Source organism: Ranitomeya imitator, chromosome 8 (genome assembly GCF_032444005.1).
Source record: "Ranitomeya imitator isolate aRanImi1 chromosome 8, aRanImi1.pri, whole genome shotgun sequence".
NCBI lineage: Eukaryota > Metazoa > Chordata > Amphibia > Anura > Dendrobatidae > Ranitomeya > Ranitomeya imitator.
The window spans coordinates 160,910,743-160,982,831 of NC_091289.1; the positions used below are offsets into that span (position 1 = coordinate 160,910,743).

The 72,089-nt window shown below is 43.2% G+C and overlaps 1 protein-coding gene across 1 annotated transcript; it reads right to left on the bottom strand.

Annotated features, from left to right (window-relative positions):
* Window positions 1-2,851: 2,851 nt before the first annotated feature.
* On the bottom strand, window positions 2,852-43,017 carry LOC138648187 (putative ferric-chelate reductase 1). Its single transcript, XM_069737696.1, has 16 exons — window positions 42,930-43,017; window positions 38,675-38,870; window positions 37,980-38,116; window positions 32,704-32,798; window positions 30,887-31,031; window positions 28,385-28,567; window positions 28,125-28,223; window positions 26,234-26,381; window positions 26,036-26,149; window positions 25,316-25,431; window positions 24,153-24,239; window positions 13,025-13,122; window positions 10,151-10,209; window positions 7,544-7,684; window positions 4,383-4,444; window positions 2,852-3,213 (listed from the first exon to the last, which is right to left on the bottom strand). Exons 2-16 carry the CDS (start codon window positions 38,868-38,870, stop codon window positions 3,121-3,123), a joined length of 1,773 nt encoding a protein of 590 aa, XP_069593797.1. The 5' UTR covers window positions 42,930-43,017; the 3' UTR covers window positions 2,852-3,120.
* Window positions 43,018-72,089: the final 29,072 nt, after the last annotated feature.

Sequence of the window (72,089 nt, forward strand, 5' to 3'; positions counted from 1 at the left end):
TGTTTTTTAGGTCAGAAGAAGAAAAAATGGACCCAAGGAAAAAAGGCCCTGCTGCTTCTGTTTGCATAGCTGATGTAATGGATCACTTTTTCCAGTTCTTTAACCAGCCAAATGCAGTGTCTGAATGTGCATCTGAGCACAGCGTTAAATACCTGAGACAGTATTGTAAATTTGGAACAAGTCCTTAAAAACAAAAACTTGCATAAAGGCATTTATTTTGGAAGTTCTCCATTTTGGCTTTGTTCAGTTTTACCCTACTGGAAGGTGGCACAACCCAAAGGTGGAGAAAAGTAATCTGGGAGCAGAATTTCCCTAAGTAGCCAACAGTCCTGTTATACAATCACTCCCACATTATAGAAGGTTACATAAATCAGGCTGATTTTTACGACTGTAAACTAGACCCCATACTGAGGAGCACTGATGTGGCACCCAATAACCTGAGATAAGAAGAGTCTGCCTGATACCTCCATTACATCCTCTGTGCAATAAAGCTGCAAAATGGTTAGAGGCGTTAGGGTATGTGCACACGTATTCTGGGTCCACTGCGGATTTTTCTGCAGCGGATTCCAGCAGATTTGATAAATCCGCAGTGGAAAACCGCTGCGGATTTACCGCGGTTTTTCTGCAGTTTTCCATAAGGGCAGTTGTAAACCCGCTGCGCGAAATGCAGAAAGTAGTGACATGCTGCGGAATATAAAACGCTGTGTTTCCGCGCAGTTTTTTCCGCAGCATGTGCACAGCGTTTTTGGTTTCCCATAGGTTTACATTGAACTGTAAACGCATGGGAAACTGCTGCGGATCCGCAGCAAAATCCGCACCGTGTGCACATAGCCTAAGCTGCTGGCATAATGAATATTGTGTCAGATCTAGTGCAGGGCCTGGGGGGGCCAGAACATGGCACAAGGCCACTGGAGGGGGGGCAGAGCACATGGCACAAGGCCACTGGAGGGGGGGCCAGAGCACATGGCACAAGGCCACTGGAGGGGGGGCCAGAGCACATGGCACAAGGCCACTGGAGGGGGGGCCAGAGCACATGGCACAAGGCCACTGGAGGGGGGCCAGAGCACATGGCACAAGGCCACTGGAGGGGGGGGGGCAGAGCACACGGCACAAGGCCACTGGAGGGGGGGGGGGGCAGAGCACATGGCACAAGGCCACTGGAGGGGGGGCCAGAGCACATGGCACAAGGCCACTGGAGGGGGGGCCAGAGCACATGGCACAAGGCCACTGGAGGGGGGGGGGGGGCAGAGCACATGGCACAAGGCCACTGGAGGGGGGGCCAGAGCACATGGCACAAGGCCACTGGAGGGGGGGGCCAGAGCACATGGCACAAGGCCACTGGAGGGGGGGCCAGAGCACATGGCACAAGGCCACTGGAGGGGGGGCCAGAGCACATGGCACAAGGCCACTGGAGGGGGGCCAGAGCACACGGCACAAGGCCACTGGAGGGGGGGGGCAGAGCACACGGCACAAGGCCACTGGAGGGGGGGGGGCAGAGCACACGGCACAAGGCCACTGGAGGGGGGGGGGGCAGAGCACATGGCACAAGGCCACTGGAGGGGGGGGGGGCAGAGCACATGGCACAAAGTCACCTGGGGGGTCAGCCAGAGCACATGGCACAAGGCCACTGGAGGGGGCCAGAGCGCATGGCACAAGGCCACTGGAGGGGGCCAGAGCGCATGGCACAAGGCCACAGGAGGGGGGGGGGGGCCAGAGCACATGGCACAAGGCCACTGGAGGGGGGGCCAGAGCACATGGCACAAGGCCACATGGCACAAGGCCACTGGAGGGGGCCAGAGCACATGGCACAAGGCCACTGGAGGGGGGGCCAGAGCACATGGCACAAGGCCACTGCAGGGGGGGCCAGAGCACATGGCACAAGGCCACATGGCACAAGGCCACTGGAGGGGGCCAGAGCACATGGCACAAGGCCACTGGAGGGGGGGCCAGAGCACATGGCACAAGGCCACATGGCACAAGGCCACTGGAGGGGGCCAGAGCACATGGCACAAGGCCACTGGAGGGGGGGCCAGAGCACATGGCACAAGGCCACTGCAGGGGGGGCCAGAGCACATGGCACAAGGCCACATGGCACAAGGCCACTGGAGGGGGGGCAGAGCACATGGCACAAGGCCACTGGAGGGGGGGGGGGCAGAGCACATGGCACAAGGAGGGGGGGGGCAGAGCACATGGCACTAGGTCACCTGGGGGGGGTCCGGAGCACATGGCACAGGGCCACTGGAGGGGGTGCCAGAGCACATGGCCACTGGAGAGGGGGGGGGGGGCAGAGCACATGGCGCAAGGTCACCTGGGGGGGGGTCCAGAGCACATGGCACAAGGCCACTGGAGGGGGTGCCAGAGCACATGGCCACTGGAGAGGGGGGGGAGGGGGCAGAGCACATGGTACAAGGTCACCTGGGGAGGGCGCAGGCCAGAGCACATAGCACAAGGCCACTGCAGGGGGGGCCAGAGCACATGGCACAAGGCCACTGGAGGGGGGCGGGGCAGGTCAGAGCACATGGTACAAGGTCACCGGGGGGGGGGGGGGGGGAGGAGGGGAGGGGGGCGCAGGCCAGAGCACATGGTACAAGGTCACTGGGGGGGGGGGGGGGGGGAACGCAGGCCAGAGCACATGGTACAAGGTTACCTGGGGGGGGGGGGGGACGCAGGCCAGAGCACATGGTACAAGGTTACCTGGGGGGACGCAGGCCAGAGCACATGGTACAAGGTTACCTGGGGGGACGCAGGCCAGAGCACATGGTACAAGGTCACAGGAGGGACCCTTTCAATCCAGCATATAAGACAGGGTTTACAGGAAGACTCCAGATAAGTAAATCCAAATACAAAAGAATAAATTCAAATTTCCTTTTTAGAAGCCGCAAACTACATACAAAATATAAGAAAATTTGAAGGCACCATGGACTTCTAGTTAAGGCACTTGGTACTTTTGGGCATAGTAGTAAAAGTGGTCCTTGGAGCACATTTCGTTCCTATTCACATCCGCCACACTTCCAGCAGCACCTGGTACTTGCACCATCTGATAGTATATGCTGAATATGATTTGCAATGTGAAACGAGCATGTACGGCAGCAATAAAGATTTTTTTTCCAGTGTTTTTCTTTAAAGCTGGTTAATAGCAGCTAAGAAAGTTATCAAAAAGGCAAAGTTTCCGCAGATGTATACGGTCAGCACAATCTTCTTGAAGGTGTGGCCCTGAGAATGTAAAGATACAATTTAGCACCATAATGCAAAAACGTCACAGATCAGAACATAGCAGTTAGGGAGCGCCCTCTGCTGACAATTACATGAACTGCAAGTAGTTGGACATAAAGTTTTAGTCTTCGTTATTGAATGGAGAAATATTTATTAACATGATGCCAAATCACTAGACATTAGACAGTGAGATTACATAGCAGCCGTAGGGATTTGCACTGCCCTGGTCGAGCATCCAGTGCGGTTCTCTGTGACAGTGGTCCATATCAGGCTTCACTTCTGCAATCGGAATTGCCATAACATTGTAGGGGCAAGCAATGGCATGGCGTACTGTGGAAGCCAGGTGGATATTGCCAGCCGCAGAAGTGAAGACTGTCCAGGCTTAGCTGCCCAGAGAACCCATTTGGCTGCTGGACAAGTAAATCTTTTTAGCTCAACTTTAAGAGTTAGTTTTTGCAAAGGGAGATCTACTGAAAAGTATATATTAAGGAAATTAAAGCAATTAGTTAAAAGGCGTTATCCACGCGTAGGATGTATGACTGCAATCAGTCTGTGTGACTGCAGACTTGTGAATCATCACAGCACACAGTGAACACGTAGTGAGAATTCTCCGAACGCGAGTATATGATTTGCACACACGTGGTCACATGCCAACTAGACACGCGCAGCCCCGCTCAAGGCAAGTGAATTGAGCATGGCTGGACACTTTTAGTCGGACAGCGGCTGGACGTATGCAAATTGCATACTTCTGGCCCTGGGCACAGTGCATGCTGTAAGGATGCATAAGTCTGCAGTCAGAGGGATTGCAGACTTATACCCCGAGCCTGGACAACCCCTTTAAAGGCAGACCATAGGCAGTGAACCTCCACACATAGAATATTATGGATAAGGCATGCAGTATGCGCAAAGCTGAACCATATGCATGGAGCATATACTACAACACACAAGAGGCACCATGGTGCGCTATTAGATACTCTGCGTGCCGCTCTATGGTGTCCCCGTGCAATGTGTCTAGAGGAGAATGGAGAAAACAGTACATAAGATAATATTGCACCTATAAACATAAATGGGTACAGTTTCATTGCCCCACAGACCTTGCACAGGGCCCTAATAGGGTGACATGGGTTAGCCCGAATAGTAAGAAGACAGACACCAGCAGATAGACTTACTTCATCTTTAGCTATAATTGGGTTTAAAATCCCCACATGGTCTTCTATCATCTCTCTACTTCCTATGAAACAGAAAGCAAAAAGCTGTGGCAAACAATTTAAAGTGCATGTAAAAAAAAAAGGTCAATTACTCCCCAAATTGCAGTAAAATAATTAACAGCTGTCTAACTCTGCAAACTTACTGCACATGACGTGGTCCTGTCCTAATCTAGAACTTTTCTGGAAAGGGGGTGTTGGAAATCATAATTTCATTGGGGTTTATCCAATTGACGTAGTCCCTACTCCTTGTGTGTGTACTGGAGTACATTGGGGACTTGATGACTATGGTCAGACTGTGGTGTCCTGTATGTTGTTCATGGCTAGGAAATTAATAGCTCAATATTAGAGAACGGATCAGGTCTCTACAATCCTGGAGTTTATAAATGTCAGCAGATTAGTACATTTGGAAAGCGGCATTTATTTAAAAACAAATGGTTACAAAATCCGAAACGCTCTGGGCCCCATTTATTGACGGATCAGGGTTGTCATCAAGAGTTACAGAAATGCTGTCTAAGTGGTTTTTTGGACACTAGTCCTATGTAGAAAAATAACTACAGATTTTCAAGAAAAATTTGATTTAAAGTTTTACAGCTGTGTACAGTTTTCTGGTCTAACACGATGCTACCCTCTTCAGCCCCTCCAACACCACAGGTCGTAGTCTCAGCTGTTCAGACTGAAGCTGCGGCCACATCCAGTTATCCTACTTGTCCACAATGAGCTGCTGTGGCAGACTGGAACAAGGACAGTAAAATCTTAATATACAGAAAAAGAACACAATACTTGCGCTATAAAACAAAATGGATAGGTTAGACACCAATATGATGATAATTACCTTTTAGATGGGAGACAGCTTAATGATGTTTGACATTTAAGAGATTCAAATCAATGTGTGTAGACTCAAACTAAAGGGAGAGGGGTAATCAGTATAAATGCAACCTGTCAAAGTGTTACAGGATGTTTTGGGTATATTGGAGCCCTCTTATAGAATGTGTATATATGACGCGGCAATCTGCCAAGCGCAATACTTGGAGGGTTTAGTGATGTGATAAACCAAGATATGCTAAAAACAATGAACGTTCCCCCAGGTTGTGAACCATCCACACGCGGTGGACAAATCTATTAGCAGGACTTCTAGATTAAAAGTTCAGTACCTGTATCACAGGTACGGGTGCGAGTTGTTCCAAGATTGTCAAAAAAGCAACCTTGCTGGTGGCAGTAGAATAAATGTACTTATACTTAGCTTCTCTTCCTTAGCAGTTGACTTATGAGTGAGTCCTAAGATCGCTGTCCCGGCCGGTAACAGACGCACGTTCAGTAGGAAGTGTGGAGCTCGTTGCGACCTTTTAGGCTATGTCCACACGTTGCAGATTTTATGTGTTTTCTCGCGGTGCAAACGCGGCCAAAACGCATACATAACACAACCCTTTGAATTCAATGGGATTCTGCAATGCTGTGCTAATGCTGCATTTTTTTCCGCGGCGGAATCGTATTGCGGAAAAATACGCAGCTTGCTCATTCTTTGTGCGGAATCGCCGCGATTCCGCACCCATAGGAATGCATTGATCCGCTTACTTTCCGCATGTGTTTATGCCCACCATGCGCAAAGTAAGCGGATCATGTGCGGATGGTACACAGTCTGGAGGAGTGGAGACTCTTCCCCAGGGACTGGGCACCATATTCTGTGTAAAAAAATAAATAAATAAATAAAAAAATAGTTATATACTCACCTACTAGCTTCCCCCGGATCCAGCCCAGGCCTTAGCGATGCTCCCGCCAGCTCCCGTTCCCCGTGATGCATTGCGCGAATCACCTGGATGACGTAGTGGTCTCGCGTGATGCTACGTCATCTGGGGTTATTTTCGCAAGGCATCACTGGGAACGGGAGCTGGCAAGAGCATCGTGAAGAGCGGGAAGTCTGCAGGAGCCGTCATAAAGTGAGAATATCATGATTTTTTTTTAAAATTATTATTAACATTCTTTTTATTAATGATGCTGCATAGGCAGCATCAATAGTAAAAAGTTGGTCACACTTGTCTAACACTAATGTTTGACAAGTGTGATCAACCTGTCAATCAGTTTTCCAAGCGATGCTACAGATAGCTTGGAAAACGCTAGCCAATTCCGCATGCGCATTTCCCGCGGCAGGGAGTTGCGGAATTTTCACGGAAATCTCCGCGGCAATTCCGGACATGTGCCTTAATCTAGAAGTCCCACTAATAGATTTGTCCACTGCGTGTGGATGGTTCACAACCTGGGGGAACGTTCATTGTTTTTAGCATACCTTGGTTTATCACATCACTAAACCCTCCAAGTATTGCCCCTTGGCAGATTGCCGCGTCATATATACACATTCTATAAGAGGGCTCCAATATACCCAAGACATCCTGTAATACTTTGACAGGTTGCATTTATACGGATTACCCCTCTCCCTTTAGTTTGAGTCTACACACCTTGATTTGAATCTCTTCAATGTCAAACATCATAAAGCTGTCTCCCATCTAAAAGGTAATTAACATCGTATTGGTGTCTAACCTATGCATTTTGTTTTATACCGCAAGTATTGTGTTCTTTTTCTGTAGTTTCAATACTTCCCTATGTGGTCTATGGCTACACTTGCAGCTGACCTTATGCTTCTACATTAGCGCCGCTACACATTGAACCCATACAATCTTAATATACAGTTAATCTGCAGGTAAATGGCATTAAAAATCATTCCTGAAAACCTTACTAGAGAAGTGGTACAGGGAGAAAAGTAACTTTATTCCTCCCAGCAGCCACTTGAATTCAGTTTTCAGGGTGGTGCAAGAAGTTGCTACAGTCACAGTCGCCACACTGTAATGAATCCCCTACTTGTTGATTGACAGTCTGCTCTGCAGTGAGAGCGCAGTGTATGTGCAGAGCTGTCAAAGTACAGTGACTAACGGCTTCTTGCACCACATCAATGACTCAAAATGAATAGCTGCAGGGAAGATTAAGATAGTTTTCTCTCTTTACCTTCTGATCCATTAAGAAAGGTAGGACTTTAATGCTTTGTACTTGCAGATTAACTCTATATCTACAGGTAAAGAGTTTCTGGACGTAACAGGTTCCCTGCAAGTTAGAGATGGCAAACTTCAATTTACCCTTCTGCAGAAAGAAGCCGTGAACCTCCAGTAAGATGTCTACAGACACGTGCCACAGGACAAATCCAACCATCGTGTAGGTGTCCCAGGGGTCTGGTAGATCCAACGCTTGTAAATCCATACCGAGGAATATTGCAGCCACTGCAAGAGGACGAAATCATTACATATTCTCACACATACACGTTGTTTGGTTGTAAAGCGCTCATAATTCCAGGGAGCAGTACATGAGAAAAAAAGGAGTGACTTTATATAAAAGGTAACATACAAGAACAAATAAACCCATCTAGGTCAGGGATAGATGGAGAGAGAGGACCCTGCCCAAGAGAGCTTACAGTCTCCAGGGAATAACAGCAGCTGATATGACAGTGTGGTGTCAGCAGGGTTACTACAGGTTGTAAGTTTTCAAGGTGGGACAGTTTGACCTGCAGGGGTAGCGAGCACCAGAAAACACGGGAAGCACGGGAGAAACATTGTAGAGGATTGTGCGAGGAGCAGACAAGAGGGGAGCACAGAGATTACAAGTGAGTATGTAGCGGAAGATTAGGTCAGAGGTGCATTGAGGGGACAGATTATGGACTTTGGAAATCAGGAATAACTAACTGTATTCTGCATTTTCATCAGTTCTCCCTTCTGCAGCCTCCATCTGTAAATTTTCATTTTTTTTCTGAGCTTGCTGATAAAGATTAGCTGCTAGGATATCTCCCATACATAGCACACAGAGAAATATTCATGGTTTTCTCCCTCTGTGCAGCACAGACAAGGCACAGATTGCTTTATACAGCAGTACTGAGCAGCGTGGCTGGGAATCCTGCAATGTAATGAAGTAAACCAGATGCTTGCATAACGATGTGAGACTCACTGTGTACTGTGCCGAGTGCTCCTTACTCCTCCTCCTTCCTGGCAGTGTCTTGTTTTGACAAAGATGGATTTTTACTGTATTTTCTTTCCCCACCAAGTGAATAGTTAGTTCAGGAAGCAGAAGGAAAAAATGAAGTGGCTTCTCAGTAGAGAAAGAAGCAGATTTATCTGACAAGATACATTACAAAGTTTTATATTCGTTTGCACTATTGACTTATGCAAACTTTAATGAGATAAGTAATTTGAATTCTGTAGGCAATAAGCTGTCCCTGAAGGCGATGGGAGAGGCAGCAGAGAAATAAGCGGATTGATCGGGCAGCAGTGTTCAGGATGGACAGGAGGGGTGCAAGCTTGTTGCAATACTCAAGGTGCAAGGTAATTGGGCAAATTCACGATTCAATCCAATACGGTGGACTCCAGTAACGTTTCGGGGGAACAGTTAAGGTGGACATACACCTTCAAAGGCTTTACAATGAATGACGTTCGTCAACAGCTACTCTTTGGAACACATCCTTACATGTGCACGAGAAAGCATGTGTCCTGAATGATGAAAGTGACGTACGCTGCTGTGAGATGCCACCGATACAGCTCCTCGCTAGTGTGCACAAAACAACTGGGCACCTAATATTCAACATGCCTGATCTGTCATCATCTTCTATTGAGGAATAGTCAGGACGTTCCCCCAGAAACATAAGAGTCATCCAATACTGGTAACATCATTGGATTCAGACAACTTTTCATCAGTGCGTGTCACAGCTTCTTACCTGATATTAAAGTACCACTTCAGCATTTGTGATTTTTTTTTCAGCCCTGGACTATTGTTTCTAATGTAAGGTCCTTGCAGCTGGTATTATAAGTCACCATCCAGCGTCTTCACCTTTTTTCAGCACCGCTCAGGTCCCAGAGCACAGTCATTTGACCGCAACTTCTGACTCTCCGGTAGTCATACCTTACGTCACAAGCTCGCAATGCAAGTATGCGACTGCCAGAACGAGGTTCTCAGTCTGACAGTGACCTCCGGCTCACTCCAGCAAACACCGGAGCGTTCCAGGGGGTCACAAACTGCTAGTGACCGATGGCCATAGGCAAGAATGAGACTAAGTGCAAGGACCTTCCATTCAAAGCACCGCTCCAGTTGTGAAATTTAAAACACAACAACAACAAAAAAAAACAAACACCAAGCTGGAGTGGTGCTGTAAACATTACATGGCAAAATGCTTGCATGTAACTGTTGTAATAAAATAATAAAATGGGGTAAGGACTCTTTTTGGAAAACTACTCGTCGAGTTCACAGAGATTAGGTCAAAGCATTCAGCCAAAGTAGACCATGGTCTCATGACCGAATAGTAAATCAACCAGAGAGCAAGTAAACAACTTGGGTATTTCGCACTGGTTGTGTATCCTGCCCAGTGATCCTCCACTTTCTTAATCATGGTAGTTTTGATTGAATCTGTCGACCTGAAGAAATGTAGCTTCCCTGGACCCTCTCGGATCACACAGATCGTGTACATTGCATTGACCTGCTATGGGAGTGTAAGTTAATAAACCTCCTTGAGACTAAGTACATTCAATATACATATACCAAAAAACTATTGTTTATTATTTTGGTTCAAATGAATATTTATTTTTTTATTTATTTTTTTAATATAGGGAAAAAAAAAAGTGAAAACAGAAGAACTATTTTCTCAGCCACGAACACAAGTGCAGCCGCAGGACCATAAAACCCACAAATTCCAAAAAGTAACTTACCTGCCATTATTCTTGCAATTGTGCCAGTTCCCCAGTGCGCCCAGTTAAATAATGGCCGCCTATTTGGAAATTTATCAGTTATTACAAGTAGCAATGCGGAAATAATCTGTCTTCAAACACAAACTAGTAAAAGGTCTTCTGATTCCATAAAAACATTCACTATAGCATTCTGAAAGCGGCTACATTTTTATCTAGTTTGCCCTCTATTTGTGCCCTTTAGAAAGCATGGGCCAATGATAGTCATTGGTGTCTAATGTCACCTGATCCATTATATACCCGCTGACTTATATCACATCACCACTCTTGGAGTGTGTGGAAACCAGTGGTGTACTGCGGGGTGGTCACCGCAGGCACAAATATATATTTTTGTATTAAGTTTTTCAATTAAAAAAGGGATTGTATGTATTGTACTTTATAAATATATATATATATATGATGACCTGGCAAGCACATTGTGATGAAAGGAGCATACCAACACCGCCACCCTGTCTGTTCTCCGGTCTGACGGTATGTGAAAATTTCAGCCCACTAAAACGAGAAAGCGGCAGCAGTGTCTGAATGCTGGATCCAGGTTTCTGTAATAGCCAGAAGGTTAAGGGTATATATGAGTATATGTACGTACAGTACAGACGTACATACATACATACATACATATACACACTATATAATTGTCTAAGGGTCACTTCCGTCTGTCATGGAAATCTTAAGTCACTGATTGGTTGCGGCAAAACGGCCACGACCAATCAGCGACAGGCACAGTCCGGCGGCAAAATGGCCACTCCTTACTCCCCGCAGTCAGTGGCCACTCCACAATCCCATTCAGTCAGCGCTAACGGACCGCGTTGTAACGCACTCAGTTATCGCTGCTATTAACCCTGTGTGACCAACTTTTTACTATTGATGCTGCCTATGCAGCATCAATAGTAAAAAGATCTAATGTTAAAAATAATTTTAAAAAAATAAAAAAATCATCATATACTCACCTTCCGGCGCCTTTCCCGCTCCTCACGACGCTCCGGTGACTGGTCCATGCATTGCGGTCTCGCGAGATGATGACGTAGCGGTCTCGCGAGACCGCTACGTCATCATCTCGCGAGACCGCAATGCACTCTTGGGACCAGAGCGTCGCGAGAAGCATTGGTAAACACCTCGGATGGATCCGGGGGGCAGACGGAGGGTGAGTATATAACTATTTTTTATTTTAAATTCTTTTTTTAATAGGGATATGGTGCCCACATTGAATATACTACGTGGGCTGTGATATATACTACATCTCTGTGCTGTATACTATGTGGGCTGTGCTATATACTACATGGCTTGGCAATATACTACATCGCTGTGCTCTATACTGCATGGGCAGTGGTATATACTATGTCTCTGTGCTATATACTACGTGGCTGTGCAATATATTACATGGCTGTGCAATACATTACGTGACTGAGCAATATACTACGTGGGCTGTGTTATATACTGCGTGGGCTGTGTTATATACTACGTCTCTGTGCTATATACTACATGGCTGGGCAATATATTACGTGGCTGGGCAATATACTACATCGCTGTGCTCTATACTGCATGGGCTGTGTTATATACTACGTTTCAGTGCTATATACTACGTGGCTGTGCAATATACTACGGGGGCTGTGCTATATACTACGGGGCTGGGCAATATATTACGTGGGCTGTGCTGTATACTACGTGGGCTGTGCTATATACTACGTGGGCTGTGCTATATACTACGTGGGCTGTATGCTACTTGGCTGTGCTATATTTCTCTGCTGTATCTGTGCATCATGAATCATGGTATGTGTTAAAGAGGGGGGCCCACAGACTCTTTCGCCCGGGGCCCTCAAAAACCTGGAGCAGGAGCGGAATTTGAACCACGCTTCGCTAATTGGTCGCGCCCGGCCGGCCGAATCCTGTGTATAAATTGCATTATTCTGTAAACTTCATAAATAAACTACATACATATTCTAGAACACCCGATGCGTTAGAATCGGGCCACCATCTAGTGTTTGATATAATACAATACATACAATCCCTTTTTAATTCGAAAACTTAATAAAATATGGTTGTGGGAAAAGAAAAAAAAAAAATACATGCGCTTGAGGGAGAAGGGATTCAATACTGTCACAGGAGCAGGTGGGCCACGCTCTGCGCCACCAATGTGAATTGTGTACATACAGAAACTGGGCTACATATGGGAATGTAATTTTCTATATACTGTAATATCGCTGTATGGAACAAGTAATTAAATAGTTACAGGTTCAAACACAGTGAAAATTAGCACAAAAAAAAACAATTTTCAAAATATACAAAAATTATAATATTTCAAATCAACCCCTGCTCCCTCAAGTTTAATAAAAAAATATTTGATATCACCGCATGCATAAAAGTTTGATGTATCAAAATATATATTTTTTCCGCCCAGACACCACACCCCCCTAACCAAATGCAATAGAAATGGACATCAGTATTAAGACATCAGCAGGTATTCAAGAACAAACCCTCACACCGGTCGATTGTTTCCCTGTCAAACTTAGAGTCTCAGAAAATTGTAGAATTTTTTTTTTTTTTTTAATTTAATGCAACATTGACAACACCATAAACATACTGACTTGGAAAAATTATGTTACCAGGTTATTTTCACTGCACAGCCCACGATAAACCCCCCCCCAAAAAAAAAAAAAAAAAAAATAATGGCAAAATCACATTTTTGCCTTTTCATCCCTCCTATCAATTCATTGTACTTGGAATTTATTCCCTCATACAACTTTCTTGCTGAAAAAATAAAGCTATGATTCTTGGAAAAAGGGAAGGAAAAACAAAAAGCTTGCTAGAGAAGAAGAGCATTGAGAGGGTGCAATTTCATACCTGTGACTGAAAGGTGGAGGCCTGAAAACTGCGATTATCGGCTGAAGAACTGCCAAGGCTAAGACTATACAGCCTAAATAGGGATGATAACCGGCCCGCTGTAAGGAGCATAAGACAATAAAGAATTAGAAAATCTCCATGTACCGTATATACTCGAGTATAAGCCGACCCGAGTATAAGCCGACCCCCCTAATTTTGCCACAAAAAACTGGGAAAACTTATTGACTCGAGTATAAGCCTAGGGTAGAAAATGCAGCAGCTACCGGTGAATTTCAAAAATAAAAATAGATGCTCCGTACCGTCCATTATTGCCCCATAGATGCTCCATATACAACTGTGCTATATAGAATGCTCTGCACCTTTGATTATGGCCCCATAAATGCTCCTTATAATGTTGTGCCATATATGCTCTGCACCTTTGATTATGGCCCCATAGATGCCCCTTATAATGTTGTGCCATATATGCTCTGCACCTTTGATTATGGCCCCATAGATGCCCCTTATAATGCTGTGCCATATATGCTCTGCACCTTTGATTATGGCCCCATAGATGCCCCTTATAATGTTGTGCCATATATGCTCTGCACCTTTGATTATGGCCCCATAGATGCTCCTTATAATGTTGTGCCATATATGCTCTGCACCTTTGATTATGGCCCCATAGATGCTCCTTATAATGCTGTGCCATATATGCTCTGCACCTTTGATTATGGCCCCATAGATGCTCCTTATAATGCTGTGCCATATATGCTCTGCACCTTTGATTATGGCCCCATAGGTGCTCCTTATAATGCTGTGCCATATATGCTCTGCACCTTTGATTATGGCCCCATAGATGCTCCTTATAATGCTGTGCCATATATGCTCTGCACCTTTGATTATGGCCCCATAGATGCTCCTTATAATGTTGTGCCATATATGCTCTGCACCTTTGATTATGGCCCCATAGGTGCTCCTTATAATGCTGTGCCATATATGCTCTGCACCTTTGATTATGGCCCCATAGGTGCTCCTTATAATGCTGTGCCATATATGCTCTGCACCTTTGATTATGGCCCCATAGGTGCTCCTTATAATGCTGTGCCATATATGCTCTGCACCTTTGATTATGGCCCCATAGATGCTCCTTATAATGTTGTGCCATATATGCTCTGCACCTTTGATTATGGCCCCATAGATGCTCCTTATAATGTTGTGCCATATATGCTCTGCACCTTTGATTATGGCCCCATAGATGCTCCTTATAATGCTGTGCCATATATGCTCTGCACCTTTGATTATGGCCCCATAGATGCTCCTTATAATGTTGTGCCATATATGCTCTGCACCTTTGATTATGGCCCCATAGGTGCGCTCCTTATAATGCTGTGCCATATAGAATGCGGCTGCAATAAAAAAAAAAAAAAAAAAATCACATACTCACCTCTCTTCTCAGGACGCCGGCGCTTTCAATAATTACCTGCTCCTCGTGTGGCTCCGTCTCCAGCACTGACGCTCAGCAGAGGGCGCGCACTGCCTACGTCACCGCGCCCTCTAACCTGAGCGTCACAGCTAGAGGACGCTGCAGACGGAGCCGGAGCGAGGAGCAGGTAATTATAGCGCTGCGCTCCCCTTACCTGCTCCCAGCGCGGTCCCTGCAGTCCCTGGCTTCTCCGGCGCTGCAGCTTCTTCCTGTAATTGAGCGGTCACATGGCACCGATCATTTACAGCAATGAATATGCGGCTCCTCCCCTATGGGGTGGAGCCGCCTATTCATTTCTGTAGTGAGCGGTGCCATGTGACCGCTCAGTACAGGAAGAAGCTGCAGCGCCGGAGAAGCCAGGGACTGCAGGGACCGCGCCGCAGCAGGTAAGTATGATTACACAGCCCCCGCTCCCCCTCCCCTGCTGACTCCCGGGTATATGACTCGAGTATAAGCCGAGAGGGGGACTTTCAGCCCAAAAAAATGGGCTGAAAATCTCGGCTTATACTCGAGTATATACGGTAATTTGTGCTATTATTCAGCAAACAAGGAAAGCGAATAATCCTTGTGATAATACAGGTCCTTCTCAAAAAATTAGCATATAGTGTTAAATTTCATTATTTACCATAATGTAATGATTACAATTAAACTTTCATATATTATAGATTCATTATCCACCAACTGAAATTTGTCAGGTCTTTTATTGTTTTAATACTGATGATTTTGGCATACAACTCCTGATAACCCAAAAAACCTGTCTCAATAAATTAGCATATTTCACCCATCCAATCAAATAAAAGTGTTTTTTAATAACAAACAAAAAAAACATCAAATAATAATGTTCAGTTATGCACTCAATACTTGGTCGGGAATCCTTTGGCAGAAATGACTGCTTCAATGCGGCGTGGCATGGAGGCAATCAGCCTGTGACACTGCTGAGATGTTATGGAGGCCCAGGATGCTTCAATAGCGGCCTTAAGCTCATCCAGAGTGTTGGGTCTTGTGTCTCTCAACTTTCTCTTCACAATATCCCACAGATTCTCTATGGGGTTCAGGTCAGGAGAGTTGGCAGGCCAATTGAGCACAGTAATACCATGGTCAGTAAACCATTTACCAGTGGTTTTGGCACTGTGAGCAGGTGCCAGGTCGTGCTGAAAAATGAAATCTTCATCTCCATAAAGCATTTCAGCCGATGGAAGCATGAAGTGCTCCAAAATCTCCTGATAGCTAGCTGCATTGACCCTGCCCTTGATGAAACACAGTGGACCAACACCAGCAGCTGACATGGCACCCCACACCATCACTGACTGTGGGTACTTGACACTGGACTTCAGGCATTTTGGCATTTCCTTCTCCCCAGTCTTCCTCCAGACTCTGGCACCTTGATTTCCGAATGACATGCAAAATTTGCTTTCATCAGAAAAAAGTACTTGGGACCACTTAGCAACAGTCCAGTGCTGCTTCTCTGTAGCCCAGGTCAGGCGCCTCTGCCGCTGTTTATGGTTCAAAAGTGGCTTTACCTGGGGAATGCGGCACCTGTAGCCCATTTCCTGCACACCAGACTCAGTCCACTGCTTCCTCAGGTTCCCCAAGGTCTGGAATCGGTCCTTCTCCACAATCTTCCTCAGGGTCCGGTCTCCTCTTCTCGTTGTACAGCGTTTTCGGCCACATTGTTTCCTTCCAACAGACTTACCATTGAGGTGCCTTGATACAGCACTCTGGGAACAGCCTATTTGTTGAGAAATTTCTTTCTGGGTCTTACCCTCTTGCTTGAGGGTGTCAATGATGGCCTTCTTGACATCTGTCAGGTCGCTAGTCTTACCCATGATGGGGGTTTTGAGTAATGAACCAGGCAGGGAGTTTATAAAAGCCTCAGGTATCTTTTGCATGTGTTTAGAGTTAATTAGTTGATTCAGAAGATTAGGGTAATAGGTCGTTTAGAGAACCTTTTCTTGATATGCTAATTTATTGAGACAGGTTTTTTGGGTTATCAGGAGTTGTATGCCAAAATCATCAGTATTAAAACAATAAAAGACCTGACAAATTTCAGTTGGTGCATAATGAATCTATAATATATGAAAGTTTAATTGTAATCATTACATTATGGTAAATAATGAAATTTAACACTATATGCTAATTTTTTGAGAAGGACCTGTACTTGTATCCTCCAAGACTGATGGCCTATGCAAAGGATAAGGCATCACTATTAGATCGGTGGAGGTCAGAGATGCTGAGCTCAGTGATTGGCAGCAAGTGAAAAACCCTTTAACCCCTTCATGACCCAGCCTATTTTGACCTTAAAGACCTTGCCGTTTTTTGCAATTCTGACCAGTGTCCCTTTATGAGGTAATAACTCAGGAACGCTTCAACGGATCCTAGCGGTTCTGAGATTGTTTTTTCGTGACATATTGGGCTTCATGTTAGTGGTAAATTTAGGTCAATAAATTATGCGTTTATTTGTGATAAAAACAAAAATTTGGCGAAAATTTTGAAAATTTCGCAATTTTCACAATTTGAATTTTTATTCTGTTAAACCAGAGAGTTATGTGACACAAAATAGTTAATAAATAACATTTCCCACATGTATACTTTACATCAGCACAATTTTGGAAACAAAATTTTTTTTTTGCTATGAAGTTATAAGGGTTAAAATTTGACCAGCGATTTCTCATTTTTACAACGAAATTTACAAAACCATTTTTTTTAGGGACCACCTCACATTTGAAGTCAGTTTGAGGGGTCTATATGGCTGAAAATACCCAAAAGTGACACCATTCTAAAAAATGCACCCCTCAAGGTACTCAAAACCACATTCAAAAAGTTTATTAACCCTTCAGGTGCTTCACAGCAGCAGAAGCAACATGGAAGGAAAAAATGAACATTTAACTTTTTAGTCACAAAAATTATCTTTTAGCAACAATTTTTTTGATTTCACAATGGTAAAAGGAGAAACTGAACCACGAAAGTTGTTGTCCAATTTGTCCTGAGTACGCGGATACCGCATATGTAGGGGTAAACCACTGTTTGGGCGCACGGCAGGGCTTGAAAGCGAAGGAGCGCCATTTGACTTTTTGAATGAAAAATTGGCTCCACTCTTTAGCGGACACCATGTCACGTTTGGAGAGCCCCTGTGTGCCTAAAAATTGGAGCTCCCCCACAAGTGACCCCATTTTGGAAACTAGACCCCCCAAGGAACTTATCTAGATGCATATTGAGCACTTTAAACCCCCAGCTGCTTCACAGAAGTTTATAACGCAGAGCCATGAAAATAAAAAATAATTTTTCTTTCCTCAAAAATGATTTTTTACCCTGGAATTTCCTATTTTGCCAAGGGTATTAGGAGAAATTGGACTCCAAATGTTGTTGTCCAGTTTGTCCTGAGTACGCTGATACCCCATATGTGGGGGTAAACCACTGTTTGGGCGCACGGCAGGGCTTGGAAGGGAAGGCACGCCATTTGGCTTTTTAAATGGAAAATTAGCTCCAATCATTAGCGGACACCATGTCACGTTTGGAGAGCCCTTGTGTGCCTAAACATTGGAGATCCCCCACAAATGACCCCATTTTGGAAACTAGACCCCCAAAGGAACTAATCTAGATGTGTGGTGAGGACTTTGAACCCCCAAGTGCTTCACAGAAGTTTATAACGCAGAGCCATGAAAATAAAAAATAAAAATTATTTTCTCAAAAATGATCTTTTAGCCTGCAATTTTTTATTTTCCCAAGGGTAACAGGAGAAATGTGACCCCAAAAGTTGTTGTCCAGTTTCTCCTGAGTACGGTGATACCCCATATGTGGGGGGTAAACTACGGTTTGGGCACATGCCGGGGCTCGGAAGTGAAGTAGTGACGTTTTGAAATGCAGACTTTGATGGAATGCTCTGCGGGCGTCACGTTGCGTTTGCAGAGCCCCTGATGTGGCTAAACAGTAGAAACCCCCCACAAGTGACCCCATTTTGGAAACTAGACCCCAAAAGGAACTTATCTAGATGTGTGGTGAGCACTTTCAAGCCCCAAGTGCTTCACAGAAGTTTATAACGCAGAGCCGTGAAAATAATAAATACGTTTTCTTTCCTCAAAAATAATTACTAGCCCAGAATTTTTTATTTTCCCAAGGGTTACAGGAGAAATTGGACCCCAGTAATTGTTGCACAGTTTGTCCTGAGTATGCTGGTACCCCATATGTGGGGGTAAAACACTGTTTGGGCACACGTCGGGGCTCGGAAGTGAGGGAGCACCATTTGACTTTTTGAATACAAGATTGGCTGGAATCAATGGTGGCGCCATGTTGCGTTTGGAGACCCCTGATGTGCCTAAACAGTGGAAACCCCTCAATTCTAACTCCAACACTAACCCCCCCACACCCCTAACCCTAATCCCAACTGTAGCCATAACCCTAATCACACCCCTAACCCTAACCACAACCTTAATTCCAACCCTAACCCTAAGGCTATGTGCCCACGTTGCGGATTCGTGTGAGATTTTTCAGCATCATTTTTGAAAAATCCGCGGGTAAAAGGCACTGCGTTTTACCTGCGGATTTACCGTGGATTTCCAGTGTTTTTGTGCGGATTTCACCTGCGGATTCCTATTGAGGAACAGGTGTAAAACGGCGCGGAATCTGCACAAAGAATTGACATGCTGCGGAAAATACAACGCAGTGTTTCCGCGTGGTATTTTCCGCACCATGGGCACAGCGGATTTGGTTTTCCATAGGTATACTTGGTACTGTAAACCTGATGGAACACTGCTGCGGATCCGCAGCCAAATCCGCACCGTGTGCACATAGCCTAATTCTAAAGGTATGTGCACACGCTGCGGAAAACGCTAGTTTCCCATGAGTTTACAGTTCAATGTAAACCTATGGAAAACAAAAATCGCTGTACACATGCTGCAGAAAAACTGCACGGAAACGCAGCGGTTTACATTCCGCAGCATGTCGCTTCTTTCTGCGGATTCCACAGCGGTTTTACAACTGCTCCAATAGAAAATCGCAGTTGTAAAACTGCAGTGAAATGCGCAGAAAAACCGCGGTAAATCTGCCATAAATCCGCAGTGGTTTAGCACTGCGGATTTATCAAATCCGCAGCGGAAAAATCCGCAGAGGACCAGAATACGTGTGCACATACCGAAACCCTAACCCTAGCCCTAACCGTAGCCCTAGTTCTTACCCCAACCTTAGTGGAAGAAAAAAAAAAAAAAAAAAACATCAATGTTTCCAGCCATGACCGATGATACTGCAGCATCGGCCATGGCTGGATTGTAATATTTCACCAGTTATAATAGGTGAAATATTACAAATCGCTCTGATTGGCAGTTTCACTTTCAACAGCCAATCAGAGCGATCGTAGCCAGGGGGGGAGGGGGGGGTGAAGCCACCCCCCCTGGGCTAAACTACCACTCCCCCTGTCCCTGCAGATCGGGTGAAATGGGAGTTAACCCTTTCACCGGATCTGCAGGGACGCGATCTTTCTGTGACACAGCATATGCGTCACAGGTCGGATTGGCACCGACTTTCATGGCGCATACGCTGTGTCACAGGTCGGGAAGGGGTTAAACACACAAATACATATGCGAGAACTACGTTTTAAAGGGTTATAGTGACTTAAAAATATTTGACACACTGCATTATTTCAGTGACATGAATTATATCTAATGGCTTCAAATTCTAGGTAACCTTTTTAAAACACCATTCCCACTTGTGCTCTACACAATGCAGCTTTTGTAACTTTTTTTCACCCAAAACAAAAGACGAATCCAAAAAAGTTAGAACATATTGTAAAACTACATTAACAGGATCTAATAGAACACCTTTGAGGGATTTACACTGTGTTCCAAAATATTATGCAAATAATATTTTCTCATATTTTCTCTAAATTTCCTATCTGAATTGCAGTCATTGTTATTTTCCAGTCATCTACTATTCTAGTATAATTGCAATGTTTTGGAACAAACTGCCTATGAAAACAGTATCTTTTTTTAAAAAAAATAAAAACTCAAAATGCATGTTCCAAATTATTATGCACAGCAGAGTTTTCAACCTTTTTTATTTTATTTTGAACAAAAAAATGGTAAATTGTGAAGTTATAAGCATTATCAGCTTATTACAAAATGAAATCAAACAGTTTTCAAGTGAAAACTTTATTGTAGGTGGTTACATTTGCACATAGGACCCCTTGTTCGAAAGAAGCTTCTGAACTCTCTCGTCCATTGAATTTGTCAGTTTTTGGATGGTTTCTGCTTCAATTGTTTTGCATGTGGACAGAATACCCTCCCAGAGCTGTTGCTTAGATGTGAACTGCCTCCCGCCATCATAGACACTCCTTTTGATGATGCTCCAGAGGTTCTCAATGGGGTTGAGGTCAGGGGAAGATGGTGGCCACACCATAAGTTTGTCCTCTTTTATGCCCATAGCAGCCAGAGATGCAGATGTGTTTTTTGCAGCATGAGACGGTGCATTATCATGCATGAAAATGATCTTGCTGCGGAAAGCACGGTTCTTCCTCTTGAACCATGGCAGGAAGTGTTGTTTTAGAAACTCCACATACATTATGGAGTTCATCTTTACCCCTTCAGGGATCATAAAGGGGCCGACAATCTCTCTCCCCATGATTCCAGCCCAAAACATTACTCCACCTCCTCGTTGGCGCCTTAGCCGTGTTTTCATGGGGTGTCCATCAACCAGCCATCCTCCACTCCATCCATCTGGACCATCGACCGTTGCACGTCACTCATCGGTGAACAAAACAGTTTGGAAGTCAGTCTTCATGTATCATTTGGCCCACTGGAGCCATTTCTGCTTGTGTGCAGTGGATAGAGGTGGTCGACAGGATGGCTTACGCACAGCTGCAAACCTCTGAAGGACCTTGCATCTTGTTGTTCTGGGGACGTTGGAGGCACCAGCAGCTTCAAAAACTTGTCTGCTGCTATGACAAGGCATTTTTGCAGCTGCTCTTTTAACCTTACGCAATTGCCTGTTGAAAAGAGTCCTCAATTTCTCCTTATTAGCACGCACACGTGTGTGCTGGGAATCCGCTACATACTTCTTGATTGTGCGATGATCACGATGAAGTGTCTTAGCAATGTTGATTGTAGTCAAACCTTGACCTAAATACCCCACAATTTGTTGCCTCTCAGCAGCCGACACATCCTTTTTCTTTCCCATTTTGGCCAAAAACGTAGGCTGCTTAATAATGTGGAACAGCTTCTTAACCCCTTCATGACCGTGGGATTTTTCGTTTTTCCGTGTTCTTTTTTCGCTCCCCTCCTTCCCAGAGCCATAACTTTTTTATTTTTCCGTCAATTTGGCCATGTGAGGGCTTATTTTTTGCGGGACGAGTTGTACTTTTGAACGACATCATTGGTTTTAGCATGTTGTGTACTAGAAAACGGGAAAAAAAATTCCAAGTGCAGTGAAATTGCAAAAAAAGTGCAATCCCACACTGGTTTTTTGTTTGGCTTTTTTGCTAGGTTCACTAAATGCTAAAACTGACCTGCCATTATGATTCTCCAGGTCAGTACGAGTTCATAGACGCCTAACATGACTAGGTTATTTTTTATCTAAGTGGTGAAAAAAAATTCCAAACTTTGCTAAAAAAAAAAAAAAAAAAGTGCGCCATTTTCCGATACTCGTAGCGTCTCCATTTTTCATGATCTGGGGTCGGTTGAGGGCTTATTTTTTGCGTGCCGAGATGACGTTTTTAATGATAGCATTTCGGTGCAGATACGTTCTTTTGATCGCCCGTTATTGCATTTTAATGCAATGTCGCGGCGACCAAAAAAACGTAATTCTGGCGTTTCTAATTTTTTTCCCGCTACGCTGTTTAGCGATGAGGTTAATACTTTTTTTTAATTGATAGATCGGGCGATTTGGAGCGCGGCGATACCAAATATGCGTAGATTTGATATTTTTTTTATTGATTTATTTTGATTGGGGCGAAAGGGGGGTGATTTAAAACTTATGTTTTTTTTTATTTTTTTCACATTTTTTTAAACTTTTTTTTTAAAACTTTTGCCATGCTTCAATAGCCTCCATGGGAGGCTAGAAGCAGGCACAGCACGATCGGCTCTGCTACATAGCAGCGATCGGCTGATCGCTGCTATGTAGCAGAAATGGGGGTGTGCTGTGAGCGCCGACCACAGGGTGGCGCTCACAGCCACCGGTCATCAGTAACCATAGAGGTCTCTAAGACCTCTATGGTTACAATATACAAGCATCGCCGACCCCCGATCATGTGACGGGGGTCGGCGATGACGTCATTTCCGGCCGCCCGGCCGGAAGCAGTAGTTAAATGCCGCTGTCTGCGTTTGACAGCGGCATTTAACTAGTTAATAGGTGCGGGCAGATCGCGATTCTGCCCGCGCCTATTACGGGCACATGTCAGCTGTTCAAAACAGCTGACATGTCCCGGCTTTGATGTGGGCTCACCGCGGAGCCCTGCATCAAAGCAGGGGAGCCGGCATCGGACGGTATAGTACGTCCGATGCCGGTAAGGGGTTAAGTAGTCTTGCCTTTATTTGGACACACCTGCCAAACTAATTTGCACAGGTATCTGCAATTGCTTTCAGTGATATAAAGAGCCCTGACACACATCACATCAATGAGTTTAAATGACAAACAAAAAAATTCTAACCTTATCACTCCTAAACTCTTTGTGCATAATAATTTGGAACACAGTGTAAAGGGGTGGTCTGGGATCAACCCTTGTGACTACAGACTTGGGGTATGTGCACACGTTGCAGATTTGACTGTGGAATTTTCTGTGCAGATTCTGAATTTCTTGGGAGAAAACGCAGGTCAGAATCTGCACTTTTTTTGGTATGTGCACACGTTGCAGATTTTTGTGCGGATTTCTTCATTTTTTCACCCCTGCAGATTTCTAATATGGAATGGGTGCAGAAATGCAGCAGATCCGCAAAAAGAATTGACACGGTCCTTTGTTTAATCTGCTGTGTTTTCCGTGCAGATTTTTCCGCACCATTAGCACAGCATTTTTTTTTTGCCATTGATTTACATTGTACTGTAAATCACTTGTGGATCTGCAGTGTTTCTGCGTGGAAAAAAATGCTACAGATCTGCAGGAAATCTGCAACGTGGGCACATAGCCTTTATGTAGTTCAGGGGTCCCCAACTCCAGTCCTCAAGGCCCACCAACATGTCATGTTTTCAGGATTTCCTTAGTCTTGCCCCGGTAATAATTGCATCACCTGTGCAATGCAAAGGAAATCCTGAAAACATGACCTGTTGGTGGGCCTTGAGGACTGGAGTTGGGGACCCCTGATGTAGTTTTACCAATCTGCATAGCCCTTGCAGAGCAGCATTTGGTTCAGGCCGTGCATGCTTTTTATTTCTATTGAATACACCGTTCCCACACGTGCTCAACACAACGCAGCTTTTGAAAAAAAATTTCCAGCCAAAACAAAACAAAGGATGGATAAAAAAAAAAAAAAAAAATAGAACATATTGTATGCAACAAAATGTGTTCTATCTTTTTACATTCATCCCTTATTTTGTGCCATGTGTGGTCCACGATAAGCCTAAGGCCGGACAGCCCGTTTAATGAGAATAATAAAAAGATACAAAGCCAAGCTGACCACGTAAAAGGTTGTCCAACATTGATGCCTGCAATAAAAGCGATTCAGCTGGTGCAGGATGCAGTTTACTTACAGTACTCCAATGTCCACGGTATAGAAATGGCAGCACAAAGGCCAAAACTGTTAGTAATACTGTGGTGACCATTAGGATCCGATGCACCTGGGGAAGGAAAGAAAAAGCTGAATTGGCTAAAGACTAAGCAAACTGCTTTTCATCTGGATAAGATTTTTCTATTTTATACCGTTAGCGACCATTTTACCTGGGTGATAAGAAAATCAGCCATGAGCAGTACAGTAAATGGAACCTGGCAGAAGATTTAAGCTGCCAGTACCACGGTAAGCATGAAATCAGACACTGGCAGCATTATTGCAGTCATGTATGTTCTATATTACTCTGAAGCTGTGCTGCTCTTCAGGATAAACTTTGAAATTCCTGACGTGGACTATGTGTCTCAGAAATCTTGCCCAAGAAAACGGTCCTCGGTGGCTTCTCCTTGTATCACTCCCCTAGACTGTGTAGGAGGAGAAACCAGTCAGGCAATGTCAACGGGGCGAGAAGCCACCAAGGTTCCGGCCTCTTGGACTAAACAGCTGAGATGCATAGTCCCCACCAGGCTTATAAAAGTTAACACATACGCACATAACATACCCAGTGTGTATTTGACGCTGTCCGCAGTTCTGGCAGCATATAACTGATGACAGGTTTGTGTAGATATGAAAAAAAAAAATGACTATGGGGAGGGAGATTTAGCTAACATTAAAAAATGTTAAATTTACAAAATGACAAAAAAAAAAAAAAAACACATGACATTGTAAATTTGATAAAATATGTTACACAACTCTCCTCTTTGGCACTGTGTCATAGCCATCATACACAATTACGCCTTCAGAGGAAGACATCAGCTCATTATAGAGCTTCATTGGCAATAATCCATGGGAAACCCCACCCATGCAAGTTAGCCCCCTCTGAAGAACAAACGACAACTATCTCGCAGGTGCCACCCAGCTACCATCGCTGGCCAGGTAAGGATAAAGTCCACAGGTCCAGTAATCATCCCTTTGAAATGGATCCAGTTAAAAAAAAATAAAAACAAAACCCACACAAATCTTTTCACATGGAAAAAATAACAGATGGCTATTTAAATCACAGACTTCAATGTAAAAATAAAAAAATCGTAGCAAAAACGCAACATGTGAATACAACATTAAACAGTCATTCTAAGAAGTGCAAAATACCTGGAACCAAATTTTCTCCCCACACAGAGTAGTTGTTGGCCAGACAGGTTTGAAGAAGCGAGCCACAAGGACACCGATACTGACTGTAGTCATCCAGGCAATGAACATCATAGCGCCTGACAAGGTGAGCAGAACAAGGACTGGTGAATGACAGCGGACGGCAATACTAAGCTGTGACCCGACAGACACGGAGCAGAGTCAGACAGGACAGTCTCACCTATGTGCATCATTAGGGCCTGACAGCTCATTTATGAGAAGCTCAGTCTACTTACAGGACAGTTGAAGACTGGACTTTTTTTTTTGCCCGGGATAAGACTAAACATTCAATAAACTCCTCTCTAGAACTTTGGATAGTGCAGTATTAAGTGGAATGAGAGGAGGGATACATCCATTTACTGCATCCTTGATAAATGGTTGTTTTGTTCTTTTGGACTCGACAGAATAGCCGGACTACACCATTTCCAGGGCTAAAACGTACTGGAAACGTACTAATCCTGGTGGAAACGAACGCCATGAGCGGGTGATGCTGTAATACCAGCTAAACAGATATCCAAAGAGCACAAAAAACTGCAGCAAATGCTACACTGTCACCGCTGACTAACAGTCACTTGGCAAAACTACACTACCATTAACACCAAAGTTGTTTGCTGTAAGTCAATAATTTGCATTATCAAAAAGAAAAAACCTTACAGGGGAAAAGAAACAAAAAAGTCTATTTACCATGGAACTTAATGAGCAGAGGGGATCGTGATCCACCGACGTCCTCGTTCGATTCGGCGACGTTGTACATTTTGTTGGTTATAAGAGGCTGTCGTTGATGTCTGTGAATGCGTCCTTACATTTAAAAAAAAATAATAATTAATTTGCTATTTTAAACATAAAGTGATATTGTATTTAGAATTTATAGTATTGATATACCATCTTCAGCATCACCATCAGCCAAAAATATATAATGACGGCTGTCCAGCGGAAATCGCTCTTGAGAGTCTGGAATACGGATATTTCTGCGGAAAGAACATTGAAGAATTCCATCTTCTATCCTCCATGCCATGTCCCGCAGAACGCTCTGGAGTAAAAATCATATATTAGAAGACAGATCAGAATGCACTTTCCATAGATTGATCTTTTGTGCCATTTATTGATCAAATCACAGAACAAATGCTCATGTTGGAACAATTCTTTGCAGCCTTAATTTTTGGACACATGTAATAGACTTGTCCAACTGATCTAAATAGGCAATGCCGAAAACTCACGCGCTTCCTGACATCCAAAAACATCCCATTTAAATTAAATAGAATATATCATGTATCCTAAATATAGGGCTGTGACTGCTGGGACCTGCGCCAATCAGCAGAACTGGGTACTTTTTTTTTTTTTAACCATAAATTTTTTTTATTTTATTAAACATTGTAGAACAAAACAGGGTCTTACAAGTATTTAGTTTCTGTATAGAATGGATGAACAATAAACGATATAAGGCTATCAATGACCTTAATTCTACAAAGACGTAAATGACAAAGACAAGACAAGACAGTAAGGGGTATAGGGAAGGGAGGAAAGAAAGACAGAAGAAAAAAAAAAAAAAAAAAAAGGGGAAAAACCTCAGTTAAAATGATTAAAGGGAACCTGTCACCCCGTTTTTTGAGATTGAGCTATAAATACTGTTAAATAGGGCCTGCGCTGTGTGTTCCTATAGTGTATGTAGTGTACCCCGATTCCCCACCTATGCTGAGATATAACTTACCAAAGTCGCCGTTTTCGCCTGTCAATCAGGCTGGTCAGGTCGGGAGGGCGTGGTGACATCGCTGGTTCTTCCTCAGCTTTACGTTGGTGGCGTAGTGGTGAACAAGCAGCGCGCGATCTGCGCTGTAATCCCTTGCATCGGTGGGGGCGGCCATCTTCCTGGGGCCGCGCGTGCGCAGATCGAGTGCTCTGCTGCACGGGGCTTCAGGAAAATGGCCGCGGGATGCCGCGCGTGCGCATTAGAGATCGCGGCGGCCATTTTCCCAAAGCCGAGATGCAAACTCGGCTTTGGGAAAATGGCCGCCGCGATCTCTAATGCGCACGCGCGGCATCCCGCGGCCATTTTCCTGAAGCCCCGTGCAGCAGAGCACTCGATCTGCGCACGCGCGGCCCCAGGAAGATGGCCGCCCCCACCGATGCAAGGGATTACAGCGCAGATCGCGCGCTGTGTCTTCACCACTACGCCACTACGCCACCAACGTAAAGCTGAGGAAGAACCAGCGATGTCACCACGCCCTCCCGACCTGACCAGCCTGATTGACAGGCGAAAACGGCGACTTTGGTAAGTTATTTCTCAGCATACATGGGGAATCGGGGTACACTACATACACTATAGGAACACACAGCGCAGGCCCTATTTAACAGTATTTATAGCTCAATCTCAAAAAACGGGGTGACAGGTTCCCTTTAATCAAATCCGAACTCAGTCGCACTACAGGTCGGATCCCGCTGCATAATAATCCCACGGGGACCATATTGCCTGGAAGCGCACCACCGAGTCATTTAGTAAGGCTGTAAGGTGTTCCATCCTTCTAACATCCATGATCCGTCCAAGGAGGATCTGAAGCGAAGGGGGATTCGGCTGTCTCCAAAGACGCGCAATCAGGCATCTGGCCGCCGTAAGGATATGTTGCAATAATCTAGAACTGGGTACTTTTATCCCAATCATCATTTTGCCAAGAAGGCTTGACAATTTAAAGCTTTTAAAACTAGAATTACAACTTTCTGCCTTATGAAACTACATTCTGAAAGTTTATGTTGCGATTTCATGATTTTCTGTAATTACCGGTGATGCTATATCTGGATGTGTGCGTCCTCGAAAGTATCCAGGGTTTATCTCGACAGTTTGCTGATTAATCACACACAGGTAAACATCATCATCCCCCTAGGAAAAAAAACATCAAACTATTAGCATGTGCAGATAAAACCTATTTTAATCAAACCTGCAGCACCACGTAAAGTAAGTGACGCATCGCTGGAATCAGGGTCTCTGTCTCTACATCCTGCAGTTATCACATTAGATAGCAAACACCTAGTGATACTCACCATCCACTGGTCATGCGATAAGGCAAAAGACAAGTATCCTTTTACTGGTCCACTCATCTCAATCAGCATGGAGTCGTCTTCTCTCCAAAAGGACAGGAAGAAGCAGTGCACATCACGCTGAGGGTCGCACGACGTGGGGCTCCTGACACAGAACTTGTTGCGTCCACATCCAGATGAGCTGACCTGCAAATGCAATAAACTAAAAAAATAAATAAAAAATCCCCTTCACGAAAATAATAATAATAAAAGGTTAGTATCATGTGTGGCCACCTGATGGCGCTCTCCTATGAACAACAAGAGCAATAGGTATTGGTTATAACCATCCCTGAGTGCACGGTGTTAAATCGATCGTGTCCTTGTGTGTTGGATGTTAGCTAGAGACAAACGGGCTGGGGAATATTCTGGCCTATGGATAGACTATCGCTGATGAAAACATTTATTCTATTGACTGGCTGAACGAATACAAACTCACTTGGAGGCATTTATATTTGTTAAATTCATTAATTTTATGATTTTTTTCTTTGTTGTTGTGTTTAATTAAAACTTTTGCCCCATTTGTAATCTACAGTCTGAGTTGCACCGTCTATTCTGCTGGCAGCAGAGAGAGCTGAGAATCCATCAGTGAGCTCATTCCAATGGAAGAGTTTGTAACCCTTAACTTTTTCTTCTGAGATTTAGGCCTACATGGTTGAAGTGAACTTTGTATTAATAAGTAAGCTTAGAGCAGCTTGGAAGCTAACAGTTGTAAACTCTTCCAACAGAACGGGTTCACTCAAATACTCTCAGTTCACATCTTCTGCAACCAGAAAAAACAGACAATGCAGAACAGTACCAGCAAAGTCTGAGACTACAGAAATCTCATGCACACATCTTGTTTTTTTCCCTGACATGCAGCACGTCACTTCTTTCAGTGTTTTTCACCCATTAAAAGCAATGGGTAGTGCAAAAAATCCAGGTATCTGGATTTGCTGCGTTTTTGGTGCCAAAACCTGATGAAGTCGAATCAGGTTTTTTTTTTTTTATACACTAAACTTTATCAGCATGCACAAGAAACAAATGTACCCTGATAAAAACGCAGTAAAAAACTATGCAAAACCAGCTTCTTGTAAACATCTGAAAATTTGCTTTAAAAAACAGCAGCAAAAACCCAACTTGTGAACACTGCCTTAGTATATCGTGTCAATTTTTTATTAAATTCAACAGCAACATTTTAATTTTTTTTATTATAAAAAACATATGCTTTGAAAAAAAAAATCAAGTTCCTTAAAATTGATAGCAAATAATTAGATACTAAATGGTTTGCCAAAAATCCGATGATCAGCGCTTCCATAAAGGCTTTAGCTTAAAGAAAAACGAAAATGAATAATTATAATTTTGCGGTTTATAAAGACACGCATTTGCCTGCATCATGGGAAGTGTAAAGCCATTGATAAAAATGTAGTCTACAAATCCTTGTGTTTACCAACGCCATCTGAAAAACGTTATGCCTGAATGATTGGACTCATTGGTCGAATCTTTCACATCAAGCAAATGTTTTTCAGTATTATAGACAAAATGATTATTGGTAATGATATGAACAGGTTTATGACCAGATTTATCTATTCACAGTCTAAATTGTAGTTTTATACCTAAATAAAGGTCACAAGTAACAAATGGTTGAAATTTAAAAAAAGCTCTTCACAAAAGTTAGAATGCAAGGTTTTAGAAAAAAAAAAATCAAAACTATAAAATATAACAACAATGAATTGTTCTGCCATTCCGTGTGTTCCATTTTCACAGGATAATGACTCCTATATACCAGCTGACACTGTTAGGCTAGGTTCACACTTTGCGGATTCCACTGCGGATTTTTCCGCAGCAGAATTCCAAAATCCGCAGTGAAAACCCGTCGCGTTTTTACTGCGGATTTATCGCGGTTTTTACTGCGGTTTCTCATCTGCAGTTTCCTATTGGAGCAGGTGAAAATCCGCAGAAAAGTGACATGCTGCGGAATGTAATCCGCTGCGTTTCCACGCGGATTTTTCCGCAGCATGTGCACAGCGTTTTTTGTTTCCCATAGGTTTACATTGTACTGTAAACTCATGGGAAACTGCTGCAGATCCGCAGCGGTCAAATCCGCTGCGGATCCGCAGCAAAATCCGCAAAGTGTGAACATAGCCTAAAGCTGCTTTACACAATGTTCTCACTGGTGTAGAAGCCTCCATTTATTACACGCCACGATCCTGCGCCATTCATTGTATAATGCAAATAGCTATTAATTGAACACCAATAGCTTGTAATGTGATTTGTTTGGGATCAGGTAACGTTTCTATCAATTAGACGGCAGGAGTAATGCTTAGGTGGCCTACAATGGAAATGAACAAGACTATAAAGATAGCCCTGAAAAAAAAAAAAAAAAAAAGGATCGTTCCCCTGACTAACCAGAGCCAGCTTGTGATCTCACAGTAATAGCGGGGGAACAACAACAAAACAACAACAGCAACAGCCACCATCCTGTATTACCCCCTTGGTCAGTAATGACGCTGATGGCACGGCTGGCGGCACAGAAGTCTGTGGTTTACTGGAGATGAATGGAAAACCAGATTGAGAAATAATTGGTCCTGGAATCTTCACCCAGTAAATTGCATATTTTTCAACAACAGTGGCTCTAGGACAAAAAAAAAAAAAAAAAAAAAAAAGAGAGAACTTTATGATTAAGAAACATGCAGGGAATTAAAGCAGTAAAAAAAAAATCCTTAGGTGTTTGACAAAATCCTAGCTAAAAGAAAACATTGGTCACATTTATCATTGTGTCACAGATGAAACCATGAGTGAGTAAAGCATGCTAATAGGCTACAGCAATGGCATCATGACTACAGCGCACAGGACTGTTTCAGCCAATCACTGGGCATCTACATTGGCAGTGATTGACTGCAGTGGTCACATACACTGTAGTAGAAGCATTGTGGGGGTCACGGTTATAGTTACTGTTTATCATTTCTAATCTGAGGTAGATTATGGGGTATAAAAGGTTACCATGGAGAAAATAGGCCGCTTGGCCCAACCAGGCATTAAATGGTCAATGACCTTCACATATTGGCAGGCGCCAACAGCTTTACCCCTGGCAGCCTGTTCATTACTGAGGGAGCTACAAAAGAAAAAATAAAAGTGATAATCACCTAGTGACACCCACCAGGATCCAGCGCAGGTTGCTTTGTGGTCCGCGCTGACACAGGAAGAGACGAATTCACTGCTCCATCAGCAGCAGAACCGCTGCGGCCAGAGATTGGCAGCAGCATTCAAGTGACTCTAGCAGAGAGTTAGCTGAAAAATATCAAGTGATGCAATGATCAAGACATCTGACCGCTGCAGCCAATCAGCGCGCAGCGGTTCTGCTGCTGACGGAACAGTGATGTCTCCTCTTCCTGCATCAGTGCAGACCACAGAGCGGCCTGACTGGTACCAGGCAAGTGCCGATAAGTAGGACTTTTTTGTTTGTTTCACTGCTTTAAACGCCTCGGAGACTTCTTTTAGCCAGAATAAACCTTGCTCAGAGCACTGGTCTTATAATACAAGTGTCAAAACTGCCTCTTTAATAAGGTGAAACATGGCAGAGATTTTTCTACATTGCCTGGCAGTGTATAAAGCGTTGATTATTTTTGGCAGAGACTATGACTTCTTTAATCCCTCTGACTTGTGTAATACAGGTTTGTTACAGCGTGCTGATAAACAAGTATTTCCAGATTCAGAGAGCAGCAGTCGCCGAGCTCGTGAAGAATGCGGCCTCCAAATCCCTCATCCACCTGTAAATGTTAACAATTGATCTGTCGGTAAAGGTGAACCTTCTGTTTTCGGTTACGGTACAGGCCTCAATGTCATGGCAATCAATGGGTACCCCGAGATGTCACATGTAGACCATTTAAGGGGTTGACAGCAGCAAATTGTTCGAGACAGATGGCAGCTGGTCAAGACAGCGTACACCCGCCATGTGCAGAGCGGGTGCAGGTCATGAGCCTACACCAAGCACCCCGATCCATTCCATAATGTATACATCAGTCATAGTGTGACAGGGATTAAAGGATTAATATTGTGTGAATAGAGTAAATGACAAGGAGGCCTGAGTTTTCCTAAACTAGCTTCTCAGGAGGCTGGCCTAGCTTTCAGCTGACCATCATGGGTCCAGCTGTAGAAAACGGAGTCTTGGTATCTGCCAAACCATTTGGGGTACAAAATTCTATCATGAATATTCACGCTCTACCCAGAATACCATAAAATATAAAGTGACAGGTGAGTGCAAGGGAAAATGTGTAATGGCGTGTGCTGTGAACATGAGGACGTACAGAAACTGGATATGCTGCGGGCCGGCGCTGGGAGCGATCCAATAGAATTCAACCTGTTCTTTTCTCCTCTTGCTGGTCTGACTGACAGCGGAGCCCTGGAAAGAGAAGCATTGGGTTACACAAGCCGGAATAACATCCATGCAGACTAGTAAGCCAAAGTGACCGGGATGTACTGTCTTCTGGAGTCAGGAAGGCATAACCCTTAGTAACTTCTGCACAATGCGCTGCAGTAAAAGTGGGATTTATTAATTTTAAATTACAAAAATCTTGTGATTCTATTAAAATAGTGACTTATAGCAAAAATTAATGCATGGCAGCCACATTCTGCCGCACTGTCCCAGAACGGCTGCATCTCAGCTCTGTAATAAAGCTCCATGCAGTTGTGTCTATGCCAGTGTCATTGCAATCAACTCATAACATCACAGATATACAGAATATGGCAGTCTAATGAAAATGGAGTTTCTGTTTAGACTATAAACAAAATGGAAAAGAAGCAGATAAAAAAAAAAGATAAAAAAAATGTAATAAGTCAACTCTACAAAAGAAATGAAAGAATATATTCGAGTAGAATCAAATTCTACCAAAATTTTAATTCGGCAAAACACAGATTTTTTGGTAACTCTTCTGCGCAGATTCAGCAAAAATGCCACCTTACCGTTCCCCTCTGGCCTCTCTGCTCCTTACAGTCTGCCTTCCTGTCTTGGTCGCATCTTCTGCGTCAAACCCCCGGGTCTCCCACACTGAGCTGGGACTTCCAGCTCTGATGAAGCTCGGCATGGTTCTGTGCATGTTCACACAAGGTCACAGCCATCTTGTAACATCATGAACTTGTGTACACTTGCACAGAACTGTCCCCGGCCTCATCACAGCAAGAAGTCCTAGCTCAATGTGAGGGTCTTGGGAATTTGAGTACTTGCAGCAGGGATGAGAAGACGTGATGAAGACCGGACGGGTGATGGTGAGGGGCCCCAGAAAGTCGAACGGTGAGGAGACTAAGAATTTTTATTTATTTTTAACCCCTTCATGACCCAGCCTATTTTGACCTTAAAGACCTTGCCGTTTTTTGCAATTCTGACCAGTGTCCCTTTATGAGGTAATAACTCAGGAACGCTTCAACGGATCCTAGCGGTTCTGAGAATGTTTTTTCGTGACATATTGGGCTTCATGTTAGTGGTAAATTTAGGTCAATAAATTCTGCGTTTATTTGTGATAAAAACGGAAATTTGGCGAAAATTTAGCAATTTTCACATTTTGAATTTTTATTCTGTTAAACCAGAGAGTTATGTGACACAAATAGTTAATAAATAACATTTCCCACATGTATACTTTACATCAGCACAATTTTGGAAACAAAATTTTTTTTTGCTAGGAAGTTATAAGGGTTAAAATTTGACCAGCGATTTCTCATTTTTACAACACCATTTTTTTTAGGGACCACCTCACATTTGAAGTCAGTTTGAGGGGTCTATATGGCTGAAAATACCCAAAAGTGACACCATTCTAAAAAAATGCACCCCTCAAGGTACTCAAAACCACATTCAAGAAGTTTATTAACCCTTCAGGTACTTCACAGCAGCAGAAGTAACATGGAAGGAAAAAATGAACATTTAACTTTTTAGTCACAAAAATTATCTTTTAGCAACAATTTTTTTATTTTCCCAATGGTAAAATGAGAAACTGAACCACGAAAGTTGTTGTCCAATTTGTCCTGAGTACACGGATACATCATATGTTGGGGTAAACCAATGTTTGGGCGCACGGCAGGGATTGGAAGGGAAGGAGCGCCATTTGACTTTTTGAATGAAAAATTGGCTCCACTCTTTAGCGGACACCATGTCACGTTTGGAGAGCCCCCGTGTGCCTAAAAATTGGAGCTCCCCCACAAGTGACTCCATTTTGGAAACTAGACGCCCCAAGGAACTTATCTAGATACATAGTGAGCACTTTGAACCCCCAGGTGCTTCACAAATTGATCCGTAAAAATGAAAAAGTACTTTTTTTTCACAAAAAAAATTCTTTTAGCCTCAATTTTTTCATTTTCACATGGGCAACAGGATAAAATGGATCCTAAAATTTGTTGGGCAATTTCTCCAGAGTACGACGATACCTCATATGTGGGGGTAAACCACTGTTTGGGCACACGGCAGGGCTCGGAAGGGAAGGCGCGCCATTTGACTTTTTGAATGGAAAATTAGCTCCAATTGTTAGCGGACACCATGTCGCGTTTGGAGAGCCCCTGTGTGCCTAAAAATTGGAGCTCCCCCACAAGTGACCCCATTTTGGAAACTAGACCCCCCAAGGAACTTATCTAGATGCATATTGAGCACTTTAAACCCCCAGGTGCTTCACAGAAGTTTATAACGCAGAGCCATGAAAATAAAAAAATAATTTTTCTTTCCTCAAAAATGATTTTTTAGCCTGGAATTTCCTATTTTGCCAAGGGTAATAGGAGAAATTGGACCCCAATCATTAGCTCCAATCATTAGCGGACACCATGTCACGTTTGGAGAGCCCCTGTATGCCTAAACATTGGAGATCCCCCACAAATGACCCCATTTTGGAAACTAGACCCCCAAAGGAACTAATCTAGATGTGTGGTGAGGACTTTGAACCCCCAAGTGCTTCACAGAAGTTTATAACGCAGAGCCATGAAAATAAAAAATAAAAATTATTTTCTCAAAAATGATCTTTTAGCCTGCAATTTTTTTATTTTCCAAAGGGTAATAGGAGAAATTTCACCCCAAAAGTTGTTGTCCAGGTTTCTCCTGAGTACGCCGATACCCCATATGTGGGGGTAAACCACTGTTTGGGCACATGCCGGGGCTCGGAATTGAAGTAGTGACGTTTTGAAATGCAGACTTTGATGGAATGCTCTGTGGGCGTCACGTTGCGTTTTGCAGAGCCCCTGATGTGGCTAAACAGTAGAAACCCCCCACAAATAACCCCATTTTGGAAACTACACCTTGAAAGGAACTTATCTAGATGTGTGGTGAGCACTTTGAACCCCCAAGTGCTTCACAGAAGTTTATAATGCAGAGCCGTGAAAATAATAAATCATTTTTCTTTCCTCAAAAATGATGTTTTAGCAAGCATTTTTTTATTTTCACAAGGGTAACAGGAGAAATTGGACCCCAATAATTGTTGCGCAGTTTGTCCTGAGTATGCTGGTACCCCATATGTGGGGGTAAACCACTGTTTGGGCACACGTCGGGGCTCAGAATTGAGGGAGCACCATTTGACTTTTTGAATACAAGATTGGCTGGAATCAATGGTGGCGCCATGTTGCGTTTGGAGACCCCTGATGTGCCTAAACAGTGGAAACCCCTCAATTCTACCTCCAACACTAACCCCAACACACCCCTAACCCTAATCCCAACTGTAGCCATAACCCTAATCACAACCCTAACCCCAACACACCCCTAACCACAACCCTAATTCCAACCCTAACCCTAAGGCTATGTGCCCACGTTGCGGATTCGTGTGAGATTTTTCAGCATCATTTTTGAAAAATCCGCGGGTAAAAGGCACTGCGTTTTACCTGCGGATTTTCCGCGGATTTCCAGTGTTTTTTGCGCGGATTTCACCTGCGGATTCCTATTGAGGAACAGGTGTAAAACGCTGCGGAATCCGCACAAAGAATTGACATGCTGCGGAAAATACAACGCAGCGTTTCCGCGCGGTATTTTCCGCACCATGGGCACAGCGGATTTGGTTTTCCATAGGTTTACTTGGTACTGTAAACCTGATGGAACACTGCTGCGAATCCGCAGCAGCCAATCCGCTGCGGATCCGCAGCCAAATCCACACCGTGTGCACATAGCCTAATTCTAAAGGTATGTGCACACGCTGCGGAAAACGCTGCGGATCCGCAGCAGTTTCCCATGAGTTTACAGTTCAATGTAAACCTATGGGAAACAAAAATCGCTGTACACATGCTGCAGAAAAACTGCACGGAAACGCAGCGGTTTACATTCCGCAGCATGTCACTTCTTTCTACGGATTCTGCAGCGGTTTTACAACTGCTCCAATAGAAAACCGCAGTTGTAAAACCGCAGTGAAATGCGCAGAAAAAAACACGGTAAATCCGCCATAAATCCGCAGCGGTTTAGAACTGCGGATTTATCAAATCCGCAGCGGAAAAATCCGCAGAGGACCAGAATACGTGTGCACATACCGAAACCCTAACCCTACCCCTATTCTAACATTAGTGGAAAAAATAAAAATTTCTTTATTTTTTTATTGTCCCTACCTATGGGGGTGACAAAGGGGGAGGGATTTATTATTTTTTTATTTTGATCACTGGGATAGATTATATCTCAGCGATCAAAATGCACTTTGAACGAATCTGCCGGCCGGCAGATTCGGCGGGCGCACTGTGCATGCGCCCGCCATTTTGGAAGATGGCGGCGCCCAGGGAGAAGACGGACGGACCCCGGCAAGATCGGTAAGTATGATGGGGTGGGGGGTGGGGTGGTGGATCGGAACGCGGGAGGGGTGGTGGATCGGAACGCGGGAGGGGTGGAACGGAGCACGGGGGAGGTGGAACGGAGCACGGGGGAGTGGATCGGAGTGCAGGGGGGGGGGTGATTGGAGCACGGGGGGGTGATTGGAGCATAGGGGTGAGCGGACAAGAGCACGGGGGGGGAGTGGAGCACAGGACGGAGGGGAGCGGGGCAGTGTACCGGACAGATCGGGGGGCTGGGGGGGGCGATCGGTGGGGTGGGGGCACAATAGTATTTCCAGCCATGGCCGATGATATTGCAGCATCGGCCATGGCTGGATTGTAATATTTCACCCGTTATAATAGGTGAAATATTACAAATCGCTCTGATTGGCAGTTTCACTTTCAACAGCCAATCAGAGCGATCGTAGCCACGGGGGGGGGTGAAGCCACCCCCCCTGGGCTAAACTACCACTCCCCCTGTCCCTGCAGATCGGGTGAAATGGGAGTTAACCCTTTCACCCGATCTGCAGGGACGCGATCTTTCCATGACGCCACATAGGCGTCATGGGTCGGATTGGCACCGACTTTCATGACGCCTACGTGGCATCATGGGTCGGGAAGGGGTTAACATCTACTGTTTATTATGCCCTGGGGTCTGGAGAGACCCCATAGCATAATAAAGGAACATTACATTTGTGTAGAATCAGTTTGTTGCCGACAGATCTTCCCAGGAAACTCTTCCCATACAGGCAAATTAGTTCTAGTGTACAACATTAAATTACACATCATTCTCCAAGGTTTTCTATTTCCTATGAAGTATAAGAAACTATACCGGGAGACTTCCACATTTCAAAAGTTGTGAAACTTGTCCATCAACTAATGAGAAGGAGCCCACAGCATCACCGGCTAAATTATTCGCATTTCGAGCCTGAATGAAAAATCCAGAAAAGCGATATCCAGACAGAGTCACTGAAAAAAAGAACAAACAAAAAAAATATTGTTAAATTTTCTGTATCAAGACAATTATGATATTGATTAAAATTGGACAATAGATGAATAAAAGAACAAAAAAAAATACATACAAAAAAACATACCGTTATATATTCTATATTGATTTTTAGGATAATTACCCATCAAGATTCATTTTCTAAGCTTTCATAGAAATGACAAAAGAAAACTAATTTGGTTGCTCTAGGCACACAGTTTCTCCAAAGACAATTGTGGAAGCATAAAGTTGCATTTACACTGAAGAATTTTTAGCGCACATTCCTAAGAACTCTCGTTTCCAGTTAATAAGGAAGTGTAACAGGGCTGCCAATCACCCGACAAATGGGCAAAATGCTTGTTTGTTGGGTGTTTAAACAACGACAGCTTATTCGCACAGATTTATTTACTACCGATGGTTCTGTGTACATGGAAGTGCGGCCGGCCAGTCTGAACAGGCTATTAAATGAATAGTGCTCGGCAAAACGTAACCGATCATTGCTTGTTTAATGGCGGCAGGTGGCCTAATGTAAATGCTCCTACCTTTGATCTGATCTCCTGGACTAAATACGGTCTTATCCACAGTGATGTTATGGATGACTCCAGACTGCGGGTAACCTTTATGCCGCGGCTCCATGGAACTACAGGCCACGGTGACCTTCCCATTTGGATAACTGGTGACAGGTGGAGCACTGCAAGCAAGCAACCAGATGACGAAAACTGGCACCACCAGAGCCATCTATAGATTGAAGAAAAAAAAAAGAAAAAACACCCTATGTTACACCACAGCATCCTTAGATCAAAGAACACGCTGACAGGTTTCTCCAAACTTAGCAAAGGTCCAAAATATTGTGAATCTCAACCAAATGGAAGATTCCATCCTGACGCAACATTTTTTTTTTTTTTTTTTTGCCAACGTGGTCAAACATTAAAAGGGAACCTGTGCTCAGAAAATCACCTATTAACCTGACGCTGGGCTCCTGCAGGTGATTACATGACAATCACAATTGTGTTCGTAGCTAAACTATATGTAGTCGTTGATTTTATACACAAGGAGGAAAGTTATTTATTTATAAATATGGCAAAACCACAAGACAAATAGGCCTCAATTCATTATTGACTTTGTGCATGTTTATTAGTCTAGTTTTGTGCTTTTTTTCTTGCACCCAATTCATTATTCTATTTGAGCCTTTTTTAGTCTATTTTTTATCTGCTCGCCCATGTTTATTTTATTTACCACTTTGTGGGTGGAATTTAGAGATTCCCAATAACTTCACTTGATTTGTCTGGCAAAGGTTTAGGTACAATTTCCCTCCTCTTCCAGTGTATTTTTTATAAATTTGGTCGTATTTTGGTGCAATTTTTTGCAACTTGGACCAAACGTCATAAAAACCAGTTCAATACAGGGAGAAAAAAAAGTTAATTTATGACTTTACACCAAATGCATGAATCACACTTGCCATTATTAAGAATTTGGCACCAAAAAAATGGCAACCAAGACAAAAAAAAGGACCATAAAAAAAAGCTCAAATGATGAATTGGGGCCATAGTCTAGCTACATGCACCATTGTAATCAACATGTAATTGCGTGCAGGACCCGGTCTGGGTGCAGGTTAAAGGTGATTTTTCTGATGACATGGTCACTATACACATGGTCAAGAGTCTTGTGTGCGCTCCCGGTGTAAGGGGGAGAAACTAACCAGGGTTGCCTCATCTGTAATGGGTCCAGAACCGTCGGGTCTGTCACCTAGGATACAGGGGGTCGAGCTTGGGGTGTCAGAGTGTTCCCTGTGCCTGAGAGAAGGGGGCATGGCTAAACGGTTAATGCACGTGCGGACATTCAAACAGTTCAGGCGGAAACAGCACACGCAGGAGTCCTGTCAGAAAAGATCAGCTGTGAGGCCACGGGGCGGCGCTGACTGGAGCCGGGGATGAGAGGACGCACTGACATGATTCGACAGACGGGGTCCCACTGACACACCGGACACCGCTGTCCACTCCAACATAGCTGACACCGCTTACATCACGGACATTTACGAGACTGCTGATGCGGCCGACTATGTTAACAAATCCATGGCCGGTGACCGTGAGAGGCAAGGTCTGTGTGCTGGATACAGGCGCTGAACAGTACAGCGCAGCAGACCGGGCTCACCATTATAAAGTGTCGGGACAGTGTCATAGGCCCCGCTAGTGTAAGGGCTCACACCGCTGACATTATTCCCCTTCCTTCATCCGCTGAGGCCAGTGCCCATGCTGGAGCCCCAGACTATCGCCGCCATTATCTGGATTGGGTCAGGACATCGCCATAACCACAACAGGACACAATGCCATCGTCAGGACCACCAGAGAGAATGAACATCGTCAGGACCACCAGACCACACTGTCAACGTCAAGGAAGTTTTCTCCCATTCTCCCCAGAACTGTGATAAATCACCTTTGAGCATAATCTAACGGTCTCAGTCGCAGACAGGAGCACAACCATGACAGGAGCCCAAAGTGTTAAGTGCATACTTTACATTTCTTTTCCCCCTTTTAGTATATTCTGTGTTAAGAAATTACTTCATACCCTTTGTTATATATGGTTTATCTCCCAGCCAGGAGTTTTACTGTTTGTTAAATAAATCCCCTTGTTGACCCTTGGTCTGCCTCTTTGTCTGTGCTGCATCCTGTAACCTGCTTATACCAGCGAGCGGGCAGTCACACGACCACACAACTGAGTGTGTGCTCCCAGCGAGCGGGCAGTCACGTGACCACACGACTGCGTATGCGCTCCCAGCGAGCAGGCGGTAACGTGACCACACGACTGCGTGTGCGCTCCCAGCGAGCCGGCGGTCACGTGACCACACGATTGCGTGTGCGCTCCCAGCGAGCCGGCGGTCACGTGACCACACGACTGCGTGTGCGCTCCCAGCGAGCGGGCGGTAGCCTGACCACACGACTGCGTGTGCGGTCCCAGCGAGCAGGCGGTAACCTGACCACACGACTGCGTGTGCGCTCCCAGCGAGCAGGCGGTCACGTGACCACACGACTGCGTGTGTTGCTCTCAGCGAGCCGGCGGTCACGTGACCACACGACTGCGTGTGCGCTCCCAGCGAGCCGGCGGTCACATGACCACACGGCTGCGTGTGCGGTCCCAGCGAGCGGGCATTAACCTGACCACACGACTGCGTGTGCGCTCCCAGCGAGCCGGCGGTCACGTGACCACACGACTGCGTGTGTTGCTCTCAGCGAGCCGGCGGTCACGTGACCACACGACTGCGTGTGCGCTCCCAGCGAGCCGGCGGTCACGTGACCACACGACTGCGTGTGCGCTCCCAGCGAGCCGGCGGTCACATGACCACACGGCTGCGTGTGCGGTCCCAGCGAGCGGGCATTAACCTGACCACACGACTGCGTGTGCGCTCCCAGCGAGCCGGCGGTCACGTGACCACACGATTGCGTGTGCGCTCCCAGCGAGCCGGCGGTCACGTGACCACACGACTGCGTGTGCGCTCCCAGCGAGCCGGCGGTCACGTGACCACACGACTGCGTGTGCGCTCCCAGCGAGCGGGCGGTAACCTGACCACACGACTGCGTGTGCGCTCCCAGCGAGCGGGCGGTAACCTGACCACACGACTGCGTGTGCGGTCCCAGCGAGCAGGCAGTAACCTGACCACACGACTGCGTGTGCGGTCCCAGCGAGCCGGCGGTCATGTGACCACACGACTGCGTATGCGCTCTCAGCGAGCCGGCGGTCACGTGACCACACGACTGCGTGTGCGCTCCCAGCGAGCCGGCGGTCACATGACCACACGGCTGCGTGTGCGGTCCCAGCGAGCGGGCATTAACCTGACCACACGACTGCGTGTGCGCTCCCAGCGAGCCGGCGGTCATGTGACCACACGACTGCGTGTGCGCTCCCAGCGAGCCGGCGGTCACGTGACCACACGACTGCGTGTGCGCTCCCAGCGAGCAGGCGGTCACCTGACCACACGACTGCGTGTGCGGTCCCAGCGAGCGGGCGGTAATGTGACCACACGACTGCGTGTGCGGTCCCAGCGAGCGGGCGGTAACGTGACTACACGACTGAGTGTGTGCTCCCAGTGTGCGGGCGATCACGTGACCACACGACTATGTGTGCGCTCCCAGTGTGCGGGCGATCACGTGACCACACGACTGTGTGCTCCCAGCGAGCCGGCGGTTAAGAAACTGTTCGCGCTTTTTTTTGTTAAAAAATGCTTCAAAAAAACATCTGACTGTGCGTCTTTTGAGCTTTCCATTGGCTGTAACAGTACAGGAGCGTCTTATGAGTAGAAACCACCAGAAGACTGCACCGGGAACTTTTAACTCCTTGGTGAGTTCTGTCTAGAAACATAAAACACAGCAAGTCGCTTCCCTATAGTAATGCATATATTCACACTTCCGCAGCAGAACCTGCTTGAAGGAAAGACCTGGTGTGCACAGAGACACTAGGGGATTTAAAAGAAAAAGAAAAAAACTGAAAGTTACAGGAAAAATTTTGGAAAAATCCTTGAAGCGCTGCGGCTTTTACAAGAGTTAAATGCAGCAAATACAATGAGAAGAATTCGGAGCACACAGCAAAGCACAGACAAGATCAGAGGAGAGAAGAAAGCGCTGGAGGCGGCCGGCATCCACCTGCTGCACGGAGGTGTCAGACAGCGCTATAACCGGCCGCTATCTCCGGGCTATTCCCTCAGTGTCACCTCCATGACTCACTGCACCCAGGAAGTGAGCGCCGCCGCCTGCGCCCGCACATGTGAGCGCACAATGCACAGCCCGGGCCGCCGCTGTCACCCACCTCACACCGCAGCCGACCTCCCCGGCCTCCGGCAGCCGTCACTGCCCTCTCACCGGCCAGAAGCAGCACAGACCCTGCACTGAGGGGAGTGGCCAGAACAAGGAGGCGGAGTCACCGTACAGGCCACTAATTGGCTGCTGGGCGTATAATATGGAGGTGGGGGACAGTAACTGACAGCAGGGAGACAAGGTGTCAGCTCCACAGGTCACACCGTGTATAGTACACACTATCATTACAGTATATATGACAGGTCACACTGTGTATAGTGCACACTATCATTACAGTATATATGACAGATCACACTGTGTATAGTACACACTATCATTACAGTATATATGACAGGTCACACTGTGTATAGTGCACACTATCATTACAGTATATATGACAGGTCACACTGTGTATAGTAACACTATCATTACATTATATATGACAGATCACACTGTGTATAGTACACACTATCATTACAGTATATATGACAGGTCACACTGTGTATAGTGCACACTATCATTACAGTATATATGACAGGTCACACTGTGTATAGTAACACTATCATTACATTATATATGACAGATCACACTGTGTATAGTGCACACTATCATTACAGTATATATGACAGATCACACTGTGTATAGTACACACTATCATTACAGTATATATGACAGATCACACTGTGTATAGTACACACTATCATTACAGTATATATGACAGGTCACACTGTGTATAGTAACACTATCATTACATTATATATGACAGATCACACTGTGTATAGTGCACACTATCATTACAGTATATATGACAGATCACACTGTGTATAGTACACACTATCATTACAGTATATATGACAGATCACACTGTGTATAGTGCACACTATCATTACAGTATATATGACAGGTCACACTGTGTATAGTGCACACTATCATTACAGTATATATGACAGGTCACACTGTGTATAGTAACACTATCATTACATTATATATGACAGGTCACACTGTGTATAGTGCACACTATCATTACAGTATATATGACAGATCACACTGTGTATAGTGCACACTATCATTACATTATATATGACAGGTCACACTGTGTATAGTGCACACTATCATTACATTATATATGACAGGTCACACTGTGTATAGTGCACACTATCATTACATTATATATGACAGATCACACTGTGTATAGTGCACACTATCATTACAGTATATATGACAGGTCACACTGTGTATAGTGCACACTATCATTACAGTATATATGACAGATCACACTGTGTATAGTAACACTATCATTACATTATATATGACAGATCACACTGTGTATAGTAACACTATCATTACAGTATATATGACAGATCACACTGTGTATAGTGCACACTATCATTACAGTATATATGACAGATCACACTGTGTATAGTACACACTATCATTACAGTATATATGACAGGTCACACTGTGTATAGTACACACTATCATTACAGTATATATGACAGGTCACACTGTGTATAGTGCACACTATCATTACAGTATATATGACAGATCACACTGTGTATAGTAACACTATCATTACAGTATATATGACAGATCACACTGTGTATAGTGCACACTATCATTACATTATATATGACAGATCACACTGTGTATAGTGCACACTATCATTACAGTATATATGACAGGTCACACTGTGTATAGTGCACACTATCATTACATTATATATGACAGGTCACACTGTGTATAGTGCACACTATCATTACATTATATATGACAGATCACACTGTGTATAGTAACACTATCATTACAGTATATATGACAGATCACACTGTGTATAGTGCACACTATCATTACAGTATATATGACAGAACACACTGTGTATAGTACACACTATCATTACAGTATATATGACAGATCACACTGTGTATAGTGCACACTATCATTACAGTATATATGACAGGTCACACTGTGTATAGTGCACACTATCATTACATTATATATGACAGGTCACACTGTGTATAGTGCACACTATCATTACAGTATATATGACAGGTCACACTGTGTATAGTGCACACTATCATTACAGTATATATGACAGGTCACACTGTGTATAGTGCACACTATCATTACATTATATATGACAGGTCACACTGTGTATAGTGCACACTATCATTACATTATATATGACAGATCACACTGTGTATAGTGCACACTATCATTACAGTATATATGACAGGTCACACTGTGTATAGTGCACACTATCATTACAGTATATATGACAGGTCACACTGTGTATAGTGCACACTATCATTACAGTATATATGACAGATCACACTGTGTATAGTACACACTATCATTACAGTATATATGACAGGTCACACTGTGTATAGTGCACACTATCATTACAGTATATATGACAGGTCACACTGTGTATAGTGCACACTATCATTACATTATATATGACAGGTCACACTGTGTATAGTGCACACTATCATTACAGTATATATGACAGGTCACACTGTGTATAGTGCACACTATCATTACAGTATATATGACAGGTCACACTGTGTATAGTGCACACTATCATTACAGTATATATGACAGGTCACACTGTGTATAGTACACACTATCATTACATTATATATGACAGGTCACACTGTGTATAGTGCACACTATCATTACAGTATATATGACAGGTCACACTGTGTATAGTGCACACTATCATTACAGTATATATGACAGGTCACACTGTGTATAGTGCACACTATCATTACAGTATATATGACAGGTCACACTGTGTATAGTGCACACTATCATTACAGTATATATGACAGGTCACACTGTGTATAGTGCACACTATCATTACAGTATATATGACAGGTCACACTGTGTATAGTGCACACTATCATTACAGTATATATGACAGGTCACACTGTGTATAGTGCACACTATCATTACATTATATATGACAGGTCACACTGTGTATAGTGCACACTATCATTACAGTATATATGACAGGTCACACTGTGTATAGTGCACACTATCATTACAGTATATATGACAGGTCACACTGTGTATAGTGCACACTATCATTACAGTATATATGACAGATCACACTGTGTATAGTGCACACTATCATTACAGTATATATGACAGGTCACACTGTGTATAGTGCACACTATCATTACAGTATATATGACAGGTCACACTGTGTATAGTGCACACTATCATTACAGTATATATGACAGATCACACTGTGTATAGTAACACTATCATTACATTATATATGACAGGTCACACTGTGTATAGTGCACACTATCATTACAGTATATATGACAGGTCACACTGTGTATAGTGCACACTATCATTACAGTATATATGACAGGTCACACTGTGTATAGTGCACACTATCATTACAGTATATATGACAGGTCACACTGTGTATAGTACACACTATCATTACAGTATATATGACAGGTCACACTGTGTATAGTGCACACTATCATTACAGTATATATGACAGATCACACTGTGTATAGTGCACACTATCATTACAGTATATATGACAGGTCACACTGTGTATAGTACACACTATCATTACAGTATATATGACAGGTCACACTGTGTATAGTACACACTATCATTACAGTATATATGACAGATCACACTGTGTATAGTGCACACTATCATTACAGTATATATGACACATCACACTGTGTATAGTGCACACTATCATTACAGTATATATGACAGATCACACTGTGTATAGTACACACTATCATTACATTATATATGACAGATCACACTGTGTATAGTGCACACTATCATTACATTATATATGACAGGTCACACTGTGTATAGTGCACACTATCATTACAGTATATATGACAGGTCACACTGTGTATAGTGCACACTATCATTACATTATATATGACAGGTCACACTGTGTATAGTGCACACTATCATTACAGTATATATGACAGGTCACACTGTGTATAGTGCACACTATCATTACAGTATATATGACAGGTCACACTGTGTATAGTGCACACTATCATTACAGTATATATGACAGGTCACACTGTGTATAGTGCACACTATCATTACAGTATATATGACAGATCACACTGTGTATAGTGCACACTATCATTACAGTATATATGACAGGTCACACTGTGTATAGTGCACACTATCATTACATTATATATGACAGATCACACTGTGTATAGTGCACACTATCATTACAGTATATATGACAGGTCACACTGTGTATAGTGCACACTATCATTACAGTATATATGACAGATCACACTGTGTATAGTACACACTATCATTACAGTATATATGACAGGTCACACTGTGTATAGTGCACACTATCATTACAGTATATATGATAGGTCACACTGTGTATAGTGCACACTATCATTACATTATATATGACAGATCACACTGTGTATAGTGCACACTATCATTACAGTATATATGACAGGTCACACTGTGTATAGTGCACACTATCATTACAGTATATATGACAGGTCACACTGTGTATAGTGCACACTATCATTACAGTATATATGACAGATCACACTGTGTATAGTGCACACTATCATTACAGTATATATGACAGGTCACACTGTGTATAGTGCACACTATCATTACAGTATATATGACAGGTCACACTGGGTATAGTGCACACTATCATTACATTATATATGACAGATCACACTGTGTATAGTGCACACTATCATTACAGTATATATGACAGATCACACTGTGTATAGTGCACACTATCATTACAGTATATATGACAGGTCACACTGTGTATAGTGCACACTATCATTACAGTATATATGACAGATCACACTGTGTATAGTACACACTATCATTACAGTATATATGACAGGTCACACTGTGTATAGTGCACACTATCATTACAGTATATATGACAGGTCACACTGTGTATAGTGCACACTATCATTACAGTATATATGACAGATCACACTGTGTATAGTGCACACTATCATTACAGTATATATGACAGGTCACACTGTGTATAGTACACACTATCATTACAGTATATATGACAGGTCACACTGTGTATAGTGCACACTATCATTACAGTATATATGACAGGTCACACTGTGTATAGTGCACACTATCATTACAGTATATATGACAGATCACACTGTGTATAGTACACACTATCATTACAGTATATATGATAGGTCACACTGTGTATAGTGCACACTATCATTACAGTATATATGACAGGTCACACTGTGTATAGTGCACACTATCATTACAGTATATATGACAGGTCACACTGTGTATAGTGCACACTATCATTACAGTATATATGACAGGTCACACTGTGTATAGTGCACACTATCATTACAGTATATATGACAGGTCACACTGTGTATAGTGCACACTATCATTACAGTATATATGACAGATCACACTGTGTATAGTGCACACTATCATTACAGTATATATGACAGGTCACACTGTGTATAGTGCACACTATCATTACAGTATATATGACAGGTCACACTGGGTATAGTGCACACTATCATTACATTATATATGACAGATCACACTGTGTATAGTGCACACTATCATTACAGTATATATGACAGATCACACTGTGTATAGTGCACACTATCATTACAGTATATATGACAGGTCACACTGTGTATAGTGCACACTATCATTACAGTATATATGACAGGTCACACTGGGTATAGTGCACACTATCATTACATTATATATGACAGATCACACTGTGTATAGTGCACACTATCATTACAGTATATATGACAGATCACACTGTGTATAGTGCACACTATCATTACAGTATATATGACAGATCACACTGTGTATAGTGCACACTATCATTACAGTATATATGACAGGTCACACTGTGTATAGTGCACACTATCATTACATTATATATGACAGATCATACTGTGTATAGTGCACACTATCATTACAGTATATATGACAGATCACACTGTGTATAGTGCACACTATCATTACAGTATATATGACAGATCACACTGTGTATAGTGCACACTATCATTACAGTATATATGACAGGTCACACTGTGTATAGTGCACACTATCATTACAGTATATATGACAGATCACACTGTGTATAGTGCACACTATCATTACATTATATATGACAGATCACACTGTGTATAGTGCACACTATCATTACATTATATATGACAGGTCACACTGTGTATAGTGCACACTATCATTACATTATATATGACAGATCACACTGTGTATAGTGCACACTATCATTACAGTATATATGACAGATCACACTGTGTATAGTAACACTATCATTACATTATATATGACAGATCACACTGTGTATAGTGCACACTATCATTACAGTATATATGACAGGTCACACTGTGTATAGTACACACTATCATTACATTATATATGACAGATCACACTGTGTATAGTGCACACTATCATTACAGTATATATGACAGATCACACTGTGTATAGTGCACACTATCATTACAGTATATATGACAGGTCACACTGTGTATAGTGCACACTATCATTACATTATATATGACAGATCATACTGTGTATAGTGCACACTATCATTACAGTATATATGACAGATCACACTGTGTATAGTGCACACTATCATTACAGTATATATGACAGATCACACTGTGTATAGTGCACACTATCATTACAGTATATATGACAGGTCACACTGTGTATAGTGCACACTATCATTACATTATATATGACAGATCACACTGTGTATAGTGCACACTATCATTACAGTATATATGACAGATCACACTGTGTATAGTGCACACTATCATTACAGTATATATGACAGGTCACACTGTGTATAGTGCACACTATCATTACAGTATATATGACAGGTCACACTGTGTATAGTGCACACTATCATTACAGTATATATGACAGATCACACTGTGTATAGTGCACACTATCATTACATTATATATGACAGATCACACTGTGTATAGTGCACACTATCATTACATTATATATGACAGGTCACACTGTGTATAGTGCACACTATCATTACATTATATATGACAGATCACACTGTGTATAGTGCACACTATCATTACAGTATATATGACAGATCACACTGTGTATAGTAACACTATCATTACATTATATATGACAGATCACACTGTGTATAGTGCACACTATCATTACAGTATATATGACAGGTCACACTGTGTATAGTACACACTATCATTACATTATATATGACAGATCACACTGTGTATAGTGCACACTATCATTACAGTATATATGACAGATCACACTGTGTATAGTGCACACTATCATTACAGTATATATGACAGGTCACACTGTGTATAGTGCACACTATCATTACATTATATATGACAGATCATACTGTGTATAGTGCACACTATCATTACAGTATATATGACAGATCACACTGTGTATAGTGCACACTATCATTACAGTATATATGACAGATCACACTGTGTATAGTGCACACTATCATTACAGTATATATGACAGGTCACACTGTGTATAGTGCACACTATCATTACATTATAAATGCAGATCACACTGTGTATAGTGCACACTATCATAACAGTATATATGACAGATCACACTGTGTATAGTGCACACTATCATTACAGTATATATGACAGATCACACTGTGTATAGTGCACACTATCATTACAGTATATATGACAGGTCACACTGTGTATAGTGCACACTATCATTACAGTATATATGACAGGTCACACTGTGTATAGTGCACACTATCATTACAGTATATATGACAGATCACACTGTGTATAGTGCACACTATCATTACATTATATATGACAGATCACACTGTGTATAGTGCACACTATCATTACAGTATATATGACAGGTCACACTGTGTAAAGTGCTCACTATCATTACAGTATATATGACAGATCACACTGTGTATAGTGCACACTATCATTACAGTATATATGACAGGTCACACTGTGTATAGTGCACACTATCATTACAGTATATATGACAGATCACACTGTGTATAGTACACACTATCATTACAGTATATATGACAGGTCACACTGTGTATAGTGCACACTATCATTACATTATATATGACAGATCACACTGTGTATAGTGCACACTATCATTACATTATATATGACAGGTCACACTGTGTATAGTGCACACTATCATTACATTATATATGACAGATCACACTGTGTATAGTAACACTATCATTACATTATATATGACAGATCACACTGTGTATAGTAACACTATCATTACAGTATATATGACAGGTCACACTGTGTATAGTGCACACTATCATTACAGTATATATGACAGATCACACTGTGTATAGTGCACACTATCATTACAGTATATATGACAGATCACACTGTGTATAGTAACACTATCATTACATTATATATGACAGATCACACTGTGTATAGTGCACACTATCATTACAGTATATATGACAGGTCACACTGTGTATAGTGCACACTATCATTACAGTATATATGACAGATCACACTGTGTATAGTAACACTATCATTACATTATATATGACAGATCACACTGTGTATAGTGCACACTATCATTACAGTATATATGACAGATCACACTGTGTATAGTGCACACTATCATTACAGTATATATGACAGGTCACACTGTGTATAGTGCACACTATCATTACAGTATATATGACAGATCACACTGTGTATAGTAACACTATCATTACATTATATATGACAGATCACACTGTGTATAGTGCACACTATCATTACAGTATATATGACAGATCACACTGTGTATAGTGCACACTATCATTACATTATATATGACAGATCACACTGTGTATAGTGCACACTATCATTACATTATATATGACAGATCACACTGTGTATAGTAACACTATCATTACATTATATATGACAGATCACACTGTGTATAGTAACACTATCATTACAGTATATATGACAGATCACACTGTGTATAGTGCACACTATCATTACAGTATATATGACAGATCACACTGTGTATAGTGCACACTATCATTACAGTATATATGACAGATCACACTGTGTATAGTGCACACTATCATTACAGTATATATGACAGGTCACACTGTGTATAGTGCACACTATCATTACAGTATATATGACAGATCACACTGTGTATAGTAACACTATCATTACATTATATATGACAGATCACACTGTGTATAGTGCACACTATCATTACAGTATATATGACAGGTCACACTGTGTATAGTGCACACTATCATTACATTATATATGACAGATCACACTGTGTATAGTACACACTATCATTACAGTATATATGACAGATCACACTGTGTATAGTGCACACTATCATTACAGTATATATGACAGGTCACACTGTGTATAGTACACACTATCATTACAGTATATATGACAGATCACACTGTGTATAGTGCACACTATCATTACATTATATATGACAGATCACACTGTGTATAGTGCACACTATCATTACAGTATATATGACAGGTCACACTGTGTATAGTACACACTATCATTACATTATATATGACAGATCACACTGTGTATAGTGCACACTATCATTACAGTATATATGACAGATCACACTGTGTATAGTGCACACTATCATTACAGTATATATGACAGATCACACTGTGTATAGTGCACACTATCATTACAGTATATATGACAGGTCACACTGTGTATAGTGCACACTATCATTACAGTATATATGACAGATCACACTGTGTATAGTGCACACTATCATTACATTATATATGACAGGTCACACTGTGTATAGTGCACACTATCATTACAGTATATATGACAGATCACACTGTGTATAATACACACTATCATTACAGTATATATGACAGATCACACTGTGTATAGTGCACACTATCATTACAGTATATATGACAGGTCACACTGTGTATAGTACACACTATCATTACAGTATATATGACAGATCACACTGTGTATAGTGCACACTATCATTACAGTATATATGACAGATCACACTGTGTATAGTGCACACTATCATTACAGTATATATGACAGATCACACTGTGTATAGTAACACTATCATTACATTATATATGACAGATCACACTGTGTATAGTGCACACTATCATTACAGTATATATGACAGATCACACTGTGTATAGTGCACACTATCATTACAGTATATATGACAGGTCACACTGTGTATAGTACACACTATCATTACAGTATATATGACAGATCACACTGTGTATAGTACACACTATCATTACAGTATATATGACAGATCACACTGTGTATAGTAACACTATCATTACATTATATATGACAGGTCACACTGTGTATAGTGCACACTATCATTACATTATATATGACAGGTCACACTGTGTATAGTGCACACTATCATTACATTATATATGACAGGTCACACTGTGTATAGTGCACACTATCATTACATTATATATGACAGGTCACACTGTGTATAGTGCACACTATCATTACAGTATATATGACAGATCACACTGTGTATAGTGCACACTATCATTACAGTATATATGACAGGTCACACTGTGTATAGTACACACTATCATTACAGTATATATGACAGATCACACTGTGTATAGTACACACTATCATTACAGTATATATGACAGATCACACTGTGTATAGTAACACTATCATTACATTATATATGACAGGTCACACTGTGTATAGTGCACACTATCATTACATTATATATGACAGATCACACTGTGTATAGTGCACACTATCATTACAGTATATATGACAGAACACACTGTGTATAGTACACACTATCATTACATTATATATGACAGGTCACACTGTGTATAGTACACACTATCATTACAGTATATATGACAGGTCACACTGTGTATAGTGCACACTATCATAACATTATATATGACAGATCACACTGTGTATAGTGCACACTATCATAACAGTATATATGACAGGTCACACTGTGTATAGTACACACTATCATTACAGTATATATGACAGATCACACTGTGTATAGTAACACTATCATTACAGTATATATGACAGATCACACTGTGTATAGTGCACACTATCATTACAGTATATATGACAGGTCACACTGTGTATAGTGCACACTATCATTACATTATATATATGACAGATCACACTGTGTATAGTACACACTATCATTACATTATATATGACAGATCACACTGTGTACAGTGCACACTATCATTACATTATATATGACAGGTCACACTGTGTATAGTGCACACTATCATTACATTATATATGACACATCACACTGTGTATAGTACACACTATCATTACATTATATATGACAGATCACACTGTGTATAGTGCACACTATCATTACATTATATATGACAGATCACACTGTGTATAGTGCACACTATCATTACATTATATATGACAGATCACACTGTGTACAGTGCACACTATCATTACATTATATATGACAGGTCACACTGTGTATAGTGCACACTATCATTACATTATATATGACAGATCACACTGTGTACAGTGCACACTATCATTACATTATATATGACAGATCACACTGTGTATAGTGCACACTATCATAACATTATACAGTTAGGTCCATATATATTTGGACAGAGACAACATTTTTATAATTTTGGTTATAGACATTACCACAATGAATTTTATACAAAACAATTCAGATGGAGTTGAAGCTCAGACTTTCAGCTTTCATTTGAGGGTATCCACATTAAAATTGGATGAAGGGTTTAGGAGTTTCAGCTCCTTAACATGTGCCACCTTGTTTTTAAAGGGACCAAAAGTAATTGGACAATTGACTACAAGGCTATTTCATGGACAGGTGTGGGCGATCCCTTCGTTATGTCATTCTCAATTAAGCAGATAAAAGGCCTGGAGTTGATTTGAGGTGTGGTGCTTGCATTTGGAAGGTTTTGCTGTTTAGTAAACATGCGGTCAAAGGAGCTGTCCATGCAGGTGAAACAAGCCATCCTTAAGCTGTGAAAACAGAAAAAACCCATCTGAGAAATTGCTACAATATTAGAAGTGGCAAAATCTACAGTTTGGTTCATCCTGAGAAAGAAAGAAAGCACCGGTGAACTCATCAATGCAAACAGACCTGGGCGCCCACGGAAGACAACAGTGGTGGATGATGGCAGAATAATCTCCATGGTGAAGAGAAACCCCTTCACAACAGCCAACCAAGTGACCAACACTCTCCAGGAGGTCGGCGTATCAATATCCAAATCTACCATAAAGAGAAGATGCATGAAAGTAAATACAGAGGGTTCACTGCACGGTGCAAGTCACTCATAAGCATCAAGAATAAAAAGGCTAGACTGGACTATGCTAAAAAACATCTAAAAAAGCCAGCACAGTTCTGGAAGAACATTCTTTGGACAGATGAAACCAAGATCAACCTCTACCAGAATGATGGAAAGAGAAAAGTATGGCAAAGGCGTGGTACAGCTCATGATCCAAAGCATACCACATCATCTGTAAAACATGGCAGAGGTAGTGTGATGGCTTGGGCATGCATGGCTGCCAGTGGCACTGGGTCACTAGTGTTTATTGATGATGTGACACAGGACAGAAGCAGCCGAATGAATTCTGAGGTATTCAGAGCCGCCATACTGTGTGCTGAGATCCAGCCAAATGCAGCCAAACTGATTGGTCGTCGTTTTATACTACAGATGGACAATGACCCAAAACATAAAGCCAAAGCAACCCAGGAGTTTATTAAAGCAAAGAAGTGGACTATTCTTGAATGGCCAAGTCAGTCACCTGATCTCAACCCAATTGAGCAGGATTTCACTTGTTAAAGACTAAACTTCAGACAGAAAGGCCCACAAGCAAACAGCAACTGAAAACCACCGCAGTGAAGGCCTGGCAGAGCATCAAAAAGGAGGAAACACAGCGTCTGGTGATGTCCATGAGTTCAAGACTTCAGGCAGTCATTGCCAGCAAAGGGTTTTCAACCAAGTACTAAAAATGAACATTTTATTTAAAATTATTTAATCTGACCAATTACTTTTGGTCCCTTTAAAAACAGGGTGGCACATGTTAAGGATCTGAAACTCCTAAACCCTTCATCCAATTTTAATGTGGATACCCTCAAATGAAAGCTGAAAGTCTGAACTTCAACTGCATCTGAATTGTTTTGTTTAAAATTCATTGTGGTAATGTCTATAACCAAAATTATAAAAATGTTGTCTCTGTCCAAATATATATGGACCTAACTGTATATGACAGGTCACACTCTATACACAGCAGATCACACTCTATACAGTGCAGAACATAAGTATTTGATACATTTCCCAATTTTGCAAGTTTTTCCACCAACAAAGAATGGAGAAATCTGCAATTCTTATCAACTGTGAGAGACGGAATCTAAAAACAAAAACTAGAAAATCACATTGTATGATTCTGAAACAATTTGCATTTTATTGCATGGAATAAGTATTTGATACAAAAGAAAAACAGAACTTAATATTTGGTTAACATTTGGTTTCCCCCACCATGCGTCACAGTTGGGACAATGTTCTTGGGGTTGTAATCATCCATCTTCTTCCTCCAAACATGGTGAGTGGAGTTGATACCAAATGTTCTATTTTGGTCTCATCTGACCACAGGACCTTCTCCCTTGCCTCCTCTGGATCATACAGATGGTCATTAGCGGACTTCAAACGAACCTGGACATGTGCTGGTGTGAGCAGGGGGACCTTTCGTGCCCTGCAGGATTTTAATCCATGGTGGCATAGTGTGTTACTAACAGTAATGTTTGAGACTGTAGTCTGGGCTCTCTTCGGGTCATTGACCAGGTCCTCCCATGTAGTTTCGGGCTGATTCCTGACCTTTTTCAGAATCATCCTTACTCCAGGAGGAGAAACATTGCATGGTCCCCCAGATTGAGGAATATTGACACTTGACAGACATCTTGTGCTTCTTCCTTTTTCTAATAATTGCACCAACAGTTGCTGCCTTCTCACCAAGCTACTTCCCTATCCTCCTGTAGCCCATCCCAGTTTTGTGCAGGTCTACAATTTTGTCCCTGGTGTCCTTAGACAGCTCTTTGGTCTTGGCCATGGTGGAAAGGTTGAATTGTGATTAATTGAGTGTGTGGACAGGTGACGAGTTCAAGCAGGTGCAATTAGTGCAGGAAATGAGTGCAGAGTAGGAGGCTTCTAAAAGAAAAATTAACAGGTCTGTGAGAGACAGAATTCTTGCTGGTTGGTCGGTGATCAAATACTTATTTCATGCAATAAAATGCAATTTAGTTATGTAAAAATAGTAGATAATACCCTCTTCACCACATCCCAACAAGAATAGACCACATACAAGATCTCATGACCACATGCCGACCCAAGGCCAAACTTATCCAGCATATTAAAGGGAACCTGTCACCCCCAAAATCGATGGTGAGGTAAGCTCACCGTCATCAGGGGCTTATCTACAGCATTCTGTAATGGTGTAGATAAGCCGCCGATGTTACCTGAAAGAGGAGAAAAAGAGGTTATATTATACTCACCCAGGGGCGGTCCTGCTGCGGTCTGGTCAAATGGGTGTCTCTTGTCAACCAAAGCAGTAAATTACATATTGCTGGAATCAGGGTCTCTGCCCTTCCATTATGATGCTGTTAGATTAAGGGCCCCTGTTGACAAGCGTATGAGAAATCATCCAAGTTTCATCCAGAAAAAGCAAATACATTTTTACAATTTACCGTATGTGTGATGTTCGTTTGTCCATGTTTTTGACGTTCATGTCACAGCCATGTGCTGTCCATGAGATGTCCGTTTTAAAAATATCTACACTAAAAACCTTTACATGATGAAATACAGTTTCCTAGTTTTGTAATAGAAATGTATCCGTAAAAATTGGATGCCACATAAATGTTCCGTGTTGGCTTTTTTTTTTTATGGACCCATAGACTTCAATGGGTGAGTGTCATCCGAGACTTGGAATAAACTAGTGCATGATTTTGTTTTCTCACAAACATTCGAGCAGTCCTATTGAAAATCAGTTAAAAATTGGACAGCACACGTACGATTTATACGCTCATCTGCATGAGCCTCAAGTATCAAAAATCAGGAGCAAATTCCCTTTAATTTTTGACAAATTCACTTCTTATTTATCAGGATAGGCAGTCTCGCCGTCTTCCTATGTACAACACCCACTAGATAAGATGCAGGACTACATAGATAACGGATAAGTAAGCCGCTTTATTGAATCAATACAAGACTTTTCACATACAATATTACGACTAAGGCCTCTTTTCCACTTGAGAGAAAAAAATGGTCTGTAATCTGGACCAAAAAAAAGGGATGAAAAGAATGCGTTTGTCATACACTTTAAATGGAGTTAAAGACAAATCCAGGAAGGAAAAGAAGAACATTGGGCTAATTAGACAGGGGAAATTAATGACAAAAAGAGAAATAACTGCAGAGAGCCAAGTACCATAAAGTAAAACAGTTCCCATAAAAGAATATGTAAACCCAAGTTGTTAAAAAAGAACAAAAAGACAATATCAAAACATGAAAATGGCAAATAATGAAATACAAATGCTCAAAATCAGACCCAGTGCAGCACCTGACGTGCGTCTGGGTGGGCGCACGGACCCTGGGAACCTTCATATCTGCATCTCACTAGAGGTAATAATTTTCAACCTTTTTGTAGCAAATATTTTGCCTATTGTGGCACGAGTTGTCTTATATTGCAGTCTTTACTTCTGCAAAACTTGGTGATTTTCTCTATATTGTATATGCTACATATGTGCAGATGTAGCTACTGACTATAACATGTTACCGACTCTGACTATACCTCTTTTTGGGGAGGGAACAGTTCTGATAATCATGACTGTGATTTAAAGGGACACTGTCACCTGAATTTGGAGGGAACAATCTTCAGCCATAGAGGCGGGGTTTTCGGGTGTTTCATCCACCCTTTCCTTACCCGCTGGCTGCAATATTGGATTGAAGTTCATTCTATGTCCTCCGTAGTACATGCCTGCACAAGGCAAGCTTGCCTTGCGCAGGCGTGTACTATGGAGGACAGAGAATGAACTTCAATCCAATATTGCAGCCAGCATGCAGCCAGCGGGTAAGGAAAGGGTGAATCAAACACCCAAAAACCCCGCCTGCATGGCTGAAGATTGTTCCCTCCAAATTCAGGTGACAGTGTCCCTTTAAGTAGCTATGGTTCCCTGGTGCCGTGCGCTCCTGGTGCAGACATGCATTTGTGTGGTGATTTGTACTTAGTGTGGCACTGTGACCTCACCTGTATACTATATCATATTTCATAAAGATGGATTACATTTTATTAATACATGTGGACTCCGTGGTCGTTTTTGTAGGTTTTTCTACCCTCTCCCTCTTGTCCTTGTTTAATTAGCGACATGTTCGTACGCTTTATCCTACATTGATATCAGCAGATATTTAGCTACAATTTTGCCTTTATGAATTGATCCCACAGTTGATAGCTATGCTGATTGATCTCGTGTTCTTGCTTATTTATCAGTGCAGAAATAGTATATATGATATAAAACAGATAGACCCTGAAAAACCAGGTCGCCACCTGTCTTCCTATGTGGGTGTAGAAAAGTCTTAAAAATTATCCCATGCTCATTTTAGGAGATACTCTAATCTGCTAGTATGTGGTGTATGCTATGAAATAGCATAGAAGTTATTGCTGACTTCAATACCATTTTCATTATTTTCAGTGACTATACTTTTTATAACCATTTCCTGACATGTATAAATAGCTTGTTTTGGTCATTTACCACGATCATTAGCATTTTATGGATTAAAAACTAATATTGTGCAATATTTTCAGTAACTGTTTTCCCTTTCAAGTGTCTGTTCAGCTGGTCGGATTAATTCCTGATCTGCAGCTTCATACTTTGTGTGTAAGTGCTGATAAGGCTTTTAGCTTCCATTTGTGCCAAGAGATAAGACACCACGGTGTAACAGATATTGGCTAAGTACTGCTCTATTACACTCAGGATATTCATCTGTGTATGTTTATCCGAGTCGCAAATTAAATATTTACTGCCAGTAATATTGACAAGAATACAGATCAAATCTGCGTGAGGATCCATTTATACTACACATTTTTTCATGCGTTCCTGCAAAATGATATGGCTGTGTAAACAGGCTGTCAATCACCTGTTGAATGAGAAAAATGCTCGTTTGTCAGGTGAGATGATTATTTGTGCTGTACAAACAATTGGCGTTCTCGGCAGCACATTGTCTTGCGTAAACAGGAATTGTGCTGCCGAGAATAATGGTGGCCTATGCGCTGGTCTGCCACTAGGAATTTCCGAGCCCCATACTGACAAAATTTTCGGGGCCTCCTTGAGACTACGCCCCGCCTCCACCTCTCAAACTCTCGACAGTCCCATCACCTTCTCTTGGAAAAACTCAATTTCTGCACCACGTCCTCGCCAATCAGGCATTAACAGTTGCCATCACCAGATCACATATATAGCCAGCAGCTTTAGTTTTGGCCAAAATATTTTTTAATCCGCCACCACGACAAGGTAGATTTGTTTGGCCAGACTTCTACTCTACTCTATCCTGTTAATCATTTGTTAAAATATCCAATACAATTTAGGTGTATTTTTATTTATTTTTCAATGTTTAAAATGACCAATAATATCACATACATAGGACAAATACCACCGCACCATGACCAGACAACATCATACCACCACATAGTGACCTATAATACCACATACAAGGAACAAATACCGCCACACCATGACCAGATCACATATTACCACCAGAGTGACAGAATAATACTACATACAAGGGACAAATACTACCGCACCATGAACAGACACCATATTACCAGCCAGGGTCGGTCTGGACTGGCCTGGCGGGGAGTCGGGGAAATCCCCGGTAAGCCCTTGCCGAGGATCAGAGAGATGGTGATGGGAATGAGAGGGGAAAAAAAAGTCTGTGGTTGTTAGGGGCGTGGGTCCTTTAAATGCCCAGGTATAGTTTGTGCAGGGGCATGCACGCGCGCACACGCACGCAGCTTTCATTACATGAACCGCTGCGGCACACATCCCGATCAACACTGACTAGTGTGCGCCTGTTTTCACCGGCGTAATAGGAGCGCGCCGGACCTGCAGAGGTAGAGAATGCCGCCAGGTGCTGGGAGCGCAGGCAGGTAAGAGGAAACTTTTTTTTCTTCTTCATCTGTCCATGTGGCCAGGACAAGAGACCAGGGTAGATATATGAGTGGGAGGAGAGAGCAACACAAGGGACCAGTTTGGATTTATGTGGGGAGGGGGGAGAGAGCAGCACAAGGGACCAATATGGATATATGGGAGGAACAACACAAGGGACCAGTATGGATATATGGGGGGATAGTGCAACACAAGGGACTAGTATGAATATATGGGGGGAGCAGCACAAGGGACCAGTATGGATATATGGGGGGGGGGGGGAGAGAGAGAACAACACAAGGGACCAGTATGGATATATGGAGGGGGACAGCAACACAAGGGACCAGTATGAATATATGGGGGGAGCAGCACAAGGGACCAGTATGGATACATAAGGGGGAGAGAGAGAACAACACAAGGGACCAGTATGGACATGTGGGGGTGGAGAGAGCAACACAAGGGACCAGTATGGATATATGAAGGGAGAAAGAGCAACACAAGGGACCAGTATGGATATATGGGGGGAGCATTGGACGTGGCAAGCCATGCAGTGATGCCGGCAGGGATGTTACACTGATATTACTTAGGAGAAGATTCTTTATTTCCATTAGAGATTAGATACTTTGATCACAGTGGCAGAAGTGCTCTTACAAAGATTCTCCTGTGAAAAAAAGTAGTCACCTCTCTACAGGATAAGTGATAACATCAGAAAAAGAAAAAATGTACACAGGAACCAATCATAATAAAAAATACAAAATTTTATTGACAACTCCCCCCCCTCAAAAAGACAGACAAGGTTATTAAAAAGCGGGAAACCAAAACATTGACATCAGGAACCCACCACATGTTATGAAGAAGTTGGCATACTTCACAGGATAATGCATCGAAGAAAGAGCCAAAAATTCCCTTAATTAGCCCCTAGGGCAGGGGTGGGGAACCTCCGGCCCGCAGATCTATGTGCATACCCGGCGATGCCTGTTCCCCCCAGTGCTTTATATTCCCCCTCTCCCAGTGCTGTATATCCCCATGGCTGTATGTGTCCACATGTGATGTGTCTATTCCCCAGTGCTGCATTTACCCCCAAAAGTGCTGTATTTTTCCAAGAGTACTGTATATCCCCCCAGCCTCCCCGGTGATGAATATGTCTCAGCATCTCCTGTGATTTCTATGCCCCCCCAGTCCCTCCTGTTATTGATATGACCCCAGAGTCTCTTGTGATGCACATATAGCAGTCTTAATGTTTCCTATGTTATGTATGTACAGAAGTCCCAGAGTCTCCTGTGTGATGTATATACAGCAGTCCCAGCGTCTCTTGCGTGATGTATATACAGCAGTCCCAGCGTCTCCTGTGTGATGTATATACAGAAGTCCCAGCGTATCCTGTGTGATGTATATACAGCAGTCCCTGCGTCTCCTATCTGATGTATATACAAAAGTCCCTATGTCTCCTATGTGATATATATACAGCTGTAATATCCAGCACAAAGGATCAGAGTTATCTGTTCCAAAATTACCTGTCTAATCAGGCAACACTATAATTTAAAGCATAGCCAGGAAAAGCATGCACCAAAACTTAACATTTATTAGATATGTTAATAAATCAATATGAACCTAGGACAAACATACAATCAACAATTCCACAGTGTAAGTTCTCATGATTAGCAGTGCTCAAGTAAAAAAATGGTTCAATCTCACCAGTATAGGTTCTTGTTCATGTTCTTGAAGACCTATTTATTCGAATAAAAAGCCAGAGCGTGAGGAGAGAAAGGGGGATTAAAGGGTAAAGATAGAATAGTCTTTCTGTTTCTCCCTGTCGTGCCCCTATAATACTCCCGCCCTGACAAGGGCAGTACCCAAGTATGGACCTGCTTATTAAGTGCCCATGAATAATGTAGCCTCCCTGAATATTGTAACCTCCCTACGTGTTTCCTCCCCTGTCAAGGGTATTTATCAGGGGAAAAGAATGAAAAAAGCCAATAGGTTGCTTGCAGTGGCAAGTCCGACCTGGCTAAACTATCTGGTGGTGTCAGTGCCTCTGTACAGAAATGAATGGCCCCGTACATTCATTCCCATACAGAGGCACTGACACCACAAGTTAGTTTAGCCAGGTCAGACTTGCCATTGCAAGCAACCTATTGGCTTTTTTCATTCTTTTCCCCTGATGAATCCCCTTGACAAGGGAGGAAACGCGTAGGGAGGTTACAATACTCAGGGAGGCTACATTATTCATGGGCCCTTTATAAGCAGGTGAGTTGCCAACCAGGGCCGTGGGGTACCCGGTATCGGGTCCGGTGTTCACATGGGGATGTCACGGTGGGGACCCTGTCTGTGGCCCTGGGGGCCCATGAAAAAGGGGTAATTGAATAAAGTTTATGTTCGTGACGCCACCTGTAGTATTCGGTCAGTGGGGACCGACGCTGCTTTAAGGGGTCCTTTGGGGTGATGTCATGGCAGCTAGATGGTATAACTTCCTGCAGGTGAAGTATATCCCCAGGGCTCCCGGTGTGTAGATGGAAGATGACGGTAAATGGTGCAGTAAAGAAGGAGGACACAGGTTTGCCATATCTTTACCTGGTTTACTGAAGACTTCAGGCAGCCACAGTCCAGGGCACCAGATCACAGGGCACGCAGGGTCCGGCCGGCTTGGAAGTGAATCCAGAGTCCCCTTTGCCAGGTAGAGTTAAAAGCCTTCCTCTAGTGTGGTGTTGTAGTTAAACCATTTTTTACTTGAGCACTGCTAATCATGAGCACTTACACTGCGGACACACCTTCTCATTTAAAGATTTTTCTGTATTTTCATGACTATGAAAATTGTACATTCACACTGAAGGCATCAAAACTATGAATTAACACATGTGGAATTATATACTTAACAAAAAAGTGTGAAACAACTGAAAATATGTCTTATATTCTAGGTTCTTCAAAATAGCCACCTTTTGCTTTGATGACTGCTTTGCACACTCCTGGCTTTCTCTTGATGAGCTTCAAGAGGTAGTCACCGGGAATGGTTTTCACTTCACAGGTGTGCCCTGTCAGGTTTAATAAGTGGGATTTATTGCTTTATAAATGGGGTTGGGACCATCAGTTGTGTTGTGCAGAAGTCTGGTGGATACACAGCTGATAGTCCTACATGAAAATACAGAAAAATCTTTAAATGAGAAGGTGTGTCCAAACTTTTGGTCTGCACTGTATACAAATTATATATACAGCTGTCTCAGCATCCTCAATTTGATATAGATATAGCAGTCTCAACATCTCCTGTGTGATGTATAAACAGCAACTCCAGCGTCTCCTAAGAGGTGTATATACAGGTGTCTCAGCATGTCCTATGTGATGTATATACAGTAGTCCCAGCGTCTCCTATATGATGTATATAATATACAAAACTTATGACAAAAAGTTGACTGCTCTCCTGGTCGACATAACTGTGGAAAAGCAGCTGTGAGAAGCAACATGATCAGTATCACCTAACATCACAGCTGCACCAAAGAGAAGCAGCTCCAGCCGTCACATTAAGGGTGAGTTAATTGAGTAAATATACCAGGGTGATTTTCAAGGTGATCATTTTTGTGTGGCCCCAGAATGATGGTAGAAATTCCAGGCCCCCGGCTGGAAAAAGGTTCCCCACCCCTGCCCTAGGGTAATAATATCCCTCAATCTGGCCCCCTTGTGTCTCATTCCTGGCTCAATCCACATGCTCTCCCATCCAGCCCTCATTAGTATTCATTCTCCCCATGTGATGTCCCATCCTGCCCCTTATGTTCTCCCCATCCTGTCCCATATGTCTCCATCCTGCCCATCTGTCCAATGATCCTGCACCATGTGTCTTCTTCCTTGTCCATGATCCCTGCCCCATCTGTCTCCATCTTGCCCCATCTGTCCCAATGCTGCCCCAAGATCCTGCCCCATCTGTTTGTCTCTATCCTGCCCCATGATCCTGCACCATGTGTCTCCATCCTGCCCCATCTATCTCCATCTGTCCCATCTTTCTCCATACCTCCCTGTCTCCATATCTTTCTCCATCCTGCCCATGATGCTGCACCACGTGATGCATCCTGCACCATATCTACATCCTGCCTCATGATACTGCATCATGTGTCTCCATCCTGCCCCATGTTCCTGTCTCATCTGCCTCCATCCCTCCATATATGTCTCCATCCTGCCCCATCATCCTGCTCCATCTGTCTCCATCCTGCCCCATCTGTCTCCATGCTGCCCCATGATCCTGCCCCATCTGTTTGTCTCTATCCTGCCCCATGATCCTTTACTATGTGTCTCCAATTTGCCCCATGATCTTTGACTATGTGTCTCCATCCTGCCCCATGATCCTGCACCATGTGTTTCCTGTTGTGAATTCTGTTTTTGGGCTCCCTCTGGTGGTTACAGATGGTACTGGGTGACTTGTGTTCTCTGCGGTCTCTGGTGTCCACCTGTTCTATCAGGATATGGGAGTTTCCTATTTAACCTGGCCTTTTTGTCATTTCCTCGCCGGCTATCATTGTATTCAGAGTGTCTTGTTACCTCTGCTTCCCGTTTCTGTAATCTTCAGGACAAGCTAAGTTTTGATTTTCTTGTTCCACGTTTAGTTTTATTTTTTGTCTTAGTCCAGCTTGCTGATATGTGATTTTTGCTGCTGGTTGCTCTTGTGGGCTGAAATTACTCATCATGTTCCATGAGTTGGCATATGAGTTCAAGTAATTTCAGGATGGTTTTTTGTAGGGTTTTTCGCTGACCGCGCAGTTCACTTTTGTATCCTCTGCTATCTAGCTTTAGCAGGGCCTCATTTTGCTGAATCTGTTTTCATCACTACGTATGTGCTTTCCTCTCATTTCACCGTCATTACATGTGGGGGGCTGCTATTTCTGTGGGGTGTTTCTCTGGAGGCAAGAGAGGTCTGTGTTTCTTCTAATAGGGGAAGTTAGTTCTTCGGCTGGCGCGAGACGTCTAGGATCATCGTAGGCACGTTCCCCGGCTACTATTATTTGTGTGTTTAGGTTCAGGATCGCGGTCAGCTCAGGTTCCATCAACCTAGAGCTCGTTTTGTTTTTTGTGCTAGTCCTTTTGTGATCCCCTGCCATTGGGATCATGACAGTATAGCCGGCCCGAAAAGTGGTAATCGTATTGGCTGAAGTAGGAGGAAAAGTAGTCTGAGGTAGTTTTTTTTTTTTTTCTCCCCTCAGAGTTTGCTGCCTAGCCTTAATTGCAGCCTGGCTGCTTTTTACCTCCTCTTAATCCTTGAATGGCTCTGACCTCAGCTGGTTATCATGGACGTTCAGAGTTTGGCTTCCAGCCTGAATAATCTTGCTGCTAAGGTTCAAAATATACAAGATTTTGTTGTACATGCTCCTATGTCTGAACCTAGAATTCCTATCCCAGAGTTTTTTTCTGGAGATAGATCTAGTTTTCTTAATTTTAGGAACAATTGCAAGTTGTTTCTTTCTTTGAAATCTCGCTCCTCTGGAGACCCTGCTCAGCAGGTCAAGATCGTTATATCATTCCTGCGGGGTGACCCTCAGAATTGGGCATTTGCATTGGCACCAGGGGATCCTGCGTTGCTCAATGTGGATGCGTTTTTTCTGGCATTGGGTTTGCTCTATGAGGAACCTAACCTAGAGATTCAGGCTGAAAAAGCTTTATTGGCTCTCTCTCAGGGGCAAGATGAAGCAGAAATATATTGTCAGAAATTTCGGAAATGGTCGGTGCTTACTCAGTGGAATGAGGGCGCCCTGGCTGCAAAATTCAGAGATGGCCTTTCTGAGGCCATTAAAGATGTTATGGTGGGGTTCCCTGCGCCTACAGGTCTGAATGAGTCTATGACTATGGCTATTCAGATTGATCGGCGTTTACGGGAGCGCAAACCTGTGCACCATTTGGCGGTGTCTTCTGAACAGGCACCTGAGACAATGCAATGTGATAGAATTCAGTCCAGAAGTGAACGGCAAAACTATAGGCGGAAAAATGGGTTGTGTTTTTATTGTGGTGATTCAGCTCATGTTATATCAGCATGCTCTAAACGCACAAAAAAGGTTGATAAGTCTGTTGCCATTAGTACTTTACAGTCTAAGTTCATTTTGTCTGTGACTCTGATTTGTTCATTATCATCCATTTCCGTCGATGCCTATGTGGATTCAGGCGCTGCCCTGAGTCTTATGGATTGGTCATTTGCCAACCGCTGTGGGTTTAGTCTGGAGCCTTTGGAAGTCCCTATTCCTTTGAAAGGAATTGACTCTACACCTTTGGCTATGAATAAACCTCAGTACTGGACACAAGTGACCATGTGTATGACTTCCGTTCATCAGGAGGTGATTCGCTTCCTGGTACTGTATAATTTACATGATGTCTTAGTGCTTGGTCTGCCATGGTTACAAACTCATAACCCAGTCCTGGACTGGAAAACAATGTCTGTGTTAAGCTGGGGATGTCAGGGGGTTCATGATGATGCATCTCCGATTTCTATCGCTTCATCTACTCCTTCTGAGGTTCCTGTATTTTTGTCTGATTATCGGGATGTTTTTGAGGAGCCTAAGCTCAGTTCGCTTCCTCCTCACAGGGATTGCGATTGTGCTATAGATTTGATTCCTGGCAGTAAAATTCCTAAAGGTCGTTTGTTCAATCTGTCAGTGCCAGAGCATACTGCTATGCGGGATTATGTTAAGGAGTCCTTGGAAAAGGGACATATCCGTCCTTCTTCGTCCCCTTTGGGAGCAGGTTTTTTTTTCGTGGCCAAAAAAGATGGTTCCTTGAGGCCTTGTATAGATTATCGTCTTTTGAATAAGATTACAGTCAAATATCAGTATCCTTTGCCATTGTTGACTGATTTGTTCGCTCGCATTAAGGGGGCTAAATGGTTCACTAAGATTGATCTTCGGGGTGCGTATAATTTTGTGCGGATAAAGCAGGGTGATGAGTGGAAAACCGCATTTAATACGCCTGAGGGCCATTTTGAGTATTTGGTGATGCCTTTTGGACTTTCTAATGCTCCTTCTGTCTTCCAGTCCTTTATGCACGATATTTTCCGTGAATATCTGGATAAATTTATGATTGTGTATTTGGATGATGTTTTGTTTTTTTTCTGATGACTGGGAGTCCCATGTTCAGCAGGTCAGGAAGGTGTTTCAGGTCCTGCGGGCCAATTCTTTGTTTGTAAAGGGTTCGAAGTGTCTCTTTGGAGTCCAGAAGATTTCTTTTTTGGGGGTATATTTTTTCCCCTTCTACTATTGAGATGGATCCCGTCAAGGTTCAGGCTATTTGTGACTGGACGCAGCCTACATCTCTTAAGAGTCTACAGAAGTTCTTGGGCTTTGCTAATTTTTATCGTCGTTTCATAACTAATTTTTCTAGTGTTGTTAAGCCTTTGACAGATTTGACTAAGAAGGGTGCTGATGTTGCTGATTGGTCTCCTGCGGCTGTGGAGGCCTTTCAGGAACTTAAGCGCCGGTTTTCTTCTGCTCCTGTGTTGCGTCATCCAGATGTTTCGCTTCCTTTTCAGGTTGAGGTTGATGCTTCCGAGATTGGAGCGGGGGTGGTTTTGTCACAGAGAAGCTCTGATGGCTCAGTGATGAAGCCATGTGCGTTCTTTTCTAGAAAATTTTCGCCCACTGAGCGGAATTATGATGTTGGTAATCGGGAGCTTTTGGCCATGAAGTGGGCATTTGAAGAGTGGCGTCATTGGCTTGAGGGTGCTAGACATCGTGTGGTGGTCTTGACTGATCACAAAAATCTGATTTACCTTGAGTCTGCCAAGCGTCTGAATCCTAGACAGGTCACTGTTTTTCTCCCGTTTTAATTTTGTGGTTTCGTACCTGCCGGGTTCAAAGAATGTGAAGGCGGATGCTCTTTCTAGGAGTTTTGTGCCTGACTCCCCTGGAAATTCTGAGCCCACTGGTATCCTTAGGGATGGGGTGATTTTGTCGGCTGTCTCCCCAGACTTGCGACGTGCTTTGCAGGAGTTTCAGGCGGATAAACCTGATTGTTGTCCGCCTGAAAGACTGTTTGTTCCGGATAATTGGACCAGTAGAGTCATCTCTGAGGTCCATTCTTCTGTGTTGGCAGGTCATCCTGGAATATTTGGTACTAGAGACTTGGTGGCCAGGTCTTTTTGGTGGCCTTCCTTGTCGAGGGATGTGCGTTCTTTCGTGCAGTCTTGTGAAGTTTGCGCTCGGGCTAAGCCTTGCTGTTCTTGGGCCAGTGGATTGTTGTCACCTTTGCCTATCCCGAAGAGGCCTTGGACGCACATTTCCATGGACTTTATTTCGGATCTCCCTGTCTCTCAAAAAATGTCCGTCATCTGGGTTGTGTGTGACCGCTTTTCTAAGATGGTTCATCTGGTGCCCTTGCCTAAGTTGCCTTCCTCCTCTGAGTTGGTCCCTCTGTTTTTTCAGAACGTGGTTCGTTTGCATGGGATTCCGGAGAACATCGTTTCTGACAGGGGATCCCAGTTTGTGTCTAGATTTTGGCGGACGTTCTGTGCTAAGATGGGCATTGATTTGTCCTTTTCGTCTGCATTCCATCCTCAGACGAATGGCCAGACGGAACGAACTAATCAGACCTTAGAAACTTATTTAAGGTGTTTTGTTTCTGCTGATCAAGATGACTGGGTTACCTTTTTGCCGCTTGCCGAGTTTGCCCTTAATAATCGGGTTAGTTCTGCTACCTTGGTTTCTCCTTTCTTTTGTAATTCGGGGTTTCATCCTCGTTTTTCCTCTGGTCAGGTGGAGCCTTCTGATTATCCTGGAGTGGACATGGTGGTGGATAGGTTGCATCGGATTTGGAGTCATGTGGTGGACAATTTGAAGTTGTCCCAGGAGAGGGCTCAGCAGTTTGCTAATCGCCGTCGCCGCGTGGGTCCTCGACTTCGTGTTGGGGACTTGGTGTGGTTGTCTTCTCGTTTTGTTCCTATGAAGGTCTCTTCTCCTAAGTTCAAGCCTCGGTTCATCGGTCCCTATAGGATCTTGGAAATTCTTAACCCTGTGTCGTTTCGTTTGGATCTCCCGGCATCGTTTGCTATTCATAATGTGTTTCATCGGTCGTTGTTGCGGAAGTATGAGGAACCTGTTGTTCCTTCGCTTGAGCCTCCTGCTCCGGTGCTGGTGGAGGGAGAATTGGAGTATGTTGTGGAGAAGATCTTGGATTCTCGTGTTTCCAGACGGAAACTCCAATATTTGGTCAAGTGGAAGGGTTATGGTCAGGAGGATAATTCTTGGGTGGTTGCCTCTGATGTTCATGCTGCTGATTTGGTCCGTGCTTTTCATAGGGCTCATCCGGGTCGCCCTGGTGGTTCTCGTGAGGGTTCGGTGACCCCTCCTCAAGGGGGGGGGGGGTACTGTTGTGAATTCTGTTTTTGGGCTCCCTCTGGTGGTTACAGATGGTACTGGGTGACTTGTGTTCTCTGCGGTCTCTGGTGTCCACCTGTTCTATCAGGATATGGGAGTTTCCTATTTAACCTGGCCTTTTTGTCATTTCCTCGCCGGCTATCATTGTATTCAGAGTGTCTTGTTACCTCTGCTTCCCGTTTCTGTAATCTTCAGGACAAGCTAAGTTTTGATTTTCTTGTTCCACGTTTTGTTTTATTTTTTGTCTTAGTCCAGCTTGCTGATATGTGATTCTTGCTGCTGGTTGCTCTTGTGGGCTGAAATTACTCCTCATGTTCCATGAGTTGGCACATGAGTTCAAGTAATTTCAGGATGGTTTTTTGTAGGGTTTTTCGCTGACCGCGCAGTTCACTTTTGTATCCTCTGCTATCTAGCTTTAGCAGGGCCTCATTTTGCTGAATCTGTTTTCATCACTACGTATGTGCTTTCCTCTCATTTCACCGTCATTACATGTGGGGGGCTGCTATTTCTGTGGGGTGTTTCTCTGGAGGCAAGAGAGGTCTGTGTTTCTTCTAATAGGGGAAGTTAGTTCTTCGGCTGGCGCGAGACGTCTAGGATCATCGTAGGCACGTTCCCCGGCTACTATTATTTGTGTGTTTAGGTTCAGGATCGCGGTCAGCTCAGGTTCCATCAACCTAGAGCTCGTTTTGTTTTTTGTGCTAGTCCTTTTGTGATCCCCTGCCATTGGGATCATGACAGTTTCCATCCTGCCCCATCTATCTCCATCTGTCTCCATACCTCCCTGTCTCCATACCTCCAAATCTTTCTCCATCCTGCCCATGATCCTACACCACATGTCTGCATCCTGCACCATATCTCCATCCTGCCCCATGATACTGCGCCATGTGTCTCCATCCTGCCCCATGTTCCTGTCCCATCTGTCTCCATCCCTACATATATTTCTCCATCCTGCCCCATGATCCTGCTCCATCTGTCGGCATCCTGCCCTATACGGTATGTATCTATCCTGCCCCATCTGTCACCATCCTGCCCCATCTGTCTCCATCCTGCCCCATCTGTCTCCATGTTGCCCCATGATCCTGTGCCATCTGTCTCCATCCTGCCCCATGTCTACACCCTGCCCATGAATCTGCACCATTTATCTCTATCCTGCCCCATGTCTCCATCCTGCACCATGTGTCTCCATCGTGCCCCATCTGTCTGCATCCTGCCCCATGATCCTGAACCACGTGTTTCCATCCTGCACCATGTCACATGGTACAGGATCTTCAGGCAGGAAGGAGACAAATGGGGCATTGTGGGCCCCCTCTGCTCATCGGACCCCATACGCCAGTCAAGGCAGTAATGCCCTGATGGCGGCCCTGCCTGAACCTAAAATTTATTGAACATGCCTCTCCTAGGTGACAACAATTCTATTCTTAATTGTAAATTACACAACACAAACTCCCTTGAGCAATCCAACTAGATATTAAGATATCATGACCTCACAAAATGCAGTGAAGTAGAAGCAAATACAGGGTTTTTGGTAAACGAGGACATATTGCTAGAACCCAATTCCTGGGACCAGCACCAATCCTTAG

Coding starts and splice junctions, on each gene's coding strand:
- LOC138648187 (XM_069737696.1), bottom strand. CDS start 38,870: ATGGCTCTGGTGGTGCCAGTTTTCGTCATCTGGTTGCTTGCTTGCAGT. Junction 28,224..28,384: donor TATCGCATGACCAGTGGATG/GTGAGTATCACT, acceptor TTTTTTTCCTAG/GGGGATGATGATGTTTACCT. Junction 10,210..13,024: donor CCTCCACCTTTCAGTCACAG/GTATGAAATTGC, acceptor ATTTCCAAATAG/GCGGCCATTATTTAACTGGG.